Raw genomic sequence first — 71,024 nt, 5'->3', positions numbered from 1 at the left:
CGCTGTGTGCAAAACACAGCCCATTCGCCACTATCCACCAAAATCGGAACCAGAACGAAAAGCAGTCCACCTCCACCAAGAAGTTAGACACTCGACTGCCCGGCCTCTCGCAAGAAGTCCTGGTACTTTCTCTCCTCTTTTTTCCTCTTCCCATTTTCTCTGTCCGCCTTGGTCGTTTTCACTCTCGGGATCACCCTAAGTTCCTCCTTTCACACAGCAGTTCGTTTCCCTTTGTTTCCCCATCGCTCAGGTATGTCCACTCCAAGTGATAGAGCTCTTTCAGACAAGTCCTGTGCATCCCAGGAAGAGGCTTGGTGACTCCCTTTTCTCCGCCGTGTGACAAGACCCAGTGCGTTCACAGAGGAGCACATCAAGGGCTCAGGAGCAAAAGCAGGGGTGCCCGAGTGCTGGGCCTTCCAGGTGAGAATGCGGAGGTGACCCGGGAGCTGACCTTCAAGGCTGGGTGTGCCCCCAAGCAGAGAATAAAGCATTCTTGCCAGAAAAGTGTTTCTCTAGGAGTCTCAGAGCCTGGGTTCTTGTCCCAGCTGAGCCGCCATGTTGCCCTGAAACTCTGGGAAAGCCACTGCCCCTTCCAGAACGTTAATCCAGTGCTTGGACACTTCACTGTGTAAACAAATCGCCTGGGAATCCTCTTCAAATGCGGATCTTGGGGCGCCTGGGTGGCTCCGTTGATCAAGCGTCTGACATCAGCTCAGGTCACGCCCGATCTCACGGTTCGTGGGTTCTGGCCCCGCGTCGGGCTCTGGGCTGACAGCTCAGAGCCTGGAGCCTGCTTCCGATTCCTTGTCTCCCTCTCTCTCTGCCCCTCCCCCACTCACATTCCGTCTCTGTCTCTCTCAAAAATAAATAAACATTAAAAAACGTTTTAAATTGCAGATCGCGCTGTAGCAGGGCCCGAGATTCTGCATGTCTAACCAGCTCCCGGGCCACACCAACGCTGACTGGTCTGCAGATCACGTTTGACAAGGGGTTAGGCTCTTGGCCTGCAAAATGGGCATAAAGCCTCCATGAGGAGGTCGGGACTTCAGACGATACTCCTAGGAAAAAGCTGGGCTCCTTAAAAATGTAACGGATTATAGAAATGGGCTGTTCCAGTGGTAGAGATGGGATGTTCCAAGGTTTGTCCAGTCGAGTGGAGTGGGACCCCTGTATCTCCACTTCTTGACATCTGAAGAGGTGGCCCCACCCAAGCTCAGCCCATCAGAAGTGTCCATGGTAGCAAGAGGTCGCAGCAGCAGCTCAGCAGGGCCGTCTCTAGAGAAGAAAGAGTAGAGAACAAAGCAAGGATGTGTTGCAGCAGCTGACAGATTTGTGAGTGCCCAGTGACTTCCAGAGCTAATAAGGTGGGGGAAGAAATTTCTACAGAAACAGGAAGTCCTGCAAAACAGCAAAGGAAGTACACACACACACACACACACACACACACACTGTCCAAACCCAGAGAGGGGACCTTCTGCTGGTTTCACATTTTCTTGTAAGGCTACAAACCAATGAACTCTTGGAAGCTCCGTAGGGAGCGTTGAACAAAACCCAGTGAAGACTGGGGCAGACGGTGGGGTGGAGCAGGTGAGCTCAGGGCCACTTTGGTGTTGAACTCGGGACAGGGACATAGCCCAGCATCTGAGGGTCTCTGCACCTCCCAGGCCCTGGGGGTGCACTTTCCACCCTGGCATGTTGCTCTCAGATGCTGCTCATGCTTGAGGTGGCCGCCAGATGGAAGGACTTTAAAATGACTTTTGCCCAAGTCCCAGTGGAGTTATTGGCAGAGCTGACCCCCCCCCCCCAGTCTCCTGCTCCGTGTTGCCCATGAGCGACGGGGGCCCCTGGCTGGCTCAGTCAGTAGAGCATGAGACTCTTGATCTCAGGGTTGTGAATTTGAGCCCCACGTTGTGGGTAGAGGTTACTTAAAAAATAGATTCAATGTAATTTAATTTAATTTAAAGAAAAAAAAAAGAAAGAAAGAAATGCACAGGCAGGTAATCCAGGTGACTCTGCTTAGGGAGTGGGCAGGTGTATCAGAAATTGCCAGCACCTTGGCAGCGGGGTGGGGGGACAGGTAGAGTAAAAAGAACTAATATTTGTTCATCACCAACAAGGCATCGGGCTATGTTAACTAACTTATCCTCACAGCTTCATGAGGATGCTATTTTACTTCTCGAATAACGACTCTAAAGGTTCTTAGATGGGGTGTCACACAAAAGAAAGTGTCCAACAGATGTTTGGTTATCTCCCCCATTGGCCCATTTTACAGATCCCGAGAGTAGAAGCAACTTAACCAAAGTCCCGTAGCTAAGTGGAGACTCAACGCCAGGTCCCCCAGGCTCCTCGCTCTGCCTTCTCTCCAGCGCACCGAGCAGCTTAAGACGTCGCTGGAAAGGGAATGGGCTGGGCTCAAGTGTTAGATGGAAAACTCCCATTTATGAGTCATTTTGGAAGGTATTTGAGCAACGAATTTCTAATATACACCTATGATGGCCTTAGGAACCTTTCCATTTGCTGGTAAGAAGAGCGTACTGAGTTCGATCATATCCTCCCCAAATTCACGTTCTTCCTGGAATCTCAGATGTGACCTTATTTAGATATAGGATCCTTGTGGATGTTAGTTAAGACGGGGTAATACTTGAGTAGGGTGGGCCTCTAATCCGATAGGATTGCCACGGCCCTGCCAGCATCTTGGTTTGGGGCTTTGGGCGCCGGAACCACGAGAGGGGTAAATTTCTGTCCTTTTAAGTCACCCAGTTGTTGGTGACTCATTACTGCCGCCCTAGGAAATGGATACAAAAAGCACTTGAGAACTTCACAGAGTGACTGACCTCAAAGCATTGCTGTCATCGCCTTGTATCAAATGAAGAAACTGCTGTCCGGCTGTGAGACTCGGGGAGGAGGGCTTCACCGGGGGCAGGGGCGCGCCAGCCGACGCGGTCGTGCAGAATTCCCGTCACGGCTGTGTAGACGGTTCCCACACACGCTGCCTCCCCTCCTGCACAGGCAGCTCCGAGCAACCACAGTCTACTCGGTGGGGTCGTTGCCAGCCTCTGGTGCAGCGCTGTCTGCCCCCGGATGGTGGTCGGGGTGGAAGGGGGCTTTGGTTAGCAGCCTTCTCAGGCACCAGTGTGAGGTGCCAGCTGAGGGTGGGATGGAACTTTCTGGGCGTTTTCAACTGCATCTGGAGAGAAATAGATCGATTTCGTCCTTGGGCCATGCAGGCATTAACTCTTTTTTTTTTTTTTTTAGTTTATTTATTTATTTACTTTTAAATGTTTTTATTTATTTTTGAGACAGAGAGAGACAGAGCATGAGTAGGGGAGGGGCAGAGAGAGGGGGAGGCACAGAATCTGAAGCGGGCTCCAGGCTCTGAGCCGTCAGCACAGAGCCCGACGTGGGGCTTGATCTCACGAACAGGCATTAACTCTTCAACCATGTTTATCTTTCATAAGTAAAGAACAGCTACGAAATAAACAACCAACAGTTACCACTTACACAGTCAAAATCGGTATTTCTCAATCTTGGCAGTTCATAGAGTTTAAAAACTATCGGTGTCAGGGTCCGCACCAGACTGATGAATCTGAATCTCTGTGTTTTGCAAATCCCCGCATGTGATTCTAATGTGCCACTAAGACCGAGAACCACTGTTCATGGACCACAACCATGCACTGACATCACCTAGGAGCTCGTTAGAAATGCATCATCCTGGGGCGCCTGGGTGGTTCAGTCGGTTAAGCGTCTGATTCAGTTCAGGGCGTGATCTCGCAGTTCGTGAGTTCGAGCCCCGCATCGGGCTCTGGGCTGACAGCTTGGAGCCAGGAGCCAGCTTAGGATTCTGTCTCTGTCGCTCTCTGCCCCTCCCCCGCTTATGCACTGCCCCCCCCCAAATATAAATAAACATTTAAAAAATTAAAAAAAAAAAAAAGAAATGCGTAATCCTGGCCCCACTCTGGACCTGGTGAAGCTAACTAAGCATCTTAACAGCAGCCCAAGTGATCTGTGCGCACGACTTTGCAAACTGTCCCTTCAATAGAATTGCCTCAGGTTCGAAGGCGAATCCCTGTGCCACCCGTCGCTGAGCCACCAATAAGCATGCAGGGTGCAGCTTTTCTCGGAGTAATGTGCAAGCTGTTTAATAACTGTGCCAGCCATAGACCTTGGGATCGCAGTACCACTGTGCCCTGGCCGATTGCCAATTCCGGCCTTACTATAAATATTCTAGTTCTTAGAACTTCCTGTCTCGGATGTGTGATTATATCTCAACCTCTGCGGTCCCCCTGACGGGGAGTGGCTGCAGCAGGCACGTTGGGGGTGACTGCTCAGCCCCCGACCATTCTCTTGGCTTTGGAAATGGTGTGGGGACAGCGCTCACCGGCTCATGGGCATCTTGAGGGTGCCAGGTCCCCCCCCCCCCACCACCCACCTCTCCTCTCTTCCAGGTTCTGAGCAAATTGTAGAATTCGCATACAGAATTTCAAGGAGTGCCATTCTGGCACATTTGGGCAAAGCTAGAAAGGTGCTTTTCTTCTCTCACCACTGCCCCGGCAGACAAGTTGACTCATTCTTCCCCAGGCGTTTGAGTGCTCAGGCAGACCCCTACCTTCCTGACTCATACTTGGCTGTTAAAACTCTGCTTCTATCAGGTATTTAAAAAGCCCGACCCAATCACCCATCACAGTGGTGCTCTCTTGCCCACTTAGCACCTTCCCCTCCTCCAGCCTGGGCCTTGCTTGGGGAGGAAGGAGAGGTTGGCTTCCTCCGGCCTCTCCTCCCTACCCCCTCTGCTGCCTCTCTCTCCTTCGGGGTGCGTTGGGAGAGGGAGGAAGGGAGGGACCAGAGAGGGTCTATCGGAACTGCTCCGGTCACAGCCTGGCACCGATGCCCTGTGACGTGCATGCCGAAGGCCGCCTCTTTCCCGTGGAGCACTGGTGGGGGATTTTCAGGAGCCCCCATCATGGACTGGGTGAGACCTTGTACGTCTGGCTGCCTCCCCACCCGCCCCCCCCCCCCACCCCAGGGCCCAGGCTTCTGACAGCGTATCTCCCAGACCCCCCCGCAATGGTCTTCTTGAGTGGGATGCTTTCCAGGGGAGTGAACTCCAGCTCCCTTTCCTGGGGTTCACCTCTGGCCTGTGAGAAGCTCTTGCCCCCTGCCCCCGCAGACTGCAGTTGCCCGCCTCTCTCAGATAAACCACTTCCCCTGGAGGGTTTCCCAGGCTGAGGTTGGCCACCAGTCCTGGCATCCCCCAGATGCCAGGAGACGTAGTCAGGTACTCTAAGCGCGTCTTCAAAATCTTCCTCCAGGAGGAAAATGCAAAAGCCTTCCCTGAACGCTGCTTTTGAACCAATGCTCTCTTTTTTCTTTTGTCAAATGTTTATTTATTTTTGAGAGAGACAGAGAGAACACATGCATGCAGGAGAGCAGGGGAGGGGCAGAGAGAGGGGGACAGAGGATCTGAAGTGGACAACGTGAGGCTTGAACTCGCGAACCGAGAGAGATCGTGACCTGAGCTAAAGCTGGGCGCTTCACCCACTGAGCCACCCGGGTGCCCCTAAATGCTCCCTTTCTACTGACATCCCAGCCCGCGTGCCCTCGCCTGGGCTCTGAGTTCGCCTCCTCTGTGGCGGGTGCCTCCGGGGAGGCCAGCAGCTTCCTCCCCAACTGTCGGCCTTTTAGCTGAGTGCCAGGATGTAGTGACAGTCAGCGGGGACAGGGCCGGGGACGAGATGCCTCGGCTTCTCGTGGCTCGGTGGGCCGTTGTGAAGTGAGTGCAACTGAGTTTCTCACAGCAGGGTGAGGACGAGGGCAAGGCAAAGGTTCAGGCAGCCCTTACCGTCAGGTGGCACCAGAACCGGCCAGGCCCCTGGGAACAGGTGCCCCCTTGAATGTGGCCGTCCCGAGTGCCTCCCCCAAGCCTTGGCCCTGGCTTAGAGGGTCCCCGGCGGGATTAGGTCCCTGGCGCTCACATCAGAAGCCGCTCAGTCCCGTCCTGGGCTGGCTTCCCTTCCCTTCCCCGTGCCACCTCCTTGCTTCCTCGGTCCCGATGCCTGGGATCGCCTCCCAAATAAACGACCTGCACCCACGGCCCATCTCAGGCTCCGCTCCTCCTCGGAACCCAGACTAAGACCCTTTTCCGTCTCTCCTTATCAGCTGCGGGCCTTATCTCATCTACAGTCACGGTCAGGTGGGCGGGGAGGAAGTTCACAGAACTGGGTGGGTGTTTCACCAAGTCCTGCGTTTAGGGACCATCTCAGACCGGAAACTGGCTTTTCCTTGGTGGCAGCCTGTGGCTGTTGAGGGCCCCCCCCCCCCCACCCCCCAGGCTGTCATTCGGCAGCAGCAGGAGCAAACTGGACAGATGAAGAGCCCTGGGGACACAAGTCCCTTGCTGCCAGGGGCCCCTGGGTTCACCCCTTGCTTCCTCCAGTTCTGTTAAACAGCTTTATTAACATAACAATCCGTGTGTAACTCACCGCTTTAAAGTGTACCATCTAATGGTTTCTCACATCTTTTTTTTTTTTAACATTTATTTATTTTTGAGAGAGACAGAGACAGAGACAGAGCATGAACGGGGAAGGGGCAGAGGGGGAGGCCCAGAATCCGAAGCAGGCTCCAGGCTCCGAGCTGTCAGCACAGAGCCCGACGCGGGGCTCGAACTCACAAAACCGCGAGATGGTGACCTGAGCGGAAGTCGGACGCTCAACCGACTGAGCCGCCCAGGCGCCCCACATCTGCTTTCTTGAGTCACTCCTGGCGCTGTTGCAAGCCAGGTTCCCTGGGAAGCAGACCCTGAGGAAAGATTAGGGTGCAGGGAGTTGATTAAGGGGTCAACATCTGTGGAAGGGAGGGAAGGAGGCGAGAACTGCGGAGGCAGAGAAGGTGAGCTGTGATGTCTTCTCAGTGAAGGCCTCAGCTCACCCCACTTGGAGCTCAGACGCTGGGATGACCCTTCTGAGATGTCTCAATTTGGGTTGAGGAAGCCGGGCCTTTAAAACCTGGCGTTGACCAGCTTGACCTTTGGCTACAGGGCTGTTTTTAGCCAGAGTGATTCCCAGGAAGGCTGACGGTGGGGGCATCTCCCAGAAGCTGGGGAATAAGTCCTTCAGTCTGAATGGAGACCGAGGGGTACGCACCAATGCCCCCCACATCTTTTTCACCTGGGTCAGCCTCTCCCTGCTGGACCCAAGCTCCTTAGGGCGGAAGACAGTGGGAGCCGACCTCCACATCTCACAATGGATCTAACAGATAGGAGGGCCTGACAGCACATTCAGTGACGGACGGACTAGGTGCTGAACAGAACTTTGTCTGACTTCGACGAGGCCGCATTCTAAGAAGATCGGCGCTGGCACTGGCACGTCGGGGGGAGTCTTCGTTAAATAGAGAACATCACCATTACCGTGCCTTTGAAGTCTGGTTCGTTCTTCTGGCCAAGGAGGAGGCAGGAGCCGGGAAGAAGGCTGAGGCCCAAAGCGGTGAACGCGGCGAGCAGGGCAGGGAGACTCTCGAGGCGCGCAGAGAGGAAGGCGCCCGTGAGGACTCAACCAGCCTTGAGAACAGGACCGGGGTCTGGGGCGGCACAAAGGAGACTGTGATTCAAGGCAGCCTCAAATCTCCCGCCGTCTTTTCCGCTCACACTTGCCCAACCAACCCTGACTCCCCTAAACCCACGTCTACCTGCTTCGCATGTGGACCCACTTCCCCTCTTCCCCTCTCTGTTGACCCAACGAGGCACCGTCACCCATTCTCAGGTTCCAGTGCCATCAGCAGTCGGGTTCGGGCACTCATCGATTTCCCTAGTCTCACCTGCGTGTCTTCCTTAAACTCGAGTCACCCATACGGCGACAATTCCATTTGGGACACCACACATCCAAGCCAGTGGCGCATCGGGTTGCTTCTACCTGCAGAGCGCGTCCGAATCCACCGGCCTGTCTCCCTCAAACCGTTGGGATAGCTTCCTCACCCTTCCCAGTCACCCATAGCTTGACGATCGCCAGCGGGTAACACTGTCAACTTTTGGATCTGCCCCGTACAGGCCGTTTCGTGGGGGGGGGGGGGGGGGGGGGGACAGTGGCAGGCGGGGGTCAGGGCGACACACACCTTCAAAAGCCACCTATTGTTGGCCATGTGCCCTGAGCCGATGGGGATTGAGAATGAAAGGGAATCCTTGTCCCTAGGAGCTCGAAAGTGCATGTGAGACACCTACCCAGCACACGACACGTTCTCGTGTCTCACATTGGATACTCATACGTCCCTGGTGACAAGTGGCAGGGGGCAGGGGCACTCGAAGCCACAAGATAAATACAAGACAATATTTCGAATAGGGTTGACAGTGGGGAAAGATGTTTCCGGGAAGAGGGACCATTTGTTTCACGGCCTGTCAAGAAGACTAGCCAGGATTGAATTCGTACTTTCCATGCCGGGCATTCTCCAAGGCACTTCACAAATATCAATGTATTCAATTTCTTTTTTATTTTTTTTTTATTTTTTATTTTAAAAAAAAAAATTTTTTTTTCAACGTTTATTTATTTTTGGGACAGAGAAAGACAGAGCATGAACGGGGGAAGGGCAGAGAGAGAGGGAGACACAGAATCGGAAACAGGCTCCAGGCTCTGAGCCATCAGCCCAGAGCCCGACGCGGGGCTTGAACTCACGGACCGCAAGATCGTGACCTGGCTGAAGTCGGACGCTTAACCGACTGTGCCGCCCAGGCGCCCCTTCAATTTCTTTTTTAAAGGTGTGTCTTATTATTTATTTTGAGAGAGGGAAAGAGGAGAGCGGGGAGGGGCCGAGAGAGATAGGGAGAGAGACGGGGAGTCCCAAGCATTGTCGGGGCAGAGCCCAACGCGGGGCTCGATCTCACGAACTCCGAGATGGTGACCTGAGCTGAAATCAAGAGTCAGACGCCCGACCGACTGAGCCGCCCAGGAGCCCCTTACAACAGCTCTATGAGGCAACTCACTTTCTTCCCATTTTGCAAGTGAGGAGTGTGAGGGAGAGGAGGTTGTGTAACTTGCTTAAGGGCATCTGGCTCGTCACGGTCGGATTTGGAATCGGGCAGTGTGGCTCCAGTGTGCTTTCCTGTCACCCCTGCTTTACGGAGCTTCTCTATGAAATGGCCGCCAGAGGACAGCCCTGAGAGGACACAGCTTTAGCCAGAAATGAGCGGCTGGAAAAGAATGAATGGATAAGAAAATAGACGGCGATTAGAAAATCATGGCTGTGGGGGCATCTGGGTGGCTCAGTCGGTTAAGCGTCCGACTTCGGCTCAGGTCACGATCTCACGGTTCGTGAGTTCGAGCCCCGTGTTGGGTTCTGGGCTGACAGCTCAGGGCCTGGAGCCTGCTTCGGATGCTGTGTCTCCCTCTCTCTCTGCCTCTCTCTCTCTCTCTCTCAGTGATAAGTGAATAAATAAACACTTTTAAAAAAATCATGGTTTTGTGTGCTCTCAACCTGGGCTTGGACCCCAGCTCTGCCACTGACTACCTGTGTGAACTTGAAACCTGCACGTGTGTCGTTCATCTGCAAAAAGAGCTCAACCCTATATCTCAGGCTGTCTGGTACGGAAAGAGGGCTCACTGCTTATTAAACATTCTTCCCTTTCTTTAGAGTCTTCTTCCTGTTATCATCGAGGAGGTAAACAAAGTGACTACTTGAAAACAAATACACCTAAGCTTCTGCCTCGGGGACGATGGTGTAAATGTACTTTTCCTTATTCCTCCCGCTAAACGCAGTGAAAACCCCTGGACATTATATCTGTAACATCGAAAAGGTGGAGTGGAAAAGGTGGACCAGGCAGGCCCTTGGGAGCCAAAGCATAACAGAGCAGTGAGAAGCAGCAGCCAGCCGACTGGAAGCTCCTAAGACAAGCAGATTTTGTCAAAAGCCCCCTAAAACACCCATTCTTTCTAGCCAGAGGACCAGGAAAAAGGCAGCATGCATAGCAAGACCGAAAATGTTTCAATAATAACCTCCCTTTCCTGGCCAATAACTGCAGAAAACACTGTGGCCCCATCTCCACCCATTCCAGCTAAACCTTGAGGGGAGCCCAAACGTCTGCACGTTCAAGGCTGTTATGAGGCACCCCAACCTCCTTCTGACTCACTTTACCCAGGGGGATGTCAGAGAAAGCCTAGTGGAGAGTCAGGACTTTCATTATTGCCTAGCAGTAATGAGGCCAATACCTGGGGTGTCAGTGGAGGCCACATGGGCAGCAGTATCTAGGCATCCTTGACCCTACAAGACAGAGGGGTCTCAGCGGGGAACTCAAGGAAAGCCAGAACTAATGAGGACCCCGTCCCCTTTCAATGTCAAAAGAAGCAAGTAGGAAACCTGGACCCCTACCCTCACTGGGCAATACTAAGGCAGCATTCTCTCTCCCCCTGACGGAACGGTTTGTGAAGAAAACCAGCTGAAACAGAAGGCTTCAATAAGATCCAGACTCTCATAATATAATATCCAAAATGTCCACGTTTCCATGGAAAATCACTCCTCCTGACAAAAACCAGGAAAAATTTCAACTTGAATGAAACAACAACAACAACAACAACAATGAAAAGACACCAACATCAGGATGATGGAGCTATCCGAATTAGCTGACTAAAATTTTAAAGCACCTGTCATAAAGATGCTTAATGAGCAATTACTTGAAACAAATGAAAAAATAGAAGGTCTCATCAAAGAAGTAGAGGATATAAAAAAGAACCAAGTGGAAAATTTAGAATGAAAAACTACAATAACAAAATAAAAAACTCACGGGATGAACTCAACAGGAATATTGAGGAGATTCGGGAAAGCCCCATCTTAAAACAGAGAGAAAATAGAAGCAAAAAAAGAACAGAACTTCAGGCCCTTGTCAGACTATAACAAGATATTGAACATTTGTGACATCAGAGCCTTGAAAAGAGTGGAAAGCTGAGGGAGAGGAGGAAGCTGAAAATGTATTTGAACTAATAACATCTGAGAACTTCCAAAGTTACCAAGAAAAAAAATAAACCCACAGATTCAAGATGCTGAGTAAATCTCAAACAGGATACAATCAAAGAGCCCAAACCAAAATGACACATCATAGTCGTACTTCTAAAAAACGAAATACAAAGAAAAAAAAGTCCTAAATACCATAAGAGAAAAACAGCACCTTATCTACAGTGGAAAAGCAATTCAAATAACAGCGAATTTCTCATCACAAACCATGCAGGCCAGAAAGAATTGGCACAGCATTTTTCAAGTGCTAAAATCAAGACATTTTTGTTTTTCTTTTATTTATTTATTTAGTTTTTGAATCTTTATTATTCAGTCTCTACAGTTTTTTGGGTTTTGTTTTTTGTTGGTTTTTGTTTTTTTGTTGTTTTTGTTTTGTTTTTTGAGAGAGAGAGAGAGAGAGAGAGAGAGAGAGAGAAAGGGAGAGTGAATCTCAAGTAGGCTCCTTGCTCACTGTGGATCCTGACATGGGGCTGGATCCCATGACTCTGGGATCACGACCTGAGCCACAATTAGGAGTGAGACGCTCAACCGACTGAGCCACCCAAGTGCCCCAACACATTTTTAGAAGAAGAAAAACTAAGGAAATTTGTCATCAGCAGAACTACCGTAAAGTCTGTTTTATGGAAGGTCTCTAAAAGGGGAAACCTTGAGACATCCAGAAGGAAGAAACAAAAGAAAGAGAGTAAAAATATGGATAAGTACGTTTTCCTTCTCTTGTTGAGTTTTCTAAGGTGTTTGATGATTGAACCAAAATTATAACACAGTGCAATGTGGTTAGAAATGCATATAAAAGGATTAAGACAATTATATTATAAACAGGGATAGTAAAAAAAAAAAAAGACTCCTACACTTCACTTGAACCAACAAAATGTCAATACCAGTAGCTTGTGATGTTACAGATACATAATGTAATATTAAACAAACACTAAATAAGCAAACACTAAATAAACTATATCAAGAGATACCAAGAGACACACTCAAAAACTCTACAGAGAAATCAAAACAGAATTCTAAAAAATGCTCAATTAGCCCACATGAAGGTAGGAAAAAGAACACAGAAACAAAAAGTAGGAAAACAAACAGAAAACAAAAATCAAGTGTTTAATAAAAAATAAACACTTAACCCTTAAGATAGGAACAATTTCATTAAATGTCAATGGTTTAAAAACACTAATTAAGGGGTACTGGCTGGCTTAGTCAGTAGAACACATGACTCTTGATCTCAGGGTTGTGAGTTCAAGCCCCAGTTTGGGCACAGAGCTTACTTAACAATATATATGTACACCAATTAAAAGACAAACTAGAAAACATGATCCAACTATATGCTGTCTATAAGAACCTTACTTCAAATATAATGATATAAGTAAGTTGCAAATAAAAAGATGGATAAAGAAAATTAATAATAAAGTTGATTACTGCAAACATTAATCAAAAGAAAGCAGAGAGACCATATTAATATCAGATAAAGTAGACTTCTGAGTGAAGAAAATTACTAGAGACCTAGAGGGACTTTATATTAAAAAAGAGTTCATCCTACCAAGAAGACATAGCAGTTGTAAATGTGTATGCACCAGTCAACATAGCTGCGAAATATGTAAAGCAAAACCTCATGGAACTAAAGGAGAAAAAGACACATCACCAGTTATAATTATAATAAACTCTAACATCCCTCCCCAACAACAGCTAAAACAACTAGGCAGAAAATAAAGATATAAAAGAACTCAACACCATCAATTAATAGCATCTAACCGACAATTATAGAATACTCAATGACAGCAGAATGCCCACTCTTTTTAAATATGCAAAGATCAAATACTAATAGAGATCTTATTCTGAGCCATAAAATAAGCCTCAACAAATGTAAAAGAATTTAAATCATACAGAGTATATTCTCTGACCACAATGGAATCTAACTAGAAATCAGTAACAAAAAATGGAAACAGCTCCAAGCACTTGGAAACTAAACAACACATTTCTAAATAACTCGTGGGTCAAAGAAGAAGTCTTAAGGGAAATTTTTTTAAGAACACATTGAATTGAGTGAGAATGAAAGTGCAGTCATCAAAGTTTGTGGGACACACTAAAGCACTGCTGAAAGGAAAATTTAAAGCACTAAATGTTTACATTAGAAAAGAGGAAAAATTTCACATCAATAACCTAAGTTCCCATCTCAAGAACCTAGAGAAAAATAAACTTAAAGCAAAACAGAAGGAAGGAAACAATAAAGATAAGAGCAGATATCAGTGAAATTGAAAAAAAAAAAAAAAACCAGTAGAGAAAATCAAGGGGAAAACATGGTTCTTTGAAAAGGCGGATGAAATTGACAACCCTCTATCCGGGCTAACCAGAGCAAAAAAGGAGAAAACACAAATCGCCAATATCAGGAATGAAACAGGACATCATTACAGATTCTGAAGACATAATAGATTAATGAATCAATATTACAAACAATGCTACACATATACATTTGACAGCTTAGATGAATTTTGAATTTCTCGAAAAGCACAAATGGCAGCTTACCCAATATGAAATAGCCCTAAACCTATTCAGCAAATGGAATTCGTAATTTTAAAATTCTCAAATAAGGAATTGGGACCATGATTACCTTCACTGACTTTCACATCCGACTACGATGGTTTCATGCAGAATTCTCCCAAACGTTTAAAGAAGATTTAACAGCAATTCTAGACAATATCTTCCAGAACACAGGAAGGAATACTTTCCCAATTCATTCAATAAAGCTTGTGCGACTCTGATATTCTAAACTTTATTTTATTTTATTTTTTTATCTTTTTACATTTATTTTTTTCTGAGAAACAGAGAGAGACAGAGCACAAGTAGGGGAGGGGCAGAGAAAGAATGAGACACAGAATCCGAAACAGGCTCCAGGCTCTGAGCTGTCAGCACAGAGCCCGACGCGGGACTCAAGCCCACAAACCGCGAGATCATGACCTGAGTCGAAGTTGGACGCTTAACCGACTGAGCCACCCAGGCGCCTCCGATATTCTAAACTTTATACAGAGAGGCCAAGGAACCAAATAGGTTACCTAATTTGAAAAAGAAGAACAACCTGGGAACCAGAGGAATAAATGGATTCCAGGGCTTCAGAGAGAGCCACAGGAATAAAAACGGCGTGATATTGGTGAAGAAATGGAACAGACCAGAGAACAGAGAAACAGACCCACACAAACGTGCCTCACTGACTGTTGACAAAGGTGCACAAGCAATTCCATGAAGAAAGGATAACCTTTTCAATGAAGGATGCTGCAGCAATCGGGTATTCCTAGGCAAAAACGTGAACCCCAACCTACATCTTACACTTTACGCAAAATTAACTCAAAATGCAGCACACACATTAATATAAAACTCAAAACAATAAAACCTTAAAAAAAAAGAAAAAACCAAGAGAAAAACCTCAGGAGGTAGGCAGGGCTAGGCAAGGAGCTCTTAGACTTGACACCAAAAGCACAATTCCAAACAGAGAAAATGGAAACAAGGCACTTAATCCGATAACAAGCTTTTGGTCTACAAAGGACCAAGAAAGAAGGCGGGAAAAACAAGCCACAGAGGGTGAGAAGATCTTTGCAAACCACACAACCAACAACGGACTAGTATCCGGAAAATATAAATAAAGAACTCTCAAGGCAAACAATCCAATTAGAAGCTGGGCAAGAGACATGATGAGACATTTCACCGAAGAGAGTAAATGGACGGCCACCAAGCACGTGAAAAGATGATCGGCGTCACTAGTCAAGTGGGAGATGCTAATTGAAGCTCCAGTGTGATACCACAACACGCCCAGCAGAATAGCCAAAAGGAAAAAGTGCTGCTAAGGATGTGGATGTTTTATACACCGCCGGTAGGAATGTCAAATGGCACAGCTGTTCGGAAACACGATTTGTAGTTTCTCGTAAAACTTGAGGCATGCACCTACCACACCACCCATCCACTGCTCTCCTTGACATTTATCCCAGAGAAAGAAAAACGTGGGGAGACACAGAATCAGAAGCAGACTCCAGGCTTCAAGCTGTCAGCACAGAGCCTGATGTGGGGCTCCAGCTCACAAACCACGAGATCGTGACCTGAGCCGAAGTCGGACGCTTAACCGACTGAGCCACCCAGGCGCCCCATGTATATAACATTCTTGGCCGTGGCTATAGAAAGACAACATGAGGGATCCTTGGAGTGATAGAACTGTTCTACGTCTTGACTGTATCAGTGTCAATACCCTGGTTGTGATATTGTACTACAGTTTTCCAAGAGATTACTATTGGGGAAAACTACGTAAAGGGTACATGGGATCTCTTTTTACTATTACTCACAACTCCATGTGTATCTATGATTATCTCAAAATAAAAAGGTTAAGAGAAAACTAACACTGATATCGATTTGTTTCCTGTATCCCAGAATCCACAAGTGATATCATTGGTTAATTTTGCATTTACTTGGGGTTATTTTAACATTTATTTCTTTTCGGGGGGGGCGGCAAGTGCGTGCACCAGCGCATGTGCGTGAGTGGGGAAGGGGCAGAGAGAGAGGGAGAGAGAATCCCAAGCAGGCTCCGCACTGTCAGCACAGAAGTCGATGAGGGTTCCATCTCATGTACCGTGAGATCACGACCTGAGCTGAAATCCAAAGTCAGATGCTTAACCAACTGAGCCACCCAGGCGTCCCACATTTTGCATTTATTTGAATGTTGCAGGTTGGGGATCTTTTCATATTGGTATCATTCTGTTCAATTTTTTCTGGTATATCCTTTGCCTGTGTTTCTATTTAGTTGCCTTTTTCTTATCAACATGTAAGAACTCTTTATACGCTATAGGTGTCTATCACATTGTACATATCATGTATATGGCTCTAAGGCGAGAGTTGATTTCTGTTCATCACGTTCCAAAAATGTTAACAAGTCAGTTTGGGCCTGGTCATTCTAGACACAGCTGTGTGAGATCTTCACTGACGTGAGCCCCAGTGGGAGGCACTGAGCGCCTCGATCTTGTTTGATCATTCCACTCCATCTATGTAGAAGGCGAGTAACTGAGCCCGGGTCAGAATTCCAGTCTATCTGATACCAACTCCATGATTTTTTTTTTTTACTATGTTATATTATTCTCAGTGCCACTTATGGCTTACTGCATATACAGGTGATTTGCATAGGTCAACATTGTTGTCAAAAATAATACTGATCACAGCGAATTTATTGACCGTGCCAACGAAGTAAACCGCATACGTTGTCGTGTGTAATCCTCATCAAAACTTTAATTGTTATTAGTCCCATTTTGTTAATTGAGAAATCAGATTCTTCTTTTTAAAAAATTTTAAATGTTATTTTAGGGAGAGAGAGAGCACGAGTTGGGGAGAGGGGCAAAGGGAGAGAGACAGAGAATCTCCAGCAGGCTCCATACCCAGAGCAGAGTCTGATGCAGGGCTCATTCCCATGGCCCTGGGATCATGACCTGAGCCGAAATCAAGAGTCAGACGCTCAACCAACTGAGCCACCCAGGCACCCCGAGGAATCAGAATCTTAAATCAGTTAAGTAACTTGTCCGAGGCCACAGAACTAACAAATGGTGAGCTCAACTCAAACCCAGCTGCCCAGGCACCAAAGCGCTGAGAAAGTGCTGGGTTCCAGGTACCACTAGGAGACCTGCTGCAAATCAGATCCCTCACCCAAGCCGACCCTTGTGCCTCCAAGTCATGTCTCAACACTTGCCAAAACAGAATGCCCACTCTCTGGTGTGGAATGGGCATTCTCTCCAGCCCCTGATAACTGTCAGGAGACGGGAAATTCAAAGAAGGAAGAGAAAAATCACAAATTCCTTCACGTGAGCAAGAGAGAGCTAGAAATCTCTGAGGTCATATATGCAAATACCTCTCCAGGTATGAGTCAGAGGGTTCATTGAGAACATCAGAATAGATTTATTTCTAGATAAACACCAGAGCAGAAGAAAATATAGTTATCTGACCTATGAAACACATAAAAGCGAGTTCATATACTTTTTCTGTGTGTGTGTGTGGAAAGTATGCAGGAAGGCTTTTTAAAATTGTGATTAATTTGGGGGTGCCTGGGTGGCCCAGCTGGTTTAGCATCCGACTCTTTTTTTTTTTAATGTTTATTTCTTTATTTTCACACAGAGAGAAAGAGAGAGCAAGTAGGGGAGGGGCAGAGAGAGAGGGAGAGAGAGAATTCCGAGCGGGCTCCACACTGTCAGTGGGGCCCAAACTCACGAACCGGGATCATGACGCCAGCTGAAATCAAAAGTCAGATGCTTAACCGACTGAAGCACACAGGCATCTGACTCTTGAGTCCTATGTCGGGCTCTGCGTTGAGCATGAGCCTGCTTGAGATTCTCTCTCTCTCTCTCTCCCTCTGCCCCTCTCCCTGGTTCATACTCTCTCACTCTCTCAAACAAAATGTGTAATGAATTTTTTTAACCTCAGTAATACAAATAAAAATTTAGAACAGTGCTAAAAGCTTATAACAAAATATAGCTGTTTCTTATCCCCAACCCTTATATCAGTCCCACATTCCAGAAGAGATCACCGGAAATACTTTTAGTTGCTTTTCCCCTCTGGCATTTATCATCCAAAATTCTATAAATTTTTTTTTCAACGTTTATTTATTTTTGGGACAGAGAGAGACAGAGCATGAACGGGGGAGGGGCAGAGAGAGAGGGAGACACAGAATCGGAAACAGGCTCCAGGCTCTGAGCCATCAGCCCAGAGCCTGACGCGGGGCTCGAACTCCCGGACCGCGAGATCGTGACCTGGCTGAAGTCAGACGCTTAACCGACTGCGCCACCCAGGCGCCCTTATCATCCAAAATTCTAAATAGTATGCTTATTCTGCTATTTATCAACTCGCGAATTTTTTTTGTGATTGACTTCCTGTTGAGATGGTTGGGGATTTAGTTCTTTTATCCCTCCCCCATTCCTCTCAAAACAATTGTAACATAAGAAGTGTTGTATGTTTCTTTCCTTGAACTATCTTTTCTCTTTCTTGGGTGTTTTCCTTTATATGCTGAACTTGCTTACTCTTCAATGTGCCTATAGTTGCATTTTTCCAAATGTCCCTATGGATCTTCTCAGGGACTTTCCCGAATCCCCACTGTGCCATTGGTTTCTTCTCCCATTTTATCTTACCCCAGACCTTGATCCCAAGGTTGTGAGACTGAGTCCCAGCCTTACCCCAGCCCTGCTGCACCCTCATTCTTCCTGCCCCAATCTGCTCTTTAGGCAAAAGTTATTATCCTTGGAGTTCCCTTTTCTACCCTCCTGAAAGGAACTCTTATTTCTTGGACCCCACGTCATAGTTTCTTAGTTTCTTCTGTTTTGCTAAAGCATACCCTGCAGTAACTTTCTACGAAAGGATGCTTGGGAGGGGAGGTCTTTTAGTTCTTGCGTGTCGGAAAAGTCTTCACTCTACTCCTACACTTGCTTGATCATTTGCTGGGTAAAGAAGTCTGAGCTGAACCTCATTTTCTTTTAGAATTTAAAGACATGGCTCCAGTGTCTTCAAGCATTTACTTCTGCTGTTGAGAAGTCTGAAGGCATTAGGATCCTTCGTCCTTTTTGAAATGACCTCTCCTTCCCTTGCGGCCTTTCTTCCTCTCTCTCTCTCTCTCCACCTCTCTGTCCCCCTTCTCCGGGATTTTTCCTTTATCTTTAAAGGTTTGAAATTTCGTGATGTGTGATTCTTTTTTTTTTTTTTTTATATTCATACTCTTTTTTAAGTCTATTTATTTATTTACTTTGAGAGAGAGGGAGAAAGGCAGGAAGGGCAGAGGGAGGGGGAGAGGGAATGTCAATCAGGCTTCACACCCAGCTTGGAGCCCAACTTGGGACTCAGTCTCACAACCTTGGGATCATGACCTAAGCTGAAACCAAGAGTCGGTCGCCCAACCAACTGAGTCACCCAGATGCCCCTTTACTCTTGTATTCATTTGGCATTTTCAGTCTTGAGAGTCAAGGCTTTCGGTTCTGAGAAACCTTTTCTGTAATGTAGTAGGTTGAATCATATGAAATTGCTTATGTCTAACCTTTGTTGAGCCTATAAAAATGGCAATTTCATATTTTTCAAGCCAATATCTTTGATGATTTTCTTCCCTCTGTTTTCCCTTTTCCTTTCTGGAACCCCTTATTAATCAGAAGTTGAATCTCCCCCGTTGAAGGTCCCCTGTCGATGTCCTAGATCTTCCAGTGGGAACAAATCTGTTGCGACCTTTCTGAAAACAGATTGTCTGGTGGTGTCAAAGATTTTGGAAACACATATGTACTTTGATTTATTAATTCCATGTCTAATCTCCAGGAGATGTCGGAACATGTTGTAAAAAATGTATGTTCAAGACTATTTTTGCAATACAATTTACAATGGAAAAACATTGAAGTAACCCAAATTCCAAATTAAGGAAGCAGTTAAATACAGTTAGAGGCTCTGTATGATGAACTGTTATGCGCTGAAATGGCATTTATTGAGGAAATTCTCAATTGCAAATAAGGGAAGAGACTCCTCTCTGCCTTTTGTTTCAGAATTTGTCTTTTTCAAATATATGTAAATCTTCGTAATGACCGGTCTCACAACTGAGGACCCATTTCCTCCAGGACCTGAGAGCCATCTTTCGGAAATGCTCACGTCATCAAGGGAGATAGCTCCTAACTTTGGGAGGCTGAGAACCTATCGCTGTTGGGCCCCTTGTTCCAATTTAAAATGAGCAGTTCGGGGGCGCCTGGGTAGCTCAGTCGGTTGAGTGTCCGACTCTTGTTTTCTGCTCAGGTCGCGATCTCGAGGTTCATGAGATCGAGCCCCGCAACGGGCTCTGCGCTGATAACGCAGAGCCTGCTTCAGATCCTCCTCCCCCCTCTCTCTGCCCCTCCCCATCTCGTGCTCTCTCTCTCTCTCCTCTCTCTCTCTCTCAAAATAAATAAACTTAAAAAAATTGTTTTTAAATAAATAAAATAAAATGAGTTTTCCTCTGGATAAAGCCAACACAAGGGGTGTCCCCAGTTAGTTTGATGAAGTTAGAATGAACTACGTGTGACAAAAGGTACCTCTTACTGGAGGACTCGTTACTGTTTACCTCGAGAACATCTGTGTAATGGGTTGTATCTGCCGGGCTGTGTAAAGGGGGCGAGATCACTGCCTTTGCGATCTCTTGAATGCACTGAGGCACAACACATCCTGGTGTCGTGCTTATTCAATAATGAAACTGCTTCCATTCTTTCCATTCTTCCCTACCTTTGCAGAGAGATTCTTGGGGTCAGGAGAAGATTTTGCTTTTTTAAACTACCCTTCCCCAACAGGGGCTCTCTGCCAAAATGGCGTCAGGGGTTGCCTCTGGGTGGAAGCGGGATCCCATCTGTTGAGACGCCAGCTCCGCGATGAGTTTTTCATACCAGGGAGCAAAAGTTCGCGTGCGCGCCCGACCTCGGAAATCTCATGGCTCTCTTCAGACCCTCTTTGAGATCCTTTTCAGCCTGGCCTGTGTTTCGTGGCCCCAAACATTAGAGATGCCACCGGACACCTGGCCCGTTTCTTGCCTCGTCTTCCCACGGGCAACAGCAGCTTCTCACTACTTGAAACAGAGGCAGTTGTCACCTCCTCCTGTCTGAGGACGCCTCGCAAGCACAGGATATGATGAGTTTCCAAGATGCCCCAGCTGCCATCCCTGATCAGACCCTGTGGGGAACCTACCCAGAGTCGGCTGGCAGATGTGACAATCTAAAGTGGCATAATTCACGGAGACGACATTCCATCACCTTTGCCACATCCACTTACCGCCGGTGAGAAGCATCTCCCAGGCTCTGCTCACACTCGAGGGCAGGGGATCACAGCGAGGGGCTCACGGGGACCGTCTTCAACTCTGTCAGCCAGACTGTCACCTCTGAGACCCTCATTACACACAGGCACCCATTGCTTCCCTCCTTCCCAGCCAGAGTGCCCGGTGCCGGTTCATGCACTCACCACCACTGCGACCCGCAGGCCTCCAGCCCAACCTCTGCCCCTAATACTGCCCGCGTCGGCCTCCCCAGGGACGACAGGAAGGCTTCAGGGCATCAGGCCCACAGCACCAGGAGACACAGCAGCTCTGGGTCTAAGTGTGACCTGCTTGCACCCGTGGAGACTCGGGCTTTCCCAGCAGCTCCCCAGAGAGCCCAGGTGACACAAGCTGGGAGTGCAAGGAAGTGAATGCCCCACGGAGGACGCGTTGACCCAAGAGGAGACAAAGAGCTGAGATGGAATTGCTTGCTCTTCGTCCCTGCTGCCGACAGTTCGAAAGCCGCGTGGGCTCCAGCTTCCCTCACCTCTCCAGATTTGCCTTCTGAGCTCAGAGGATTTCTCTTGCCTTTCTGCCAAAGCCACCTATTTCAAAAGATGCTTTCAAATAATTATCCAGCGTCTTAGGTGTTCTGTACCAAGAGCTCGCCTCTAGCCATTCTTGCTGCCTATCATGCCTAGAAATTGCTTCTTTTCTCCTTCAATTTTTCTCTCTCCCTCTTTGTTTTTCCCTCACGTCCCTCCCAGAATATGACGTAGGTGCGTCTCTGGGAAGTTTCCAGCCTAAACCTCTGGGATTCAAATCTCTGCCACCCCCACCCCAGTCCCAGCTCAGGGTTCCGGGTAGTGTGTCTCCAAGAGAATTTAATCGCTCTGTTAGAACTGGCAAAGGATGGCAAGGACACTAGTACAGAGCTGGGAAGGTCTTAGGGGAGGACACGGTCGCTCCTCCTCATCGTGCAGCGTCGGAAACTGAGGCAGAGCGTGTGGGCTCAGCATCCAGACAGCCAGCACCTTCTTCTCACACACAACTGTAGCGAGGGTGGAAAGAATGACTGAAACACATGTTTTAAGTAGCTGTCAGCAACCACTACCAGTCAATCTAGGTATGGCTTATTCACGGCGGAGAGAAGGCATACTGAGTCGTTTGCTCATCGTGAAACTCCACATGAGGTCACCCAACGAGACCCAGCGTCAGCCTGTGTGCCCTCCAATACCTATACTTCAGAATCAGTTATCCTCAACAAATGGAGGGTCAGGAAAAGAGCAGGTACTACTGGGGTTTGGGGGGTGGGGGAGGATTCCTGAAGATCTTCCTGACTGTTCCTCCAGCTCAAGATGTCACCAGCTCAAGATGACCTCCAGATGTCACCAGTGGGCATTTCTCTGTGGCCTGGCCACCCATAGTGCAGCCCAAGCCTTTGGAGGCAAAGCCTGCCTTTGGAATGGGGACCTTCCATGCAGAGCCCAATTAAAGGAAGTCTCAAGATGGTTCAAGAAGTTTTTCCGCCCGGACCTCCAGTGAAAGCTCCACACGGGACGGGCTCAACCCTTGGCCCCCTTGTCTGGCTGCCTTGCCGCACTACCCCCCTCAGAGCGCAGCCTCAGCCCTCTCTCACAGCAGTCCTTCTGACTAGGCTACTCCCTCCTGAGTCTGGGAGCTCAGCTCTGTCTGTCTATGTACCTGAGAACTCTCTTGCCGGTTCAATCCGCCTGGGAGAGGGAAAGGGGATAATGGGCACCTCAGAATGCTATGTGGGGCCCCCCACAGTGTCTTCAGCCTGGACGGAAGGGACGACACCTGCCTTATGGAGTCTGCCTGGCCTTGCCCAGCTTGCTGGCTCTTCTGAGCACAACTGCTTGAGGTTCCGTGCCCCCTTGCCCCTGTTCTCTGTCGGGGAGAACATTTCCCCCTACTCCCCTTGGTTCTTCGGCCGGCCTAATAATTAAATTGACGTAGGACAGATTGATAGGAGCCAAAACATGTCATTAAGAATATAGGGGGGCCCCTCAGAATATGAGACTCAAAGGAGACACCAAAGCAGGCATACCCTTTAGACGAAGAAACAATACATTTATGAAGAACTGACAAGGCAAAGAAACAGTTTTGGGTGCTAATCAGTGAAGAAACTAAGCAAGGTGTTTACATAGCCTTCTTGGCCCTGAATTCCCGGACTCTGGTCATAAGAATGTCTTTCTACCTCTTGGTGCCTTTCATATGGGAAATGCACTTCCCGCTTTCATATGGGAAATGCACTTCCCGCTTTGGGGGGGGGGGGGGGGGGGGGGACAAAGAGTGTCCTTCTTGCATCAGCTATTTCTCAAGGAACTTTGATTCAAAAGAATCAATACACCAAAGTGCCATTCTCTGGCGGCCGGCCCTGAACCCCACTGATGAGAACAAAGGCAAGAGCACTGCAGCTTCCATTAAATCTCCTAACAACCTGCAGCCCACTGATAAATACTTGAGACACGCAGAGCTGATGCCTTTCAAGAAACTCATGGCTGCCTTAATGTCGATGTTTTACTAGAGACTAAAAACAACCTTATCTGGACAACAGCCAGACCTCCAAGGTTCTGTAGACCCCGCTGTCTGCATACAGAAATTCCTTAGAAACTGACATTGTCTGTACCTCCCCGCCCTCCACAAACTTAAACGTATACAATCAGTCACTCCTCATAATGTCCGTGTGGCTCTTTCTGCCCCCGGGGCTGTACTAAAAACACCCTTCTGTACCAAAAACATCTCAAGAATTCTTTCTCGACCATTCATTCTGGGACCGAAACTTCAAATCACATCACCGTCAAATCATTGCCTCTGTAGAGGAAGAAAATTTGTCGCCTCTTCGCTTCTATGCTCTTTGGCTGGTCTAATGACTACATTGATAGGACACAGATTAACAGGAGAGAAACAAACAAAAGTTTAGTAACATGTATACCTCCTGTGCGCAGAAAAAACTAGTAACTCCCCAGAATGGTAGAAACCATCACCTTAAACGCCATTCTTAGCTAAGGACAAAGGAAGATGTTGGGGGCCGGGGAGGCCAGTCTTGGGAAGTTACTGGGAAAAGCACAGTGAACATGGGTAAGGTTGTTATGTAGATTTCAGTCCTTGCTTCTCCATTGACAAGAGTTCCAGAGATTTAAAGTCACCCTCCTCTTCATGGTACAGTGAGGGAGATGCCCTTTCTTTTGTTTCTTTCTTTTTTATTAATGTGTATTTACTTATTTTGAGACAGAGAGAGACAGAGAGAGAGAGAGATTGAACAGGAGAGGGGCAGAGAGAGTGAGGGAGAGAATCCCCAGCGGGCTCGCACTGACAGTGGCTTGAATCAAGACCTGAGCTGTAATCAACTGAGCCACCCAGGCGCCCCAGGGAGATGCGCTTTCAAATTGAGATTTCCCGTATAAAGGTCAATGTCTCACAAAAGGGTAACTTCTATGTCAATGTCTCTCACAAAAGGGAAACTTCTATCTGGTTTTAGAGCTTCTCCAGTGTTTGCACGTTCTTAAAAATAATCAGCCTAACATAATCCATATTTGGGGTTGGCAAATTCTGCTCCCTTTTGTGGGCACCCACGGGCCATCTGGACCTTGTAGTCTCCTCCCCTTGGCTCTGTGTGGGTCACCAAGACAAGCACGAGCCCTCTGAGATTTCAGGGCTTGGACACTGCCCACCTTGGGAAGCACAGGATCTCCCACAGAACAGAGTAGGGCCGAGCTTGCCCGGATGACCGCAGTCCCTCCTAGATGGAAACTGAAAGCAGGGACCCCCCCCCCCCCTCGGTGGGGTGGAAGGCACCCGTGTGGGAACTGACCAGACCTGGCTTCTAGTCCTGCTCACGCACTCACACCACGGGTGACCTTGGGCAGGCAGGCGGCTTCCCCTCCCCAGCTTAAGTGTGACCGTAGCTCCTTCTGGGGGTTGCCATGGAAAGTGACGACAAGGTGACCCAGTGCCTAGCACAGAGTGGGTGCCAGCCAAAGAACCACTTGCCCCCTAATTGCGCCTGGAGCCAAGGACAAATCCTTGCCCGGAGTTGACCGTGCTGGTACCAGCCTACGGCGGTGGACAGACACAGTCCCCACCCGCATGACGCTCCCGTTTAGTGGGCAGACGTTAGGCACACCCCAGACACAAGAGGGGAGTGATGCAGTGTCACTCTGTCGAGGGGAAATGATGGACTGAGAGAATCGACGGGGTGGGAGACCTAATACAGCTTAGAGGGACCCAGGGTTCTCTGTCCGGAACCAACTTGCCATCTGGAGAGAGAGAGAGGTGGGGAAGGAGGGCGAGGGGAGGGGAGGGAGGGGAGGGAAAATACTCCAGAGGGAAGGGGCCTAGGCTGGGGAAAGCTTAGAGTCTGAAATGAGTTCTAGGGGCTGGAGTATAGGGTAAGTGGAGTTGAAGCCCAGGGGTAGTGCCAAAGCAAGAAGTGATTTGCATACTGTTCCCTGCTCCAGGAACTTTTCAGTTTGCCCATCTGCCAGAGACCAGGTCGCCACTCTTCTGCCTCCACTCCCACTGGTCACCCCCAAATACTTCAGCAGAGAGTGAAGCAAGCAAGCCTGTGTTGGGGGACAGTTCCGGGGCTTCCGACGTGTCTTAAGTGCGTTAAAAAGAAAAGCGCAGGCCCCAAGATGGAGTTACGGGGGCTAGGCAAGTTACCGGACTGGGTCTTAGTACCTAACCGGACTGGGTCTTAGTACCTAACCGAATTACAGTTTCAACCTCCCTGAGAAATGCAGGCTGAACCGGTCAGTCAGGAATTTTCTGGTCAGCACCAGTGAGGTCATCGGTCACATGGACTCTCCATCCCTTAAAGGAAGAGAACATAATCTGCATGGTAAGACCCTCTGCCCTTCTCCCTAAGTGAAGGTGGCCTTGCCTGGGACAGTCCCTTCTTTCCTTTTCCTAATAACACCTTGCCCCACCCTCCTTCCTAGAAAAACCTTCCACTTTGTACAACTCCTCAGAGCATCTCTCTATTTCCCAGACAGGCCCCATTCACGAATCACTTAATAAAGCCAATTGGAGCTTCGGATTTACTTGGTTGAATTTCGCTTTTAATAAGGATCAGCCTACATTTGTCAGGAGGCAATAATTAAGCAAAAGCATTGATCTGGGATCAAAGAATCGCAATTCCGGGTGCAGAGGTTTAGGCAGCAACCAAATTGTGTCCCCCTTGGGGAGCAAATATCCCGGGTTTGGGGAGCAAAAGGGAATTGCTTGTATATGTTTGTTTACAAAGAATTGTGATTGGGGCTGGTGGCCGGGTCAGCACTCAGCAAGCAAAAGCCCACATTGTAACAAGCTGCAGGGGCTCAGAGAGTATTTGTGGTATTTGTGGTTTCGAGCAGTTCAAAAGTTCACGCTTCCACCTGATCAGGATGCGCACTTGGCCCATCTCCTTGATGGCCTCCTGGCCATCTATTGTATTTATTTATGTTTTCAAATTTTATTTAGATCCAAGTTCGTTAACATATAGTGTACTAATGATTTCAGGAGTAGAATTTAGTGACTCATCACTTACATAGAAAGCTCAGTGCTCAACCCAACAAGTGCCCTCCTTAAGGCCCCTGGCCCATTTAGCCCATCCCCCCCCCCACCCAACACCCCACCAGCATCCCTCAGTTTGTTCTCTGCATTTAAGTCTCTCTTATGGTTTGCTTCCCTCTCTGCTTTTATCTTATTTTTCCTTCCCTTCCCCTACGTTCATCTGTGTTGTTTTCCTAAATTCCACAGAGGAGTGAAATCATACGATTTTATCTTTCCCTCACTGACTTGCCTCGCTTAGCATAATACATTCTAATTATTATGCTAAGTATTATTATAATACATCCACGTTGTTGTAGATGGCAAGATTTCATCCTTATTGATCGCAGAGTAATTTTCCATTATATCTATATCTACATCACATCTTCTGTATCCATTCATCAGTCGATGGACATTTGGGCTCTTTCCATACTTTGGCCATTGTCGATAGTGCTGCTATCAACATGGGGGTGCACGTGTCCCTTATAATCAGCATTTTTGTATCCTTTGGGTAAACACCTATAGGGCAATTGCTGGGTTGTAGGGTAGTTCTAATTTTAATCTTTTTTTTTTTTTTTTCCGAGGAACCTCCACACTGCTTTCCAGAGCGGCTGCACCAGTTTGCATTCCCACCAGCAGTGCAAGAGGGTTCCCGTTTCTCCACAGCCCCTCCAGCATCTATAGTCTCCTGATTTGTTCCTTTTAGCCACTCTGACCGGCGTGAGGTGGTATCTGAGTGTGGTTTTGATTTGTATTTCCCTGATGAGGAGCGACGTTGAGCATCTTTTCATGTGTCTGTTGGCCATCTGGATGTCTTCTTTGAAAAAGTGTTTATGTCTTTTGCCCATTTCTTCACTGAGTTATTTTTGGGGGCGTGTTGAGTTGCGTTTGATAAAGTTCTTCACAGATTTTGGATCCTGGGGTGCCTGGGTGGCTTGGTCGGTTAAGCGTCCGACTTTGGCTCAGGTCATGATCTCACGGTTCGTGGGTTCGAGCCCCGCGTCGGGCTCTGTGTTGACAGCTCAGAACCTGGAGCCTGCTTCAGATTCTGTGTGTGTGTGTCTCTCTCTCTGCCTCTCCCCTACTCATTCTCTATTTCTGTCTCTCTCTCAAAAATAAATAAACATTCCAAAAATTATGTTTAAAAAAGATTTTGGATACTAATTCCTTCATCTTATATATCATTTGCAAATATCTCCTCCCGTTCTGTTGTTTGCCTTTTAGTTTTATTAATTGTTTCCTTTGCTGTATGGATCCCTTGCCTCCTGAGACGTGTCGAGTAAGAAGTTGCTGCTGCTGAGGTTTTCTTCTCTAGGATTTTGATGGTTTCCTGTCTTACGTTTAGGTCTTTCATCCATTTTGAGTTTATTTTTGTGTATGGTGTAAGAAAGGGGTCCAGAGTCATTCTTCGGCACGTTGCTGTCCAGTTTTCCCAGCACCATTTGGTAAAGAGACGGTCTTTATTCCATTGGATACTCTTTCCTGTTTTGTTGAAGAGTAGTTGGCCGTATAGATGTGGGTCCATTTCCGGGCTCTCTATTCTGTTCCATTAATCTGAATGTCTGTTTTTGTGCCAGTACCATACTGTCTTGATGATTACAGCTTTGTAATACAGCTTGAAGTCTGGGATTGTGATGCCTCCAGCTTTGGTTTCCTTTTTCAACGTTACTCTGGCTATTCGGGGTCTTTTGTGGTTCCATACACATTTTAGGAGTATTTGTTCTAGCTCTGTGAAGAATGCTGGTGTTGTTTTGATAGGGATTGCCTTGAATGTGTACATTGCTTTCACCAGGACCAAAAGCTCTAGGTCAGTGATATCCGATAGTAATGTAATGCAAGTCATGTGCAGAATTTAAATTTTGTGGGTAATAACTTTAGAAGTAAAGAGTAATATTGACATTTTAACAATATTTATTCTTCCAGTCCATGAGCATGGAATGTTTTTCCATTTCTTTATATCTTCTTCAATTTCCTTCATAAGCTTTCTATAGTTTTCAGCATACAGATCTTTTACCTCTTTGGTTAGGTTTATTCGTAGGTATTTTGTGGTTTTTGGGTGCAATGGTCAATGGGATCGATTCCCTGATTTCTCTTTCTGCTGCTTCATTATTGGTGTATACATATGCAACTGATTTCTGTACATTGATTTTATATCCTGCAACTTTGCAGAATTCATGTATCAGTTCTAGCGATTTTTTTAAAATGTTTATTTATTTTTGAGAGAGAAAAAGAGCACAAATAAGGGACAGAGGATCTGAAGCAGGCTCTGCACTGACAACAGAGAGCCTGATGGGGGGGGGGGGGGCGATGGGGTGGGGAGGGGGAGGCTCAAACTTGTGAACTGCAAGATCATGACCTGAGCTGAAGTGGGACACTTAACCAACTAAGCCACCCAGGCGCCCCAATTCTAGAGGCTTTTTGGTGGAGTCTTTCGGGTTTTACACATAGAGCATCATGTCATTTGTGAAGAGTGAAAATTTGACTTCTTCCTTGCTTCTGGTTCCATTTTAAAACCCTTGGACACAGGGGCGCCTGGATGGCTCAGTCGGTTGAGTGTCGGACTTAGGCCCAGGTCATGTTCTTGTGCTTCGTGGCTTCAAGCCCTGTGTCAGGCTCTGTGCTGACAGCTCAGGGCCTGGAACCTGCTTCAGATTCTGTGTCTCCCTCTCGCTCTCTGCCCCTCCCCCACTCTGTCTCTCTGTCTCCCCAAAATAAATAAGCATTAAAAAAAAAAACTCTTCAAAACCCTTGGACACAAATGACTTCATTCTACCTCACCCTTTCACATATAAGCAAATTCACCAGGACCAAAAGCTCTAGGTCAGTGTTATCCAACAGTAGTGTAAGGCAAGCGATGTAGAGAATTTAAAATTTTCTGGGTAGCAAGTTTAAAAGCAAAGAGAAACAGCTAAAATTAATTTTTATAAATATTTTTTAAGCCAAATGCCTCCAAAATAGTATCATTTTAGCATGTAGCTAACATAAAATGATTACCTACGTATTAAATGTAATACATTCTACATATTGTGTTACATTGTATTATACAAAATATAACATGTTCTATTATACATTATACATACATTATATTATACATTGTATTATACTGTATATATTGCGTATTACCTATCATTACGTTCTTCTTCATATTTAGTCTTCAAAAAAATCTGGTAAATATTTTACATTGATTTCACACTGAGACTAGCCAAATTTCAAGTACTTGGTGGCTCTCACGTGGCCAGTGACCAGTATATTGGACAGTGCTGCTCTGACGTGGTAAGACTAAAACCATGACTTCCGGGAGACCCTGGTCCGTCAGCACCGGCCTTGGTCCCCTGCTGGAGGTGCTCCCGAACCAGACTCGGGGAGGCAGCCAGCACGTATAGCAACTGGTGTGGAATTACAGGGAATTTCCTCCCCTCGGGACCCACAGCCAGGCCCGGAGAGCTGCCCGGAACTCAGCCCCCTCTGGCAGGCACCCCTCCCCAGGGGCCCCGAGTCTGCCTTCATTAATCTTTCCAACTTGTTTTTCCTCCCCCAAGAACTGGCTATCACTGTTTTGGTTTTTGTTGGTTTTCTCTCTGAGCTTTCACGTGCATTGTTCCCTACAGCCATTAGGACGGGACAGCAGAGGCAGCGAGCGTGAGGGGGTAGAAAGAACAGTATCCAGGGTGTCAGAGAAGATAGGTCCCAGGCCCTGCCCATCTTTTACCAGACGTTGGTAAATAGTGATTATTATTACGCTTTACCTGTTATTATCTGTGAGGCCTACAAGAAATGACAAATGTGAAAACACATTGTAAACCTGGGACGCCCTTTCGAAAGCCTGGAAACAGCTCCTCGGTTCCACTGCCTCGTCCAGGGTCTGACTCTAAAAAGCCATTAAAGTTCACAGTTGGGGCGGGGAGTCTGTGCGATCCCGGTAGCTCTGGCCCCTGGACGAGGCCGGAAGCCCGAGCTTCAGCACCCGTTTCCTAAGCAAACTCTGACTTCAGTTCTGTTTTCTCATTTCTGTGATGGGCTAAGAACACCCAGCTCGCAGGTCCACAGGCTGAGGCTCCAATGAGCCCCTGACTGTGGCGTGCCTGGCAGAGGGCCTGACTGAGGCCGGGAGCCCCTGTGGCCGTGGTGGGGGGGACCTTGCCGCCCTCAGTGGTCTCAGCCCAGGCCTTGGCCGGCGGTTCAGGTGACAGCCACTAGGGGGAGCCCCGAGCCTTCCGTTCAGAAAACGCTTCCACCTGCCATTCCCCGTGGTGCCAGGCCTGGCTGCTCTCCCAGGACCTGGAGGAAGGAGCCGTGGTTGCCCCCCCTGAGCGTGCCTGGAAGGCATCTGCTCTGAGTTCCGTAACCCGAAGAGAAACAGCCGGACACTGCTTGCAGGTAAATTTCTGACCGGGGTGGACTCCCTGCCCACCCACCGACCTACCAGCCAAGCGGCCCCGAGTTACTCTCCTCGCCTGAAAGGGGGCCGGTGCCTGTGGGCCTGCTTTGCGAACCGTGGTCTTAGCGAACGTGCGCGTCTTGGGGGGGCCTGTTCACTGTTCCCATCCGTGGGCTGTATGTGCTGTGTGGGATTCCCTCGTAGAAGGAAAGAGAGCGAAAACTCTGCTGTCAGCAGCCGCACCATGAAGTCCCCGCCTGAAGGTCACAGATGCTCGGACAAGTTCACGCCGTAACCGCAAAATTACTAAAACCCCCTCGTCCCTGACCAATGTCAGTAATTGCTACCTCTTTACCAGTGGAGACTCTACCCAACTCCAATCCACTCCCCCCGCCCCTTGCCCCCGGCCATCTCCCAGGTACAATTTACTGAGATACCCAGCTACTGAATGATTCTGCTTCCTCAGGGCATCTGTCCAGAACTGACGTGTCCCCCGTACCCCTCCTGACACTCCTCCACACGAGCCTGGATCCTGTATGTCCTTCCCAGTCCCCCGCACAGAGGTGCTGCCCGGTTCCTCTGGCCTGTGCCCTCCCTTGCCATGGCGAGCCACACGAACCTAGTTTTGACCACGGCTGTTTCTAATGATCTTCAGTCTGTAAACTTGGAGAAAGAATCCCCTTCTGATTCATTGACACCAACCCTGAGGTATTTGTTTGCTAGTGCTGCCATAACAAAATACCATAGACCAAGTGGCTTGAACAACAGCATTTATTTCTTGCGGTTCTGCAGGCCAGAAGCCCAAGATCAAGGTGTCGGCGCGGCTGGTTTCTCCTGAGGCCTCTGTCTTCAGGTTGTAGACGGCCGCCATCTTGCTGTGTCCTTGTGTGGCCTTTCCTCTGTGCGTGTGCATGTCTCGGGTATCTCTTCCTCTTCTTGTATGGATGCCAGTCCTATTGGATCTGGGCCCCACTCCTGTGACTTAATTTAACCTCAATTACCTCCTTAAAGATTATATCTCCAAACACACTCACTTTACAAGTTGGGGCTTTTTCATGGATTGGAGGGGGCGGGGCACACAAGCACTCAGTCCATGACACTTGGATTGTAATTTTTCTCTAAGCACAGTACAAAGGTCATTTGGGGGAGGACCAGGAGAAGACTGCCTGAGAGTCTGAAGCAGAGACGTCACTGTCCCTCAGAAATCCTTGCCAAAGGAACAGCATGGGATTGACAGGACTTCTAAGGGGACAGACAGCTGCACACCGACAAAGTCCCGGAGACTCCGGGAGAAGGGGGCCACGTTGAAACGACTCCCCACGCGTGAGGCCTTTAACCCTCTTGACCGTCTATACGGCTTGGTCCTTCTCCCGGCATGTCCTCCCCGGGTGAACGCATCCACCCAGACCCCTTAGGAAGAGAGGGCTCCTTCCTCCATTGGCCCCAGCGTGGGGATTCATATTCCTCATGACCTTGTTTGGGGCCCTCTTGCTTTGAATAGTCACTCATCATTTCCAGGCCCCACGCAAGGTACTTGACGTGCTCTGTTGCTAATTCTCCTACCACCCTGCCACGCGGGGTTTATTATCTTGATTTTCAGAGTCGGGCAAGCCCGGCTCGGAGAAGTAACTTGACCGAGGCCGCACGGCTTGAGAGCGGCGGGCTCGCGATTGGAACCGGCACAACGTGACTCCCAATAACGGCAGGTCTGCAGGTTGCTCACAAAACTGTACTCCAAAGGCTTGCCAACGTCCCCGGCACCTACCACTCACTCCTTGCTTCCTGGGAGACGAGGCCGCCACAGGCGTTCTGTGCAGCAAAGCCATGAGCTCTGGAAGAGTCCCGCAGACAAAAGTCGTCTGAGCGGCCGGGCCACGTCCACTGACGGCCTGATGCTCCTGACCCTGGGGAGTGCTGCAGGGAGGCGGAGACACCGGGGTGGGGGGGGGGGGGAAAGACAGGGCTGGGTGGACAGAGGCAAGGCAGATCGCTCCCGTCTCCTTCTGATACCTGCCTGTTACCTCACGCTCCCCGAGCTGTCTCTTTTTGCAACCACAAGGAGTGCGAGCCCGAGACCGTGGAGGGGCTCCGGCAGAAAACCTGCCCTGTTCCTCTTTGTGTCGCAAGCAAGCAGCCCCGAGCACAGGGCAGGGCATCGATAAACACCTGATGAGCGGACGCGTGACCAGAATCGGAGATGTTGCCCGGCCTAACGGCCTAACGGACAAAAGCGTATAACACAGAAGAGCCCCGGTTACCAGCAACTGCTTAATAGTGAACGTGCAAATGATTACTTTGGTTCGGAATAAAGGGGCGCTTTGGCTTTAGTTTGCAATGAGCCTTTAGGACCTCTGCCTCCATCTACTGGGATTTAGAAAAAATTTCAATCCCCGGGGTGCCTGGGTGGCTCAGCCGGTTAAGCATCCGACTGCAGCTCGGGTCACGATCGCACAGCTCGTGAGTTCGAGTCCCGCGTCAGGCTCTGTGCTGACGGTTTGGAGCTCAGAGCCCGGAGTCTGTGTCTCCCTCGCTCTCTGCCCCTCCCGCACTCGCGCTCTGTCTCTTCCCCTCTCTCTCAAAAATAAGTATTTTTAAAAATTAAAAAAAAAAACACTTTAAAAAAAGAAGAACTTTCAATCCAAATGAGACTCCTGGAGAACGACAGACGCGTTTTCTTTTTAAAGACATTTCAGTGTGTTTTCCAGCTTTATTGAGATATAATTGACGTGCAAGACGATATTAATCTCCAGTGTATGATGTGATGATTGGATACACATGTCTCACATAATTACCATTTTGTTGTTGTGATGATGAAACATTAGCGACTTTCAAGTACAGGATACAGTATTGTTAACTGCTGTCATTATGCTGTGGATGAATTCATCTTTTTTTTTTTTTAATGTTTGTTTATTTTTGAGAGAGAGAGAGAGAGAGAAGGAGTGCCAGCAAGGGAGGGACAGAGCGAGAGGGAGACACAGAATCCCAAGCAGGCTCCAGGCTCTGAGCTGCCAGCACGGAGCCCGACACGCGGCTCGAACTCACAGACCGTGAGATCATGACCGGATCAAGGGCCGGGTGCTTCACGGACTGAGCCACCCAGGCGCCCCGCAGAAGAAATGTTAAGTCAATTTTCCATTTAAGCCATTCAAGATGTTCGAAAGGGATGCCTCCTTGTGCCCAATTCAGATTTGAGGATACTCCAAATTTGTCGGAGGTGCACGTGCTCATGGTACTGAAGCAGCCTGTGGTCTATTCGCTAAGCAGAATGCTGGAGCCTCTGGAGGAAGCCTGGCGTCAGCGCATGGCTCTTTTTAAACCGAGGTGTTCCTGCAGGTTCCATCTCCAAGAAGCGTACCAACTCCGTAAAATGACTCAGCACTACTCCCTGGACACCAAGCATGCCCTTCTTGCCAACTGTCGCTTGAGGGCCTATCAACACGTCTACAGGATAGTAAACAGTCAGACAAATGTCCTCTACCCAAACCTTCGTTACCTGCAAGCGTGGCTAGAAATGTAACTGGAATTTGCTCAGAATTGATTGTTGGGGTGGCTGGCCCAAGCAGAAATAAATATTGATATTCTGGTTTAGAACTGAGATTAGAAGCTGGCTCTGAATAAAATACAGATCGATCTATTATAAAAAGGTTTTGTGTTCTGTTTCGTTTTTGGGGTTTTCTTGCCATAAGAGGGGCAAAGTCTGTAAAATTACCTACGAAGAAAACTTCTCACTGTAATAAGAGGTTCGTCGTGCAGAAACTCTCCAGTCTGCTTTGCCCGTGTTCACCTGCAGCCACAGCTACAAGTTCACACGGTCCAAGTTTGCAGTGAAGGGTAGGCCAACAGCCGCTCATCTCAGATACTCTGCGTGCTAAGAAAGTAGACGGTCAAATGTTTCTTTCCCAGCCTTTGCTAACTTTGTACCTTATGGTGTACTTTTGAGACAAGCGTCAGTCACTTCAGATGACATTCTTGGTCCTGAAGGATTCAAAAGTGTACCCGAGGGGCCCCAATTCTTGGTTCAGGTGCATCCAATGGAGGACGTTCATCAGGAGGTAACCTGGTCCAATCGTATATGAAAGAGGGACCTGCTACAGCCCTCAAAGCACAATATGACCCTGTCAGACCCTGGCGTGAGCTTCTTAGGGTCAAGGGGACCTGATGCAGGTGCACAAGCTAGGACCAGGCACCGCTGGGTTTGCTTCTCCACATTTGTACTTCACTATGAAGCTTTGTCTATGTTTCCAACGATAGAGTTCAAATTAAAGAAGATTTCCTTGGAAATATGAGCCTGTCCGCCACTAGTCTAGTCACTGAGGCCACACGCGAGGTTACCTTGCAGGTGAGCATATACAGGGCAACTGGCTGGCCTGACAGCTTCTTTTCTTTGTTTTTTTTTTTTTTTTTTAATATTTATGTATTTATTTTTGAGAGAGAGAGAGAGCAAGCAAGCAAGGGGCAGGGAGAGAGAATCCCCAGCAGAGAGAGAATCCGCACTGTCAGTGCACAGCTGGCCACGGAGCTCGAACTCACAAACCGGGAGATCATGACCAGATCCAGAGTCGGGTGCTTAACCGACTGAACCACCCAGGCGCCCCGCCGACAGCTTGTTTTCAACAGCTGATCAACGAGAGGGACCCAAGAGCTCTATTTTATGGCTCCTGGGTACTGAGCACTACATCCTCTCTACAGCAGCAATAGAAGAACTCCTTTAAGGATGTTGCTCGTAAAAGACAACTATTATTTTATTTTGTCCTAACACAGACCCTGCAGAGCCTCAGAGAGCAATAGAAAGACATTCTAAGAAGTCATCTGAATTACTTATGCAGTTCAAAGGGCTAAGATGGAAATATTTCTGTAACTCAAGGTTGCAGCTAATTTGTTCATTTGCCACTGAGTTGTACGTGATTGGGAACACACGCCGAGTTTGGGGGGAGGAGAGTGGAATGTTTCGTTATTTCAAAGAAAATAGTTTAATGGTGCCTAAAAATATTGTGTCCAAAACTACTCCTGGAGATCTTTGCCGGGTCCTGTTACTTTCGTACCAAAGAGGAATGCTTTTTATCCCCGTTGAGCAGAAATTATGAAATAAGCTAGGAAATTGCAACCGGTGGTGTTAAAATGTAAACATTAGGGCAGAGGGGAGAAGTAAGAACAAGTAAATAGCATTTGTGTTGTCTAGGTTGACTCCTTTCCAACTTCCCAATTTTCTGTGTCTGATCTTCTCTTCAGAGAAGACGAACGAGTGAGGGACTTCTGCCTCTGGGTCTTCGGCGTGTTGGGGTTGAGTTGTTGGTGGCGAGGCTCCTGGCTCGTTCCGAAACAGGCCCAGTCTTTCACCAGTTCTGTGCCGTCTCCATTAGCCAAATCACCCTCTCTCTTCTGCTGTCCACTCCCTCTGTGACCTTCTCCCTGCCTGCATTCAGAATCAGGAAGTTCAAGTCCTGCCCCGGCCCTTTTCCAGCTGCTGGCTGTGGCCCCCTTGCTCCTCTCTCTTCATTTCGTCATCTGAAAATGGAAATAACAGTACCTAACGCGAAGGGGAAGATCAAAAGGAGACCTTACAGGCCACGTACCTGGCACGGAGAAGCACGTGGCCCACGTCTGTTCCTTCCCTCCTACTCTGGCAGCTCCCCCTCCCCTCCACTCCACCGCTGCTTTATTTTTCTGAAGATGTCATTTTCATCCTGTTGCCTAACCCGGGCTTTAAGCATGAGACTCAGCTCCGTGGTCTGATTAAGAGCAGAGACAATGGTTTCTCAACCTTGATCATTCCCCACGTGGGTCTTCTTAAACATCTTATTCTCTTTTAAAAAAAAAAAAAAAAAATTTTTTTTTTTTTTTTTTAATTTGAGAGAAAGAGAAAGAGACAGAGCAAATGGGGGAGAGGGGCAGAGGGAGAAAGAGAGAATCGCCATCAGGCTCCCCACACAGTGCAGAGCCTGATGCAGGGCTGGATCCCACGATCCTGGGGTCATGATCTGAGCTGAAATCAAGAGTCAGATGCTCAACCGACTAAGCCCCCTGGGGACCCCGACATTGTATTCTTAATCTCCTTTCATGAAATTTTTTCAACATAGATATGCTATCAGTTTATGTACTGTGTGTGTGTCCACACCGTAGAATCGTCACCCCCCTGGAGACATCGTCACCCGCACTGAGAATGCGTGGCATAGACCAGGAAATCTAAATGCTAAATTCAAATCCTGGCTTTGCCACATACCAGCTGGATGGCCTTGAGCAAGTTACATAACCTCTCCTCCCCTCAGTGTCCTCACCTGTTAGCGTTACAGCTGATTCTGGGGTCACTGGGTTACATGAGTTCACATCTGCTGTGCTGCATAAAGGTTTGCTGTGGTTATGCCCAAGCCCCTCCTCCTCCAACCCCCCCCCCCCCACCGCCACCAGCCCGTAGCAGAAAGTGGGAATATCCTAGACTAGCATTCAAGGCATAAGCATACCCTTACCTCCTTTTGCTGGGTCTCCCCCACAAAGCTTTACTCAGACCAAGTCACCTGTCTTGTGTGTCTGTGCCTATCACTGCCACGCTGTTCCCGCCAGCGTCACGGCGTCTCCACTATGGCTCTTGCCTGGAAGCCCGCCCAGCACCCTTATCCCTCTACCCAACAGAAACCAGGCTACTGTTGTCAGTTACCGTCTCCACTGGAAGAGAAACTGAGGGTGATAAGGACTTGCAAGCGAGTGGAGGGAAGACAAATCTCTTTTTTTTCCCCTTAGTTTATTTATTTATTTTGAGGAGGGGGAGGGGCAGAGAGAATTTCCCAGGCAGGCTCCATACTGTCAGTACAGAGCCCGACGCGGGGCTCGATTTCAAGAACCAAATTGTGAGATCACGACCTGAGCCAAAATCAAGAGTCGGACGCTCAACTGACTGAGCCACCCAGGTGCCCCAAAAGGACAAATAATTCTTTTTTTTTTTTTTAATTTTTTTTTCAACGCTTTTTTTTAATTTATTTTTGGGACAGAGAGAGACAGAGCATGAACGGGGGAGGGGCAGAGAGAGAGGGAGACACAGAATCGGAAACAGGCTCCAGGCTCCGAGCCATCAGCCCAGAGCCCGACGCGGGGCTCGAACCCACGGACCGCGAGATCGTGACCTGAGCTGAAGTCGGACGCTTAACCGACCGAGCCACCCAGGCGCCCCAGGACAACTAATTCTTATCCTTCACTGGATTCTGCCAGTCTTCCCAGGGTCCCATCTGTAAGGTGTCTCAGAGGTCCCGTCCGAGTCACCGAAACTGTTGGGGAGGAGGAAAAATAATTTCCCCTGTACCCTTCTGAGTTCTTGGCTGAGGCCTCTGTAACAAACGACTACCAAAAGAAACGCAAATAGGTTATTAACATGTACGCATCGTATATACCTGGGGGGTAGGCAGGAAAAATGAGTGTCTCCTCACGTTGGCTTAGAATTCAGGCTTAAACACCCGCCTAATAAGGAGAAGGCAGGGGTATGCGTTCTTCTCGGGAGAGAGTCAGTGATTTGGAGGAAAGACGGAAGGGTCTTTGGAAGAAGAGATGGGAGGGGTGACAGTGTGTGACCCAGTGTGTCCGGATGTGGTGGGGACTTCTAGTCTCCTCTCCTGTGACAAGTGTCAGTGCTCCCCGGTGGGTGGTAGAAACTCCAGGGGAGAGGATCTATGGCACCCGAGCTCCTTTTGGGGACTCTGAGTTCAGGCAGATCGGGAGGGTCAGAGACAGCCTCCGCCGTATCTGCTCTTTCTCGAGCCCAAAATGATCAACACATCAAAGTGGCACATTTGGTGACGTCGCATTCTGCTGCTCTTCACAAGGAACAGCTCAGGCGAGGGGGAGAAGCCAAAGGGTCTGTGAGAGGGAGGGGTGAAGACCGGCCCAAGGAATGGGGCAGCACAGTGGGGGAGCCCTGGGGAGGGGTGAGCAGGGGCCCAGGGAGAACCTGTCCAGCCTTTGCCGAGGTCTGTGGAGGCGTGGCCCGTGCGGGAAGGCGGCTGGGGCTCTCCCGTGGCTCGGAGTGGACAGAGAAGGCAAAGCCCCAGCTGCACTTTCCTTGGCCCATTTCTCAGGGTGGTGCTTGCGGCCTCAGGGATGAGGTCACGTCTCCCTCAGGGCCGCCGGGCAGGCTCGCTCGCCACTGGCCATAAAACGGCACGTTCCTCAAGCCCAGGGTTCCTCTCCCCTGGTGCAACCTCCTTCGTGTGCAAGCTGTGCATGCGGGCCTACCACGTGCGTCACCCTGTAGGATTGGGGAGGCGAGGGAACCGGCACAAAAAAGCATCCCACTTGCTGGGCCGTGACTCACGGTCCGGTCTGCTGCCAGCTCCTGCGGGACAGCGAAAGCCGCTGTGTTAGCATGTAGGAGGTGGGCTGGCAGCCGGGCCCGCCAGCCGGGTGAGGGGCGAAGGGGAGCGCAGCCCCCACAGGCACTGGTGGGGAGGTGGTTAGAGCAGGGTGGGACCTCCGGAGGGGAAGGGGAAGGGGCAGGATCTTGCCCGGGCCGTGCTTACTGGCCTGGGGCTGAGACTCCCAGTGAGCAGAACCCACAGAGGGGTCAGGCGCGCAGTTTGCATTTTGGAGGAGAATGGTCAACGGGGGCAAATGGCAAGAGGTGTGAGGGCCACGGATGGGCAGGGGAGGCGATGCAGACCCTGGCTGGGGACAAAGACGCAGAGCATCGGATCGCAGAGGTGGTCGCTGACGGGCGGTGGGAGAGGCTGTCCAGGAAGACGGGACAGCTGATGAGGATAACGGTGCAGTGGGTGAGGTTGTCCGGGAAGACTGTGTGACTGCAAGAGAGAGAGAGAGAGAGAGAGAGAGAGAGAGAGTCTTGGCAGGATCCCAGATAGGCGCTCTCAGAGAAGCAAGAAGGGAGTCACAGGCAGGCGAAGGGAGGCCGAAGCAGCTGGCCCCGCCGGGTCGCCCCTGAGACAGGTGGCTCTGGGGTGGGGATGAGGAAGGGCAGGCGTGGGGGTGGGGTGCCACAGCATCCTGGCCAGAGGGAAAGGAGGAAGGGAAACCGAGGCCGCAGACTTCCTCAAATGCCAGCAGGTCGGTCGCCCAGCTGGCAGCACCACCGGCCCACCCATAGCTCGGTCCTGGGGTCCTGGCGGCCAGGACTGAGGAGGCCGGGTGGGGAGCGCACAGCACAGCCCTGCCCGCAGAAAGACACAGTTCCGACGGCCACAGCAGTGCAGGGGCACAGGCTGCAGGATGGGCCGTGAGGAGCCAGGCAGGCCTCGGAGGAGTCCCCTGATCCTTTAATAAACGTGGCCCACAGGTGCCAGACCCCAGCCAGGCCCCAGGAGAGGGAGGGATCGGCAGTAGAATTTGCCTGGTAGGTGAGCCAGGCAGGTGGGTCCCGGCAGGCACCGGCTTCGAGCCAGGGCAGGCAGCGGGAGAGTAGCCCGGAGAGTCAGGCCCAGCTGTTCCCCGTCTGGCGGACCGGGGCAGGCTGTGGGAGACGGTGGGGACAGAGCCTGCCCCGGTTTGTGGGTGAAGCTTGTGCCCGGCACACATGTGCCTCCGGCTTGACCGGAGGACCTAGGGAGGCCCTGAGTGCCTTGATGGAGGGAGGCGAGGGGAAAATAAATCAGAAGCCCCTACCAGGTGCCAGGCACTCACTAAGTGCCTTTTGTGCCAATGCGTCTCAGAAGCCACGCACTTGCCAATCTCCTAAGAATTTCATCAAAATGCAGCCTGATTCAGTGGCGGGGCCCGAGGTGCCACATGTCTGTAAGCTCCCGGTGCCTGGGGCCTCGCTTTGGAGAGAGAAGCTCTACTTCGTTTCATCCACACCCCAGGGCAGCCGGGTGAGTACTGTGGGCTCTCTTTTCACACGCAAGGAAACTGAGGTACAGTGGCTTTTGGTGGCTCACGAGACCTACACTGCTTCCTATCCTGCCCGCCACAATGGGGGCAAATAACACAGCCCCCACACCGTCACGTCCTCCAGTCCCCTGCTTTGTGTGTCCCCCCAGACTCAGTCCCCCAGGTTTGTGAATTCAGACCCTCCTGCCATCAGCTGGCCTCCAGCCTGGAGCTTCTGAGCTCGCCTGCGGCGGTATCTAAAGAAACCAAGCAGGCCTTGGAGTGAACCTCACAGGAAACCAGAGACTATTGGCTAACTTTGCAAATAAAGATGCCCTCGGGGGGGGTGGGGGGGGGGGGGTGGGAAGGGAAATACTCCGTGACAGACAGACAGAGGGACGGGGTGGCTGATTGTCACAATTGTCAAGTCCAGAAGTTCCCTTCCCAGGCCCAGCCCAGGTAAGAAACAGAGAACTGGCCAGCACCTGTGGGCTCGCGGGGTGGGGCACGGTGGTCAGAGGTCACCGTGGGTTACAGATGCTGGTTTTCGCTTTACGTGCTAAGAGGGACCACTTTCCGGAAGATGTTGCTGCCGAAGGGCCAAGGGGCTTGAGGGGTGGCGGGCAGCGTGTGATCAGACCATTTGGGACGCGCTCAACGCGGGGTGTGATTAGAAGCATCAGCACTTACGTGCCAGGGGACGAGTAGACATTCCCTGAAAACAAATGGCATCTGGATGAGAGTGAGGAAGTGTTAGGCGCTTTTTAAGGTAAATAGTAAGGAAGTTGTTATTTTGTATAAAAAGAGTTCTTATTCTTTTAGAGACTCATACTTACCTGTTTATGGGTGAAACGCTATGATGCCTGGATCTGTTTTTAATTAATGGAGTAGGGTATGAAGTAGAATTGCATGGGACAGTGACCATGAGTTGCCAATTGAAGCTACGTGATGAGCCTGGGGGCTCTCTCTGCCTTTATGTAGGCTAGAAAAGTTTGTAATAAAAAATGTTTAATGTAGAATCTGCATTTTAGTTTTTATTTATTTTTTTAAATTTTTTTCAATGTTTATTTATTTTTAGAGAGAGACAGAGCGCCAGCGGGGGGATGGGGGGCAGAGAGAGAGGGAGACACAGAATCCGAAGCGGGCTCCGGGCCCTGAGCTGTCAGCACAGAACCCGATGCGGGGCTCGAACTCATGAGCCACGAGCTCATGACCTGAGCCCGAGTCAGATGCTTAACCGACTGAGCCACCTTGCAGTTTAAATGTAAATATAACTATGCTTAATACGGATATAAGAATATGCATGGACATTGGATGGGAAAGGGCAAAAAGCTAGCTGTGGTTGATTCCGGGAAGTTGGATGGTGGAAAGTTTGGTTCTGTCTTGTTTTTCCTTTTCTTCCCGTGCTTTTGCGGTGCCTCCTACGTTTTTTTATAAAGCTCACCACTGCATTTCCAGCGACAACCATTTTAATGAATAAATCACTGACACAAATTCGATGTCCAATGCTGTTGTAATCACTCTGAGGACACGGCCTCAGAAGGTGCGTGTCGTGGGAAAACCGTCTCAGAAATTATGAGCGGACACACACATGGGTGCAAGAGAGGAGGAAACACGTTGAGGTCCGGTTGACGACTGGCCGGACCCGTCACTTCTCATTACTTGACCTTTATCTCACAGGTTCTGTAGTCTGCGCTCTGTAGGTTGACAGCCGAGCTCAGAGAAAGGCCAGGGAGCTTTAGGATTTCCCCTCCTCCAGAAAAGTTCATTTTCTTTTTCAAATGCGTTAAAGTTTATTTGTGTGTTTAGAGAGACAGAGTGCGCGAATGAGCAGGGGAGGGGCAGAAAGCGAGGGACAGAGACCAAACTCCAAGCAGGCTCTGCACTGCCAGCACGGGAGCCCCACCAAGGCCTCGAACCCACAAACTCGGAGATCATGACCTGAACCGAAGTCAAGAGTCTGACGCTTAATGGACTCAGCTGCGCAGGCGCCCCCTTTTTCCAAGTACTTTCTTCTCGTTTTAAAATTTTATTTATTTTTGAGAGAGAGAGAGGGCACGTGCGCAAGCAGGGGAGGGGCAGAGAGAGAGGACAGACAGAGGATCCCAAGCGGGCTCTGCGCTGCTGACAGCAGACAGCGGGGGTTCAAACTCACGAACCGCGAGGTCATGACCTGAGCCGAAGTCAGACGCTCGAGCGGCTGAGCCACCCAGGCGCCCCCTGAAATGCTTTACACAGAAAACTCAAGGTAGAAAACAACTTGACCCCAAAAGAAAAAGAAGGTTGGATTGTGTGAGAAGCAGACGAGAAAGTTCCCTGGGGAAGCTTCTGCGGGGCAGGTCAGCCCATGCCCGGGGTTGCCTGGGAGGGGACTGGGCCCTGTAAGAGGACGCAGGCTGCTGAGCCTTGGGCACCACTCTTTGTCTGCCTGTCTGTCTGCATGTCCGTCTGTGTGGATGCACGCCAGTACGGTTCCGCGTCTTTTGCCTGCCTCTTTGCTTGGCTTCATTTTCACGCAGGGAATCCGGGCAGGACGTGGCTCTTGCCCGCCCCCCAGGGAAGGGGGCACCGACTGTGTGTCAGCCACACGCCCAGCCATACCCTAGCCGGGCTCCACGGCCGTCACTCTCTGCGTCACAGTGGATAGGAGAGGCAGTTGGGCTTTGGAAGCCCTGACTCTGCACCTGACCTTGCTAAGCCTCGAGTCCTGCTTTAAAATGAATGCCAGCCGTGAGCTGAGAATCGCTGAAGGCCGGTGACGGGTGGAGGTCGAATATCTGTATCAAGGGCAAGGTATATCCAGTTCTGACCACACCGTCTGGCCCGTATTTGGCACTCAAGAAACAATATGGGTTGTCATTGTGGGAAGCCGTGGATCGGAAAGTTTGTGCGCCTTAAGACCACTAACCACGTTCAAATGCGGTTACGAGGGGCCGGGAGGAGGACGTATGCCAGAGCCCATCAGGTCAGAACGAGCATCCACTCCCCAGCCCATCCTCCCCCAGGAGACACCTCATCGTGTAGCAGCAGTATTGGGGAGGGCCCCACACCGGAGACCCTGGCCTCAGAGACCGTCCATCTCAGGGTCTGGGCCATTCAGCTACCCCCTCCCCAGCTCAACCTCTGACCTGGAACAGAGGCCTCGGCTACCCGTTTTGTTCAGGCTCAGATATTTCCCGCTGAAGGTGTTCAGAGCCAGCGCCCTCCGTGCACGAGCCAGACAGGGAGGCGGACTCCTGCTGTCCAACAACGGGTCACAGTTACGGAGAGGCACAGCCACGGTGGCACAGGCCAGGTCTCCGCTGCCTTTTCCGGGAACTTGCTCTCGTTCCCAGCAGCACAGTCCAGGGATTCCAAGGGCTTGCAACACTGGCTCTGCCCAGGAGGGCCAATGCTGGCGCTTCCGGCCGAGTCGTGATCTCGCCCGCCCTCCCTAGAGGCTCAGAAACCCGCTGGCTGCCGAGGGCTGGAATTCTCTCGGCCCTGCAGCCACACCTCCTCCTCAGGTCTGGCCAAAGAGCAGCTATTTCGGATTATGAACCTTTGTAGGGAAGGAAACCTAGCTCGCGTCTCTTTAAATGTTTTTCTAAAGTATTTTTGCAGGCCCTCTTTGTCCTTTTCCTTAAACCTAAGTTCCACGTCAAATACAGCACGCTCAAAGAACAGTGTGCAGGCTCACGACTTACAGATCGATCTCGCACCCAACCAGCAGCCAGGCAGCAGGAGAGACCCAGGCCGGCCCCCACCCAGCGGCCCCCCTCACTTCCCTTCCTGACTGCCACCCTGCCCTCCCCGAAATCCCCACGACCCTGATCGTGATGGCCATTGCTCCCTCACTCGTCCTTAGGGCTTTACCCACCTAGATATGCATCCCTGCACAATATGCATTGCCGTTGCCCGCTCCTGACCTTTATATGCACGGATTCACACAGTCGGTCTGCTCTGGAGTCTGCATTTTTAAAATGCATCCGTGCCGTGGGAGATGTGGATGAACGCGCGCAAATGTTCGCGGTGGCGTCGTCCACAGAAACCTCGCCCTGCAAGCCAGCCAGGAGTACGACGGTGAGGTAGATAATCGTGGACCGCTCGCACCCTGCCTGCCTATACAGCAATGGCAATGAGCGGGCTTGACCCTAGGGAACATGCCTATGCTCAGTGCCTTCGGCTTCAGCGCCCCCCCCCCCACACCCGCCCCTGCTCCCCACCTCCACCTTCGTTTACCTGGAAGATTGCCCCGGCTTCAAGACTCAGCTGAAATGATCCAGTCCCTGGGTCTCCCCCTAGCTTTTCTTCTGATAGTCTGCTACTGAACAGTAACCACAATTCCCAGAGACTGTATCTTAGCCACGTTTACCTCCATAGAATTCAGCACAGCACCTACTGTTGGGGAAGTCAAAGAAAAACTAAGATCTCCAACCCAGAAAAAAAACCTCTCACAGAGATAACAGAGAAAACACCGGTACTGTTAAACAGACAGGCCACCAGAATGTGATGGGCATCGCGGGCGATCCGCTGAGAGACGGCAGAGATGGGGGGAGACGGAATCTCACCCTTTCATAGGGCCCAGCGGTTAGGATCCCTGCCGTGAGAGAGCACACCTAGTTCTCAGCCACACACTGTCATCCTGACTCTACCGTGATAACTGAAGGGACCGTCTGTGATAGCTGGCCGGCTTCTTCCCGAGAAGAAATAGACTCCTATCTTTAAGACGGGAGGATGTTTGCAATTCGAAGCAGAAGGGCACCCGCCCAAGTCGGGCTCCTACCCTTCCAGAGAAACTGGGAGACACAGGTGCTAATTCTTGATGTTTATATTTCCTTTTTTTTTTTTTTTACGTTTATTTATTTTGAGAGAGACAGAGACGGCGCGAGCGGGGGAGGGGCAGAGCGAGGGAGAGAGAGAGGCCCAAGCAGGCTTCGTGCTGTCAGCGCAGGGCCAGATGCGGGGCTTGAACCCATGGAACCGCGAGATCATGACCTGGGCCGAAACCAGGAGTCAGGGCTCTACAGACTGAGCCACCCAGGTGCCCCTTGATGTTTACATTTCAAAGAAAGGAGCCCCAGGCCCCTGAGAAAGATTCCTGGGACATAAAGCAGACAAAAGACGTGATCACATTCCCAAAAGGACGCATGTCGTCATTTCAAAGAGAGGAGAAAACACTCCAGTGATGAGTTTCCTTTTGTTTTGTTTTTCTTTTTAATTTTTTTTTTTTGTGTGTTTTATTTTATATTTGAGAGAGAGAGCGAGCATGAGCAGGGGAGGGGCAGAGAGACAGAAACGGAATCCGAAGCAGGCCCCAGGCTCTGAGCTGTCAGCACAGAACCCGACTTGGGGCTCAAACTCGAGCTGTCAGCACAGAACCCGACTTGGGGCTCAAACTCGAGCTGTCAGCACAGAACCCGACTTGGGGCTCAAACTCACGATCGGTGAGATCATGACCAGAGCCCAAGGCAGACGTTTAACAGACTGAGCCCCCCAGGCGCCCCCGGCGACGAATTTCCTAAAGCAAATACCCTAGGAATGAGGAGGCAGAGGACAATCTCTTCCCTTATTTTCAGCAGGGAGAATTAAGCCTCTTATTTTGAATTGTTATTTGTCCTTACAAAGATACATAATTAGCTTAGTTAATAATTTATTTAAAATCCATCTCTTCCTCAATTACCAGAAAAAAGCCCTAAAACATTTCCTTTCAGAATTTCACAGTTTGGCAGGGACAGATAAATACCACAACGTGCTCGGAAGATGAAAGGAGAGGGTGGTGTGTCCAACCCAGAGCAAAAGCAGCTTCCGGAAAGGGGTGGCTCACCCAGGAGGCTCTCGCCTCCGGTCTGGCTTCCTCCTGTGGCTGCTTCTGGCTTGGGGTGTTTGGCCCGTGGAAACACTGGAGGGGGGGTGAGGCCCTGTGGTCGCAGGTAGATTGGTTGCCGAGGTGTAGACAGCCGCTCCGTTTACTTGCACGGGGGACGGGCTGCGAGGTGCAGAATGTGCCCTTCTAGCTCCTTGGCGTGCAGTTCAAGGCCCTTCCACCTGCCCCTCTTTTGCCCTCTCATCTTTACCTCTCCCTGCATCCCCCAGGGTGTCTCTTATAAAATCAGCTGTCCTTGTAAGTGGGAAAACCATCAGGACCTGGGAAAACCCTGTGCCCAAGCGGCCAGGGGTGTGGGCTTGGGGGCCACACTGGAAACCTTCCTCTGTAGGCCAGGGTGAAGACTTGTCAGGGCTGAAATCGACTGATGCAGCTCTCTGCCTCCAGATGGAACCTCATCTGAACTCGGGCAGGCTGTGAGCCCGGAAGCGTCATGTTCCCTGGGCAGGCCACTGAAGAGTCACTTCTCGTGACACTCAGCCGTGCTTTTACCGCCCCAGGACGCATGTCGTGCTTAAAGACTATTTCCTTCTGTTTGGTCCTTGTCGAAAAACTAAAACACGCCAGAAGGTCTGGTGTTGCGTTTTGTGAACGACATCGTGTCACCGTGTGTTTGAAGGCAGGAAATGAGCTGAGCCTACAGCCTTCAGCCTCTTCTTCTCCAGAGAAAAGGACTCCAAATTTCCTTGCCACCAGTGATGAGAGCTAGATTCGGGGGTCTGGCCGTGAGGACTCCCTAGTTGTGGCGGGAGAGGAAATGTCCCCGCCTTCTTCATTTCCTGACTGCCTGCCTTTTGCCTGACGGTCAGACTACCGGGTTCTGAGTCCCGAGGGGAGAGACCCAGGGAAAGTGTTCAGGCTCGCATCGTGGACCTTCTTCTTTGGCGGGGGAGGGAGGGGGCTGTGACTACTATTTCTTGTTCCAACTCTAGAGAAGTGGTCCACAATAGCCTGCACACTCCTCCTCCAAGAGGGGAAGCCTGGGGGCGAGGCGGGAGCATGGCTCTGTGGAGAGATAGACCTGGTTCTGCTGTTCCCTGGACAAGCTTCCCCGATCTCCCAGAGCCTCTGCTGGCTCATTTGTACTGGAGGGACAACCATCGCGTGCGGGCCTGTAGACAGAATCGAAGAGGGGCTTGTGTATGGAGTGTGCTAGTCCGTGGGCACCGAAGAAGGGCAGCCTCCTCTCCTTCCACAGCGGGCTCTCCGAGGATAACTTCAGGCTCTGGAACATTCTCAGGCTCAGTGGCACCCCCACAAAGAACGATGGGGTCAGGGCTCTAGCAATCTGTACTTTCCTCTAATTCCCTTTGGTTCAAAAGAACAAAAATGATGGGGCACCTGGGTGGCTCAGTCGGTTAAGTGTCCCGCTTCGACTCGGGTCATGGTCTCACGGTCCGCGGGCTCGAGCCCCGAGTCGGGCTCTGTGCTGACAGCGCAGGGCCTGGAGCCTGCTTCCCATTCTGTGTCTCCCTCTCTGTCTGCCCCTCCCCAGCTCTCACTGTCTCTCTCTCTCTCTCTCAAAAAAGTAAACAAACATTAAAAAAAGAAAATTAAACCACAATTTTATCGGCATTTAGACGGAGCCTCTAACCCGGTCTTCACTCAGGGGCCTAAAAAGCCATCAGCGGAGACCCCGGAGGGAAAACCACCAACTGGCCAAGGAACGTCAAACACGAGAACACGCACAGGATCCAGCAGGCAGTGAGCAGGATGTGAAGGCAAAAGATGGGGGAAGCGGCCCGAAAAGGATGTGGGACTGAAGAGGAAAGTGGACTTGGGCCACTTAAATGAAAGGGGAAGTAGAGAACAGGGAAGCTGATTGGAAACACTGGGTAAATGATGACCCCAAAAAAGTTAAAAAATAAATGAGCAGGCCTGAGAAAAGGAAGTGGGCCAGAGTTGGAGGGGGGGGTGGGGGCGGGCAGCAGGGCAGGATCGGAGAGGGAGTGAGTTTATACTTGGGTGGGAAACGCATGTGCGCTCAAAGCTCTGCTTCTGGGTTCAGCACAGACTCTTGCAGCTGGACGGCACTTAGCAAAACCTTGACTTACGGGAAGAGAGGGCGAGGAGGCCTGAGAACGGCCGGGAGGGGTTGTGTGCTTGCTGGCCACAGCCCTCAGCGGGTGCTTCACCCCAACACCTGTCCTTCCTCTCACACCCCCATCTGTATGACACCCGGCTGATGAGGCCCCGCAGAGAAAGCTTATCTGCTTGGATCCCTCACTCGGTTCCTGGTGGCCTCGGGGGCCTGGAAAGCCCGTGTCCGGCCCATCCGACCCCCGGCTACCCTTCAACCTGCCCCGGAGACCACCCTCGAGGACTGTCCCCAGCTTTAAGCTCATCTCCCAGGCCTGGGACATCTCAGAAGCTCCAGGAATTAGAGGATCCACCTTTCCCAGAAAGTTCCCTCCCTTGATAAGACTACCAAATTCAGAGGAACATTCAACGCACGAGACATCCACTAAGTGCTCAGGGTTCAAGCGAGGGCCGCTGGCCTGGGATCAGGAAAGATACTTGTGTGCCCTGTCGGCACGTCTGGGAACCGGACAATTAAAAGGCCACCGTCATTACCAGTCCCACAGGGCAATTTGGAATGAAGGTCTAGGATACAATACTTGCGTTCCTACAAGTATTCCTGGGGCATTGGCTCTGTGCCAGGCCCCTCCCTCTGTTGAACGCTGGTCCACAGAGCTGAAGGAGACACCGGTCCTCGCTCAGGAACTCCCAGTCTCGGGCAGGACACACAGGCTGGCCGCGTGTGAGCCCCCACTGCAGCCGTGCCACAGGCCAGCTGTGCAGCCTTGAGCAAGTTACTTGCCTTCTCTGAGTACATCTCCTTGTCCATAGAGATCGTTATCCTTTTACGTGTCGGCTCCCGTTTATTGAGCATGAACCACAGGCTTCCATATTAGACTGTCTGCTTACTTATTTCATTTTCCATGTAACTCGTATATTTGTTCATTTTTAAAATGTCACGTGAATTAAATGAAAGTTCCCTCCCCCACACAGGTAATATGTGTTTAGCAATGAGCCTGAGAACTGAGTAAAAATTCAGTAAAGGGTTGTTTACTCTCCCCTTTGCCCTCTCCCCCCAGAAAATCTGAAAAGAAAATACCTGTTATTTCAGGGGAAAAAAAAAATAAAAAGAACTTTACCGATGGGATATCCACAACGCCTAGGGTGGGAGTGAACAGCACAACAGTTCACGGGAGACCCGGATGGTTGCAGAGGTCCAAAGTGCTTCTGTTTCCTCACCAAATGCATTTATTTGAGTGCCTGCTGTATGCAACACACTGTGCCGGGTGCAATCCTCAGAATGGCGCTGTGGGCAGACGTGAGAATGAGTCCCAGTCTTGCAGATGAGGGACAGTCAGACTCGGAGCTTCCAAGTTCACCCGAGGTCACTTGGCCAGAGGGCAGACGTGAGATTCAGCCAAGGGAGAGCCCGAACCTGCCCACCTCCCCGCTATCCCTCCTCAGTGACCCAGGGACTCCCGCTCGATTTAGAGGAGATCCCTGTGGGTAGGGCACAGTGCCAAGGATGGAAATTAAGCCTATTTCATGCAGATTTGGCAAAATCAAGCCAACCCACCAGCACAGTTTCTGGGCTGCAGGCCCCAGCACAGGCACGAAGAGATGCCACACAGTCTCATTGTCCTTGGCCTCCTGTCAAGGCCAGCTTCGCCAGCTCCTTTCCCCGGGGGAGAAGGAGGAAGGGAGAGGGTCGTAGCTCCAGGATCCCTGACTTACGACCACTGAGGGCTTGACTCATTCGCTCCTACACGGCTGCGCGTCTGGAAAGACGTTCAACAAGCCACCTGCACGCAGGTAGGAATCTCCCCGTCTCCCCATATCTCCGCTCGAGCCATTTCAACCGGACATTTGTGTAGCTCACAAAGGGTAGCATCTCAGCCATTTTCTGTGGTTGAACTTAAACATTGTTTTTGTTTAAGTTGATTTATTTTGAGAGAGCGAGAGAGCGCACGCCGGAGGGGCAGAGACAGAGAGAGAGAGACAATCCCCCGTGGACTCTGTGCTGACAGCGTGGGGCTCGATCCCACAAACACATGAGCCCATGACCTGAGTCGAAATCAAGATTCAGATGCTCACGGCGCCTGGGTGGCCCAGTCGGTTGGGAGTCTGACTCTTGGTTCCAGCTCAGGTCATGATCTTGCAGTCCCTGAGTTCGAGCCTCACACCAGGCTCTGCGCTGACAGTACAGAGCCATCTTGGGATTCTCTCTCCCTTTCTCTTTGCCTCTCCCGTGCTCGCTCGCTCACGCTCCCTCTCAAAATAAATGAATAAAAACTTTTAAAAAAGAGAGAGATGCTCGACTGACTGAGCCGCCCAATCACTGCTAAATTTAAACGTTATTGATTAAGGTCACAGCCAGAGATTTGTCTCTGAGAAAAGGGTATTGGCTGCTGAAAGCCAGGAACGCATACACTCTCCCTAGAGATGCTGGGAACGTCAGCCCAGGCTGAGAGGGCCCAGGGCAGAAAGGCTTAACCCCCTTCGTCCCAGAAGAATCTGGATAAGATGCAAAGATGGGCCAGAACACAAAGCGGAGGCTGCGAGGGCGGGCCCTCACTTCGAAAGAGACACAGTCTGGGCAAAACCAGTGTGAAAAGGAGGCAGCAGGGTGTGGACACTCCCTTGGTTAAAAAGTGCGAACTTTGCTTTTGGTTGTGGCGGGGAGGGAGGCAGTGACAACCAGGAGGCGTGCTATGAACACGCTTAGGGTTTCTCAGGGGCCCGTCTGTGGCATCACAAGGAAGAGGAGGAGGCCTCCGAGGGCCAGGGGGAAAGCGGAGCCCTTGCAGCCTCTGGAGTGAAGAACAAGCGAGCCCTGGCTAGGGAGGAGGGGGAGGAATGCGAAGTGTGACTTCCCAACCCGTGCAGAAACGTCTTCCCCTTCAATTTTTGTTCTGAGGGAAGCGGGGATTAAGAATCATGGGGAAGACCAGGCCAAAGTGAGGGCCGCACTGGTAATTATGGGGTGAATTCGCCACCCGGGCCCAGCACAGCAGGCTACTGGGGCACGGGCCCCCAGACGGGCTCCGCACCCCTTTCACGACCCTGTGATGGCAGTGGTGACACCCTCTTCACTTGACCTTGAGGGGTGGCCGTCTGTGGCTGTCTGCTTAGAACTAAGGCATTTCCGACTTTTGGTGCTAACCCCAGAAAAGTCCTGGGCAAACGGAGACGAGGTGGTCACTCGAGAGTGTATGACTCTGTCTTATCCCTTCAGGAAGAGAAGGACCTGTTGGTTCCAAGAGGAAGGGGAAGAGAAAGGGATCTCAAAAACAAAGATGAGGGGCTCCATGTACAGGTCTGCTCGAGGCTCTGGAGAGTATCTGAGACCTCTCTCTTCAGTCTTGGCTTCCTATGGGACAAATTGGGGTCCAGAGGGTGGAGGGGTGGGGATAAGGAAGGAAGAGGAGAACCGCCTGGGGAAGTTTGGACTACAAGTGTGAATTATGGCTGCACCCCCACCATCCTACCCCCTGTTCTCCACACCCATAGTCCTCTCTCCCACTATTGACACCCTGGTCAACCTTTTGGGTAGACGTTTGACGATCCAAGAAGAAAAGATCTGCCTCGAGCTTTAAAAGGTCTAGATTCAAATGTTAGCTGAGCCGTTCACTGCACAGCTCTGAACAAGTCCCTGAACCTCTCAGAGACCTGACTTCCTCTTCCGTCAGGGGAATCCTTTATGGCCTCCGTCAGGAGTCTGTCCGTCTTGGGGATTAAACAAGATGACGTGTGACACTGGGAAGTGTATCAGTTAGGCGCCCGACCGATACTTGTTTCTTTCAGCCTGCCCATGTGTGGGGCCAGCTAGAATCCCAACTGTTTCTCTGAGAACTAATACTGTTATTTGTTTTCCTCTCTGCTCCAGGCCGTCGCCATGCCCACCCACTCCCCCAAATCAACTTTGGAATACTTTGAGTACGATGAGTCGGCCGAAGCCTGTGATATGGGGGACGTTGTGGCCTTCGGGACCGTCTTCCTGTCCATACTTTACTCCCTTGTTTTTGCCTTTGGCCTGGTGGGAAATTTGCTGGTGGTGTTTGCCCTCACCAACAGCCGGAAGCCCAAGAGTATCACCGACATCTACCTCCTGAACCTGGCCTTGTCGGATCTGCTCTTTGTAGCCACGTTGCCTTTCTGGACTCACTACCTGATGAGCGAGCAAGGCCTTCACAACGCCGTGTGCAAACTGTCTACGGCCTTCTTCTTCATCGGCTTTTTTGGAGGCATATTCTTCATCACCATCATCAGCATCGACAGGTACCGGGCCATTGTCCTGGCCGCCAACTCCATGAACACCCGGACCGTGCAGCATGGCGTCACCATCAGCCTGGGCGTCTGGGCGGCAGCCATCTTGGTGGCAGCACCTCAGTTCATGTTCACAAAACAAAAAGAAAACGAGTGCCTTGGTGACTACCCTGAGGTCCTGCAGGACCTCTGGCCCGTCCTCCGCAACGTGGAGGCAAATTTGCTTGGTTTCCTGCTCCCCCTGCTCGTTATGAGCTACTGTTACTTCAGAATCATGCGGACACTGTTTTCCTGCAAGAACCGCAAGAAAGCCAAAGCCATTAAGCTGATCTTCCTGGTGGTCGTCGTGTTTTTTCTCTTCTGGACACCCTACAACATCATGATTTTTTTAGAGACGCTTAATCTCTATGACTTCTTTCCCAATTGTGACATGAAGAAGGATCTGAGGTTGTCCCTCAGCGTGACTGAGACAATTGCATTCACCCACTGTTGCCTCAACCCCTTTGTCTATGCGTTTGCTGGAGAGAAGTTCAGAAGATACCTTTACCACCTGTGTAGGAAATGCCGGGCCGTCCTGTGTGGTCGTCCTGTCCACGTCGGTTTCTCCCCGTCTGAATCACAAACGAGCAAGCGGGAAAGCATTCTGAGCAGTAATTTTACTCACCACACCAGTGATGGAGATGCGTCCATCCTTCTCTGAGGGGATCCCCAAAGCCTTGCCCCTCTAGAGAGCCCGGAGTTCCCAAGCCTGCCACTGAATAACGAAGACAGATTTGTTTGTTTGTTTGTTTCTTACGTGCAAGACGTGACGGACCGAATCCTCCAAAGCAACCCTGAAGCGTTTCTGAGCGTCGTGCCCAAAATTTGAGGGATGAGGGGTAGGCACGTCTCTAACTGCAAAGGTCAGAGCTTTCTGTTCACAAAGGACAAAAATTCAACTCGCTGTAGCTTAGCTAAAGAGGAGGCGGGGCGTATTATTCACATGGTAGCGTGAGCAAGAGAGTGGCTGAGCCCTCAGAGTATGTAGAAACTAGGGCTTGAGTCCAGCTAGAATTTTCCTCTCTAGGGCTCTCAAATCTCTGAGTGGTGACAGAGCTCCCAGACACAGCTTAGCCAACCGAGTGGGACTGAGAACCACTCCTCTCTGCTCCCAAGGTTAAAATTCCCAGGGAAGGGCTCTCATTGGCCGAGTTTGAACCAGATGCCCCTCCCTGGACCAGGTGGTGGTTTTCACGTGGGGGAGAATAGATAAGATGGAGGCGTCCATTCCAATCTCATGGTTAGAGGTGCAGGAAGACATATGTCCAAGCAGCCGGGGGCAGGAGGAGGGGGAGTGGTGCTATTTTGACCCAATAGAACAAGAGCTGCCCACCTACCTTCCCATGTATCTGGCCCAGCCTCCTCACCGATCACACCAGCCAGCACGCACTGCCAGCCTGCTCTTCCTTAAACCCTTCTCTATCATGCCTCCAGACCCGCGAAGGCAGTCCAGTGCCCCCTGCATCCAGTCCGAGACCCTCCATCGTGTGGTCCCACCAACGGGTTCTCCATCTCGTCCCCTTCCCCAAAGAATCCAGCCTCTCGGCCAACCGGATCTCTTCCATCACGCATCATCACCTGCTCCTGGGTGCAGGGAGATGAAGAGAAGGGACCCTGACCCAAACTGACAAGGAATGGTTTCCCGTCCCACCTTCGTCACTCGTCAGCTGGGTAGCTCGGGGCCAGCCCAGCTTCAGCTTCCTTATCTGTAGGATGGAAACCATGGTACTTTTCTCATAGGGAGCCTCCTTTCCGGCATGAGAAACCAGCCACCAGCCCTGGCAGGTGCCACCCCTCTTCTCTGGTTTCCAGACCTCGGCTTTCCCCCCACCTGGTGCAGCGCTTACACGGCAAACCTGCCTTGAGTATCCCTTTCCAGTGGCCTCGCCGCAAACCCCTGCCCATCCGGAGAGAACCCCCATCCTTCATGCCAACTTGGAGAGCCAAGGTCACAGACACTTTCACGTGTTTAGAGTTGAAAGCATCACGTGCAGACCCTTTCGTAATCTATTTGTCTCTTCACATCAGACCCCAAATGGTTCTCGGTTTCTATGTAGTTTTGTCCCGTTTGCTTTAGAAGGCTCTGCCAGGCTGTGCACTGGTCGAAGGCAACTGACTCATCTCTGTATTTCTGACACATCCTTGGGAGTCATCAGGTTGGTTCAGTCGGTGATAGAATGAATCGTGTTGCAGCAAGATCACGTCTCCTGCTTTGCTCACCATTGTCCTGTTGATAAACATTCCGCTTGTCGCCAGTATTTAGCAAATATATATTTCACAGCACTTTGGTCCGCATAATTTCCTTTCTCCTCTTCAGTTATTTCCTTTGGATGGATTCCTCCATCATGGGGATAACTGGGTCGAAGGGCACAGCAAGGTTTTGGTTTTTGGTTTTTTTTTTTAATTTATTTTTTTAAGGTTTTGGCTTTTGACCCATAACACGGGAAATCGGTTTATTACAAAATCTTAATTGAGCATATATGGCACGCAACACGTAAGCTCGGATCCTGAGCGGCCCCAAAGGTAAGTGAGACCAGGCCGCTGCCCTTTGTGATTTAACATTCAAGTGCAGAACAGAGAAGCGAACAAGAAAAGACACTTTGCATGAATTGGTAACACGAGAGCCTTCTGACCTGAGTCTTTAAGGGTGAGGAGCTCTCCAGGCGACAGAGGGGATGGCATTCTAGGCTCAGTGAATGGCATATGGAAAGGAAGTGTGTGAGGGCATGGGGATCTTCACATGAGAAAAGCATGTGAATTTCGAAAGGCATTCGGAGCAGAGTGGGTGGGGAGAGTCTTCTGGAACATTGGCTCAAACAACAAGAGGGCGTATTCTCCCCAGGCTGCCCACAAGTTTTCTCTACTATTACTTGAACCTCCTTGCAACCTTCGGGTCATAAAACTTTCAATGAAACTTTAACTCGTTTCTGGACTCCCACGAAAAGAGGGAAACATTCTTCTGGCTTGAGAAGTAAAAGTGGAGAGACAAACACTTTCATGTCTAAATGAACATTCAATTAGTATCCTAAGAAACGGGCGCTCATCCATTTTGCTGAATAAGACAGAATAGGGAGAAAATAGGGAAGTTCACTGAAAACCCTAAATAGCAGTGATGTTGGTGTCTAAATAAAGGAAAGCACATTTGAAAAAGACAGTTGGCCCTAACAGCACAGCTGCGGCAAACCCACGACTGCTTCTGAGCTCTGGGCTTCCCCAAAGTGGAGGGAAATGGTGGACCCCAAAGGCAGAGAGACATCTGTGACTGAGTCCCAACATATTAACTCTGTCACCTTGGGCAAGTTACTTGACATCTCTGAGGCTCAGCTTCCTCATCTGAAAGAGAAGAATAAAAGTGGGGCTCACCTCCTCAGATTATCATGAGGATTTCGTAGGATTGCCTCCACAACGCACACAGTGCATGCCTAGCAGAGCAAACTCAAAGAAATGGTGGTGACTATTGTTATTTTTTACCTTCTTATTATTAGATTGAACCTTTCCCGGTGAAGAAACTCATGCTATCTTGTCCGTGCCTCCTTGCTCTCATGAGTCCCAGAATCACAGAATTTTAGGTGCAGGTAAGGGGCAGGAGACCCAGAGAGGGCCAGGGGCTGGTCCAAGAGGTAGATCTCTTGAAGCCAAGTCTATGGATTTTTTCCCCATCTCAAGAACAATACGGACCAATCCTATGATAACTGTAGTTAACAATACTGTGTTGCATATTTGAAAGTTGCTACGAGAGATTTAGTTGCTGATAAGATTTTTAAAGTTCTGATCACACGCACAACGTAATAACTGTGTGAGGTGATAAATGTCTTCACTAACTTTATTGTGGTAATCACTCTGGAATATATTCGTGTATAAAATCACTATTTTGCACACCTTAAACTTACAGAATGTCATCTATCAATTACACCTGAATAAAGCTGGAAAAAGATACAGACCAACCCTGCCTCCAAGAGCAGAGAACACAGGTGGGCACGCAAAAGAAAAAAAAAAGAAAAATCCAGAAGGAAGGTCTACAGGTGGATGACTGAGGCAGGGAGGGGAGATCTGCCCTCCAGGATGCCGAGTTTAACAGAATCAACCCACTCACGATGACCGGTGCAGCCTGGGTGGGGCAGCTTTTGGTGACAGCTGTTCTGTGACATCAGTATCTCTAATGACGATGGTCACCAGACGGAGGCTTATCAGCCAGGATCCCCAGGGGTGAATCTAACAGCAGAATCTGGGTGGTAGACAGAGCCTCCACTGAGAAGGGCCACTGTCCAGGGATGGCAATCCACTGTGTCTGCAGTATATACAGGTCAGGTGAGCTTCCCATCGTCTCTCTCTGAGAGTCTACCCCTGAGCACCCAGGGAGAGAATTCACCTCTGGCCCCGCGAGGCCAACAACTGCACACGGGGACATGGCAACTTGACTGAGAGGTCCACCTTGGGAACCACCTGATCCCTCGATGATGTCTCATTAATGCCCTCCAAGTTAGGGTAGTCTGTCCCAACTGAGAAGTTAACTCTCTTCTCCACCCACACCCCACTCCCCTGGCCCACAGGGAGCGCTTTGGTTTCAACATGACTTGTAATGTGGTTTGCTGGACTAGCTAAGTTGGCAACCCTATGGTGGGCCACCCGCAAGTGGTATTTATGGGAGAGGGGGTGACAAAAGTATTTCTTAGCAAATGAGGACATACCCAGTTTCTCTTCAAGACACCCTCCATCCATAGGAGGGCCAAGTCGTTTTCTCAAGGATACGGGTGCCACGTTTCCATTTCTGTTGAATAAGACAGCTGTTAGGCAACAGCCACAGTTGTTCCTCCACAGACACACCCAGACGCTCGAGAAACCACAAAACATGCTCAGCAGGAAAATTACTCTTTGACTCCGTATTTCCTCCTTTATTTAGGTAGGAACAAAAATACATTTTAACTTGCATTTGAGTACTCGGTTTTAAGAGTGTTCCATTTTCAATGTGTTTGTTTTATATTCTTTATGACTTTTCTCTGGACGTAAAAGAAATGCCTGGTCACAGAAAATACAAAACAATAAATGAATAAAAAGTTAGAATTGCACAATATTTGCGGGGCGCCTGGGTGGCTCAGTCGGTTAAACGTCCGACCTCGGCTCAGGTCAAGATCTCACGGTTCGTGAGTTCAAGCCCCAAGTCGATCTCTGTGCTGACAGCTCAGAGCCGGGAGCCTGCTTCCGATTCTGTGTGTCCCTCTCTCTCTGTTCCTCCCCCACTTGCACTCTGTCTCTCTCTCTCTCTCCCTCTCTCTCTCTCTCAAAAATAAATAAAGATTAAAATAAATTTTTTTAAGAATTACACAATATTTCATCTCTCTAAGAATTGTTTAACACAGACATGGTTTTCTGCCATGTTATTCTCTGCAGATATACATTTAAGAAAAGATTTGAGATCATAACATACATAGAGTTGATCTTACATTTTTCATTTAACATTATAGCATAAACATTTTCCCATGTATTAACCTCAAACATGGTTTTCAGTGATTACACATGAGTCCATTCAGACTTTAGCCAAACCCCTACCGATGGACACAGAGGCAACATCCAGTTTTCATTATTATGTACAACACTGTGTTAGACATAAATCTTTGTGCGTATCTTTGATTGTATAAGACGAATTATTGGATCAACGGATTAAAGAGTCTGTGGGTCTTTTGCTAGCTACTGCAACACTGCTTCTCAGAATGATGACACCATGTAGCTAATGCTCCAAGAACCCCGCTCCCTGACTTTTTAATGTTTATTATTGAAAGACAGAGAGAGACAGAGCGTGAGCAGGGGAGGGGCAGAGAGAGAGGGAGACACGGGATCCGAAGCAGGCTCCGGGCTCTGAGCTGTCAGCACAGAGCCCGACGGGGGGTCGAACTCACGGACCGCAAGATCGTGACCTGAGCCAAAGTCACCGACTGAGCCACCAGGCGCCCCTCCCTGACTTCTTAGTGCACCCCCCACCTTCCCAAGCTTTGGGGTCAGGACATTACAGGCTTTTGTTATTTTAGAAAATAGTAGCTACTGACTTCAAAAATCAGAGAGAGAGAGAGAAAAAAAAAGACCTCCATTTCTGGGGTGCCTGGGTGGCTCAGTTGGTTAAGTGGCCAACTTCAGCTCAGGTCATGATCTCACTGTTCATGGGTTCGAGCCCTGCATCGGGCTCTGTGCTGTCAGCTCAGAGCCTGGAGCCTGCTTCGGATTCTGTGTCTCCCTCTCTCTGCCCCTCCCCTGCTCATTCTCTCTCTCTCTCTCTCAAAAATAAATCAAAAATAATTTTTTAAATTAAAAAAAAGACTCTGGGGCACCTGGGTGGCTCAGTTAAGTGTTCAACTTTAGCTCAGGTCGTGATCTCACGGTTTGTGGGTTTGAGCCCCACATGGGGCTCTGTGCTGTTGACCGCTCAGAGCCTGGAGCCTGCTTCCGAAACTGGGTCTCCTCTCCCTCTCTCTGTCCCTCCCCTACTTGCATTCTGTTTTGCTCTCTCTCAAAAATAATAAAAATAAACATTAAAAAAATACTGCCATTCCTGAGAGAAGGTAGTAAGACTGTTATTTAGGAAAGAGAAAAGGAAAAAGAGACCAGGGGGTTTTATTTTTATTTGTTACTTTTTAAGTTTATTTATTTTGAGGGAGAGAAAAAGCATGCACATGAGCAGGGAAAGGGGCAGAGAGAGAGAGGGGTGGGGGGAGAGAACCCCAAGCAGGCTCCGGGCTGTCAGCACAGAGCCCAAGGTGGAGCTCGATCTCGCAACCTGGGAGATCATGACCTGAGCCTAGATCAAGAGTCAGATGCTCCACTGACTGAGCCACCCAGGCGCCCCAAGACAGGGGATTTTTACAAGTGAATGGCAACATCACAAAATCCGTTGTTTCATAATCAAGGGCTAGAGTTTCGGTTTTACAGAATGAAAGAGCTGTAGAGACAGAGGGTGGTGATGGTCGCATATCATGAGGGAGCGCACTCAATACCACCGATCTGCACACTTGGAAATGGCTGAGACGGTACATTTTATGTGTACTTTAGCACAAGAAAATGTGGGAGAGAAAAACTCCAGCAGAATCGAGGAGGAAGGAGGTGGTGACACTGCTTCTGGGGGTGAGGGCGGGGAGGGTCTTAGGGGGAGAAGTAGGTCTGAAGAGGGCACCCAGAGAATCCCGGTGCAACTTGAGGGTTTACAAAATTCACATCTTTTTTCAACGTTTCTTTATTTTGAGACAGAGAGACAGAGCGAGCACGCACATGAGTGTGGGAGGAGCAGAGAGAGAGGGAGAGAGAATCCCAAGCAGGCTCCACACTGTAGGTGCAGAGCCTCACTCAGGGCTCGATCCCACGAACTGTGAGATCGTGGGATGAACCGAAATCAAGAGTAGGACGTTCAACAGACTGAGTCCCCCAGGCGCCCCCGAAAGATTCAGGTCTGTCCAAGATCAACAATCTGCAAAAGGCAACCGAAGGGAGAATTTATTCCAGATTTAGCCTAGTTGGTGGCAGGGAAGTCTATTTTCAACGCATCCCCTGCCATTTTGGATAGACTTCAAAGTAGCTGTCTCAGGGTCAGGGAGAGCTCGTTAACCTGCAAAAGGAGAAAAGGAAAAAACAAAACCAAAACCAAAAAAACAAAGCACCCACGACTTTATTTCCATCTCTAGTAACTTCACTCCAGGATGCATTTCGCAAACTGTGTCTACCTTATCCAGCAGTGAATTTCTTAGGAATCCAAGCCGTAGTGGCTTTCAGATGCCCAAGATCTTGGGCTTCTGCCAGCAGGTGCAATGCTCAAGTCAGCCAGGGAAATCCATCAATGCCAACTCCAAGAACCCTCTGGTGAATCCAGGTAGCCCTCTTTGGGGGCTGGAGGATGCCCAGCTGGGAAGCTGGGAAGCCCGGTACCAAAAAGGCTGATTTACACCTTTATCGGGAAGGGAAAAGTGCCCATTTCAAGGCACCTTATTTCGCTGAGAAGTAGAGGGAAGCGGAAAAGAATTCCCACAGGCTCCCCAAACCGCCCCCCCTCCTGGCTACATGCAGCCGTTTCCCACTTGCGTTTCTTCCTCTCCGGGCTCCGTGGAAGGATTTTCTCTGCGCTGGCCTAAAGCCAAACCCTCCACTTGCGCACGAGATCCGTTCCCCCCTACCTCCTCAAGGGTTGGATTTCTGCTTCCTTCCCTGCCGCGGGATTCCCAGTGAGCAGAGGAGCAGGCCAGAATGCCTCGCATGTTTAGACCCTCCTCTGGACTCCGTTTCCTCCCCGCTTCTGTTCTTGTTCTGATCTCTTCTCCACTTAGAGACACCCAAGGGGGATCTCCAGCCCCTGGGCCCCCAGCCTGCCTTGAGCTTCTTCCCCGTCACTCACCCAGACACTCCTGGCAAAGTCCTGGATGCTGTCCGCGTGGCTAGGTCAGCGGGTCCACGATCTGGCCCAACCCCACTGGCCTATCGGCAGAATTTACAAAGCTCAGCCCTCCCTCCTCCTGGAAGCACCCTTTCCATTTGGTCCTGGAGATGCCACTCTCTCTGCTGCTTATCCCTCACGGGCTGCCCTTCCAGTCTTCTCTGGTTCCTTTCTGCCTCCCTGACCTCCAAGCATCAAGGGCCTTGAGATGACTTCTATCTACGCTCGCTCCCCCGGAGAGCTCAGCCAGCTGCAAAGCTGTAACCACCTCCTCTCTGCCCTGACAACATCCAGATGGTTTTCTCCAGCCCAGACTGCTCTGAAGCCCAGACGTGTATGTTCAGTTCCCTGACCACGTCCCCCCGATAGACAACAAGCGTCTCCTGGCACTCATCACAGAACGCTGCAGTCTTCACTGGCTCTGTAAACGACAAGTCCATTCTTCCGGTTGCTCTGGCCAAAAACCTTGGCGTTCTCCTGGACGCCCCTCTTTCCCTGAGCCTCCATTCCCAACACACCAGAAGATTCCAGCCCGCACTTTTTTTTTTTTTTCAAATCGATTCTGCATCAGATGTTCTGCCACTGCCCCATCATCCCACATGCCACCGTCTCTCCCCTAGACGACTCCACAGGCTCCCCTGTCTCTGCTCCCACTCCACAGTCCATTCTCTGCCCTGGCCCCGGGGGTCATCTTAATGTTTCAGTCGGATCACGTCACTCCCCTACTCGACATCACCCAACGGCTCCTTCCTCCCCTAGGATGAACCCAAACTCTCTTCTGAGATCTAGGAGACCTACAGGACCTAGCCCTAGCCTCCTTTCCAGTCTCGTAGCCCAAGACTTTCCTCCCACACTCTGTTGAGTCACACGGGCCCCCGAGCTCTTCCGGAAACAGGCAGAGCTCTTCCCTACCACAGGCCATTTGCACTTGCCCCTTTCTCTGCCTGGGAGACTCTTCTGGGGGGAGCCAGTGGGTAGCCTCTTTTATCAGATCTGTGCAGGGCTCACTGCCTGGCTTCACTCAGCCTCTGCTTCAGTATCACCTCCACAGAGAGGCCTCCACAAATCTCCCCATTTAAAACAGAGCCGCACATGCATTTTCACACTATCCCTATTCCTGAATTTCTTTGTTTTCTTTCCCTTATCTCTCCCTGACACTATATTAGACATTTGCCTATTTCTTCTTTTTTTTTTTCTTCAAATTTTATTTATTTTTAAGACAGGGAGTGCAGGAACACCTGGGTGGTTCAGTCGGTTAAGCATCCGACTTCAGCTCAGGTCATGATCTCTACAGTTTGTGAGTTCGAGCCCGGCGTCGCGCTCTGTGCTGACAGCTCGGAGCCTGGGCCCTGCTTCTCATTCTGTGTCTCCCTCTCTCTCTGCCCCTCTCCAACTCATGCTCTGTCTCTCTCTCTAAAAAAAAAATAAACATTAAAAAAGAATTGAAGAGCTTGTTATGGAGGAAATAGAATCATCTTTTGTCTGTCATTGATGTCACAAATATTGCTCCCCGATGTCACCTACTATTTTTCTACTTCAAACGTCAAAACTCACGGTGGTTTCTCTTTTCAGGTGACCCTGCCTTGTAGTTGATGGAGATCCCTCCCCCCCATTCTGTCAAGGCTGTGTTGAGTCCTGCTTCGTCTGTGGTGTTATTTGGCATTTTGAACTCTTCCTATGCATTCGGTCGCATTTTAATGGAATATTTCAAGGGGCCGCCCCAGAGGCTGCTAGCCAGACGCCATTGAACCCTAAAATGACTCTCGGCTACAGCATGGTTCTCGTGGTTATTAATGTAAGTTGATCAGAGGCCGCAGAAATGACGCTGCATTAATTCATCGCTACTCAAAGCATGGGCAGATACACGCAGGCTGGGGAATGACGGGCATGGGACGTCGACACCAGTCCTTTGGAGTATTTATCACACTTGGTTTGGTTACTTCCTAAGGGCATCCAGGTTTTTTGTTGTTGTTGTTTTTTGTTTTTTTGTTTTTTATTTTTGGGACAGAGAGAGACAGAGCATGAACGGGGGAGGGGCAGAGAGAGAGGGAGACACAGAATCGGAAACAGGCTCCGGGCTCCGAGCCATCAGCCCAGAGCCCGACGCGGGGCTCGAACTCCCGGACCGCGAGATCGTGACCTGGCTGAAGTCAGACGCTTAACCGACTGCGTCACCCAGGCGCCCCGGGCATCCAGGTATTTGACTTGAAGAGGCACGAACCAGTAAAATGCAGCAGAATCTCACGGGAGGGAGGATTTTTGAAAATGCTCTGTGTAGGGATGCTGCAATTCCAACAGTGAAGACTTGAGACTATGTCTGAAATCTTCTGTACCTTTACTGGCCACAGAGGACAGCGAGAGCGCCTTGTGCAGACCCTAAATGTATTGTCAGAGCAACCCGAGGAGATATAAGGAGCCCAGGTAATCAACCTTAGTCTTCCAGGAAGTTCTAATCCACTCACCCTGATCACTTTTGGCCACTCCCAGGCTAAGGCAATACCCGCCCCACAGACTCTCTCCTCTTTCCACGTGTTCCAGATGTACTGGCCCCAGGACCAGCATCTCTGCTCCACAGAGCCTCCAGCGAGTTCAGACGGACCCCAGGGCCATCTTGCTACTCTCTTGTCCATGAGGATCTACCCTTATCCCTCCCAATGAGCCTGGACTTGGAAGTTAAGCATCACTGCTTGGACAGTGTCGGGCTTTGGAAGTTACTTAACTGCCTTGGGTCTGAGTCTACTCATCAGAACAACGGGATGTTGATGCTATATTTGGAGGAGAAAACGAGAGATCACAGCGCAAGCAGCTTGTGTTAGCCCCTATCCCTTTTCCTCTGTCTGCTGCCCCAGAGGGCACAGTCCGGCCATCTTTACCTCAGGCCCTAATGGTCTTAATTCCAGTGTCTAAGAACTTTCCATGGGCATCTCAGGCCTCTTCCCTCTTCGGGAGCAGAGCGGGGGTGAAGATGTGCAGCTTGGGACCTCATACACACAGGTATCCCAAGTAACCGATGGTGTTATCCCAAAATGCCTGAGCTGCATACGCAGATTTGGACCCACCACGGGTCCCACGCAGGACCCGAAGTTTTGCCTGCATTTTCATGAGCACAATTTTGCTTTCAATTTTGAATATGAAGGGTGGAGATACAAGAGGTGTTACTCTGGTCTGTAGTTAACCCGAGTGGGCCCTTGGAAACATACACCTTCTGTGTTTACTGACATCTGTTGGGTAAAGTCAGCAGCTGCTGTTTAGAATGTGCAAGATACTGATAAAGTAGTAAAGATTCACTGGGGGTAATATTACTGGGGGGGAAATAGTCATTCTCCGATTACAAAATGGACAGAGGACCCGAACAGACATTTTTCCAAAGAAGACCTACGGATGGCCAACACGAAAAGGCGCTCAACGCCACTCGTCATCAAGGAAAATGCGAATCAAACGACTCTGCCGCATCACACCTATTTGAACAGCTAGTCTCAAAAGGTAAGAGGTAAGTGTTAGCAAGGAGGTGGGGAAAAGGAAGCCCTTCTGTGTGCACTGTTGGTGGGAATGCAAATCAGTGCAGTCACTATGGAGGACAGTATGCAAGTTCTACCGAAAAAATTGAGAAGAACTACCATGTTAGATGATAGATAGATAGATGATGGATAGATTCAATGGAATATTATCCAACCATAAAAAAAAGGAAATCCAGACATCTGAGACGCTATGGATAAAACTTGAGGTCATTATGCTAAGTGAAACCAGTCAGACAAAGACCAGTGTTGGGTGATCTCAGTTCTGTATGAAATATAAAACAGCCAGACTCATAGAAACAGAGAATAGAATGATTGCCAGAGGCTGGGGGGTGGAGGGAGTGGAGAGATACTGGTGAAAGAATACAAACTCCCAGTTACAAGACGAAGAAGTTGAGGATCCAATGAGAAGCACAACAACTATAGTTCCCAATACCGTGCTGGACTTTGCCAAGAGAGGCGATCTTAAATGTTCTCACCAAACACAGAGAAAGGTAATTATGTGTGGCGATGGATGTGTTAACTAAAGTTACCGTCATAGTCAACTTGCAACATGTGTGTGGGTCAAATCATCAGGCTGTGCGTCCTAAATGTGTACAGTGTTACGTGTGAATTAGATTTCCAGAGAGCTGGGGGTGGGGGGGGAAGACAAATAGTGACTAAGTTTCCCCTGATAAAATCTTACCATTTGAGCAGGAGGCAACTTGAAGTTACAGGAGTCAGCTATAGTTAGCCCACTGAGATTTGTGAGCAGTATTTAAATATAACTAAAGAAGAAGGCACTTCTATAATTATGATTTCATTTTTAAGGACGGATCATTTGCATGAGCCAAATTTATTTCCCAAATCAAAACCCACAACTTGCCCCTTCTTTTTCCCAGTAACAGGATGATAAAGAAGGAGGGTGTGGGGCACCTGGCTGGCTCAGTCGGCCACGATCTCCCGGTCTGTGAGCTCGAGGCCCGCGTCGGGCTCTGTGCTGACAGCTCGGAGCCTGGAGCCTGCTTCGGATTCTGGGCCTCCCTCTGTCCCTGCCCCTCCCCACTTGCACTCTGTGTCTCTCTTTCAAAAACAAATAAACATTTTTAAAAAAGGAAGGAAGGCATAAGGCGAACACGACCTGGGTGATGTTGTTACAGTGCTGTATCCACTTTGGGCCGCCCGAGTGCGGAAGTCACAGAACCTCCCGCTGTATCCCTGGTTTCTCTGCTGCTTGCAGCTCTGTGCAATCCTACCTAGTAGCTACCCTTCCCTTCATCCCCTCTCTCCATGCACATGCCCACCAGACAGCCTCCTTCCCCTCTCCACGCCGGCCGCCGAGCCATGCAAGAGGACGGTCGCCCCTTCCGGTGGGTCTTAGCCCTCAGGTCAAACTCACATCCTCGCTTCTCTGCGCCACCCCGTGGGCCCAGAGTTCACTCCGCTGCTTCTGTGCCCCAGCCCAGCACGGGGTGTGCAGGTGATGGCCCCGTCTGCCTAGATCTGATCCCTCTCTCGGGGTCTGCTCCTTTCCAAGACCCTGCCCAGGAAGCGGGCCACGGATCCCCTTCGCCCCTGGACCTCACAGGGACCCAAGGCATGGAGGGCATCTCCAGACCTCTGCCGGGAGGCGGGGGCGGGGCCTTGCTCTCCGGGACCAGCCTCTATACATTCCCAGGCCCCTCCTGCCCAAGGAAACTTCTCAGAGCCTAGAAGGAAGGAAAAGAGGAACCTCCCCCCTCTCTACCATTGCCTAAGCAATTTAGACGTTTGAAAAGTAACCAGAAAAATATTAGGTGAAAATCCCCTTGCCTTTTCCTGCCCCATAGGGCCTGGCACCCAACCGAATGGGGCAGATCTGAATGGATCCGGAGAGAAGGAGAGAGAGAAATGAAAGACCGTGTGCCTGGAGGGGGGGGGGGGGGTAGAACCTCAGGGCCATCCAAGGTCGGAGGAGGAAGGCTGTAGGCAGAGGAGTTAGGTAATGTGGGCGCTGTGGTGGCAACCTTAGAAACCAACGAGGTGGGACATTCTTCAGCCTGGCGAGGAAGAGGCTGGCGGGCTAAGTGTGGTCCCCGCGTGGGAGGAGACGCCCGCGGAGATGTGGGACACAGGCGGCTGCAGGGGCCCCTCGGGTCCTGCCCCACCCCCCACAGCCTACCCTCCCAGTGGCGGGCTCCCCGCTGTCCCACACCCCAGGCCCCTCCGCCAAACAGCCCCTCCCTGCTGTCACCCCCATCTGCCGGCCCCTCCAACTGCCTCCCCCTCCCCAGCGCTGCCCTCCGCAAAGCTGAGCTCCTGCTCCAGGCCACTCCTCCCCGGGGCCACTCCAATCTGAGGCTACCGCCTGAGGGAGGACACGGGGCTCACCTTCACAGGGGACCCTTTTCTCTGTGTCATCTCTACAAAAGCCCACCCCCCCCCCCCCCGGCCCTGATTGGTGGTCTTGCCCCACCCCCCCAACCCATCACCACTGCGATACTGTCACTCTTCTGTCCTGGGGCCGTGCAGCCAGGGGTGAGTGGGGCAGAGACAGAGCCCCGGGTTGGGCACACACGTGTGTCTGCTTACACGCGCACGCGCACACACACACACACACACACACACACCCCTTCCAGGGACGGCAAAGGGGGGCAAGTTGGTACAAGGTGGTGCCGGTGGCTTTACAACCTGGAGGTGGGATTTTCTGTGTGCAGAGGAGGAAGAAGGCAGCCCCGTGAGAACCCAGGGGACCACTGAGGAGCTTGCAGCCAGCTGATGGCTTCAAAGAGCAGTGATCCTGGGGGCTCAGGAGGTGCTGTTGACAGACCGTCCAGCCGCCCTCACAGTCCGGACGAGCCAAGCAAGCACGCCCGCCCGAAAGACCTGCTCCCGGTGGGGGCCTGATGTCTCTGGAGACGCGCCCTCCCTCTTCCGTTGCTGCCGCCCTTGTCCACTCATCGCTTCGCATCCCAGCTTCTGTTGCTTCCCTTTCTTCCAGGTCCTTCCAGCACCGACTCCAAGAAGAGCAGGACGTCCCTTCACCAAGGCGGACACAAGTTTGAACCTCAGCTGAGGCGGGACCTGTCGTCCGAGCCCTCCCAGGACCCAGACAGGAGCCGTTCGCCGGCCAGCAGGAAGCTGTCTTTTTGGGGTGACTGGCGTGTAGCTAAGGGAGCTGCTTCTGTGCAGAGGTATTTGCACCCGGCAACACAAAAGGAGGAAAAAAAGCAGGAGGCGTCGGCCCCAGCCCTTCCCGGGAACTTTGCCAGACCCTTTGGGGAGCAAGACCGTCTCCCCGGATCCACGTGGAAGCCAGCAAGCCCGCAGCAGCTTGGGGGCTCCAGGGTGCACCGCACCCAGCTCCCAGGAGACACGGATGCCAGGCAAACGGGGGGTGCCATCAGACACATAGACTTGTCCCTGACAAGTGACCCGTGGGCTGCCCCTGTGACTCCAGAAAGGCACAGGGAGAGGTCATCCCCACCCAGGGGAGCCCCGGGCCCCAGACCACTGAGGGGCAGTGCTCACTGGGCCTCATATGCACCCTGGGGCGTCTGGGCCACAAGAATCACGTGACTCAGACTCAGTGCTCACCCGCGAACTTGTCTCAGACTCAGTTGCCCCAGGTGTGAAAGGGCACCGAGAGCAGATGATGGGCAAGTTCGAGTCTCAGCGTGGCCACGTACTGGCCGCAAAACTCGAAGCGATTCACCGTATCTCTCCGTCCCTGGGTTTTCCAATAGATGTAACATTCGTTCCTAGTTGGGGTTTCTGCCACTTCAGGCCATCAGAGAGGCAGAGCCGGGCGGGGAGGGGCTGAGACGCAGAGAGACACGTGCGGGGAAGGGGGGAGGCATGGGGAGCTGGGGGATTCCTCAGACCACCATGTAGATGTGTCCCCTGCTGGGCAGAGGGAGGACAGCTTGGACAAGGCCGCTGGGGTGTCAGGAGCCCAAGTCGCCACCAGAGGAGTCCCACGGCTCCCCAGGGTGGATCTGCCCCGGTGTTCCTACCACATTCATCCCTGGACAGGGTGCCACTCGGGGCCCGGCGGCCCATTGCACCCCCAACCGTCGGAGGCCTGAGGGGGGTCTGGGTCCCACAGCACCGCCATCATGAGATTGTAAGGATTTGCTTAGTTCTGGCAGGAGGCGCTCAGCGTAGAGTTGGATCAGGCCTCCACAACTGTCCCCAACCTCCAGCCCTCTGGGCCCCCTTTCCTTTTCCTTCTCCCTTTCTCTTTAAAGTCCCTTCCCAGGGACACCTGGGTGGCTCGGTCAGTTAAGCGCCCGACTCTTGGTTTCGGCTCAGGTCATGATCTCCCGGTTTCATGACACTGAGTCCCGCGCCGGGCTCTGTGCTGACCGCATGGAGCCTGCTTGGGGTCCTCTCTCTCTCCCCCTCTCTCTGCCCCTCCTGTGCTCTCTAAATAAATAAATAAATAAATAAAGTCTTTTCCCAGGTCTGCCCTCCAGCCACAATCCCCAGCCAGAAAGGCGGGCCACAGAGGGGCAGCGGGTGAGGAACCGCAGGAAGGGCTTGGGGCGGCCTAGTGAGAGGAGAGGAGGGTAGCACCTGCTGTCCCACATGCCCCCTCCTCCCTATGCACAGTGTGGTCCCAGCCGGAGGCCGCCTCGGGAACTGCGGGCCTGCTTCCTGCTTGCGGGCTGAGCTCCTGGGTCTCTCAGCCGGAGAGGCCCGGCCCTCACAGCTCAGACCCTCCGCTGAAGAGGGAGGGGAGCTGGGAGCCTTCCGTACCCTCGTACTTCTAGAATATTTAACCAGATTAAGGATTAAGATTAAGAAAGGTGGGGTTTTTTTGTTTCCACTTTCCCCAACTTTTTACTTGGAAAAATTTGAAAGCTGAGAAGTCAACGAGTAATTATAACAAACACCACATAACCTTTATCTGGATTCACCAATTTTAATAATCTTCTACATTTGTTTGATCTCTTTTTATGGAGACATGCACACACAGAGAAAAAGAATACATTAGAGACATCTTGATATTGAACTCCTAATTATGTCAGCATATATCTTCGAAGAGGAAGGACTCCTCCCACATAACCACAAAACCATTTTCACACCCAAGAAAAGTAACATAGCTTCAATAATTTAATTTAATATACAATATATAATAATATAGCCCATATTCAAATTTTCTCCAATTTCCCCCAAATTTTCTTTTACAGCTTTTTTAGAAATCCAAAATCCAATCGAGATTCAGCATTATATTTTCTGGTTGATGGTCATGTTTCTAGTCATTGTTAATCTAAGGCAGGAGTTGACAAACTTTCATTCCTGAAATTGGTATGAAAAACATTCATACCAATGTTGAAACAATGGTATCTGTTTCAACCATTCACCTCAGCTCTTTATAGCACAAAAGCAGCCATAGATTGATTATATGTAAACAAATGGGTATGGATGTGTCCCAATAAAACTTTACTTACAAAGATAGGATATGGGCCAGAGTTTGTCAAACCCTCATCTAAGACATTCCTCCCATCTTTTTTGTCAATAAAGACATTGATATTTTTGATGAATCTAAGCCTGTTGTCTTGTAGAATATCCCATGAACTAAGTTTGTCTGATTGTTTCTTCATGATTAGATAAGGTTAGAATGCTGGGCAGAAATCTAAGACAGATAAAACTGTGGACACCACACCAGGAGGCACACGAGGTCAGTTTCTCCCATTATTGGTAAGATTAAGTTTGATCTCTTAGTGAAAGTGGCGTCTGTCCGATCTCTCCATTATAAAGGCACTTTTTCCCTCTTCGTAATTAAAAAGTAATTAAATTGAAGTAATTAAAAAGTGAGGAGAACCTTTAGAACCATGTGAATATTCTGTCTCAAAACTTTTCACCAAATCCTTTTGACATTGATGGTCCAGCCATTGATAATCCTTGCCTGGATCAACGATTCCATTGAAATTTGCAAAATTGTAATTTGCTAGTTCGAACGTTCCTCTACCTTTGCTTTCTGGCCTTGTAGTGGATGCGGTGGTTTGTTTTACTGGTTCCCCCTTCAGGACTGGGTGGCTCAGGGCTCTCTGCTAAGTAAGACCTTCCCCAAGAATCACCCACACTGGAAAGAAACTGCCTTCTCCAAGGTTAGTGCTGCTCCTTGAGGACGATCCTCATCTCTGATAATGTAGTGGGAGGGAATACAAAGGTGCAAGTTGCCCCAACTTAGGACAACTCTGATGAGTCATCCCAACTCCAGAGCTCCCCACTGAAAACAGCTACTGCTCAGCTGTGATGACATCACAGTTTACATCCCCAATCTGTCCAGTCCTGCTTCCCTATCTCCCAGCATGTTGATCCTGGAAGCCTTTCTGCACCCAAGTCTCCGTCCTCCAGTCTGAAAATACAAAATCCACCTTCTTGAAGGCATATACGATCTGAAAAAAGAGGAGTACTCATGCAGGGACTAATTAGAACGCCAATGCCAGCTTTAGTCTTAACAGCATTTATAA

General features: G+C 50.2%; 1 protein-coding gene across 4 annotated transcripts; it reads left to right on the top strand.

The window, feature by feature from the left end:
* Nucleotides 1-39,747: 39,747 nt before the first annotated feature.
* CX3CR1 (C-X3-C motif chemokine receptor 1) lies at nt 39,748-54,957 on the top strand. Of its 4 annotated transcripts, none has more exons than XM_047876531.1 (2): nt 39,748-40,474; nt 52,244-54,957. In XM_047876531.1, exons 1-2 carry the CDS (start codon nt 40,229-40,231, stop codon nt 53,321-53,323), a joined length of 1,326 nt encoding a protein of 441 aa, XP_047732487.1. In that variant the 5' UTR covers nt 39,748-40,228; the 3' UTR covers nt 53,324-54,957. The 4 variants fall into 4 exon arrangements, 3 of the variants coding, with proteins under 3 accessions (XP_047732487.1, XP_047732488.1, XP_047732489.1); XM_047876532.1 differs by lacking the exon at nt 39,748-40,474 and adding an exon at nt 40,852-40,931; XR_007155942.1 differs by lacking the exons at nt 39,748-40,474; nt 52,244-54,957 and adding exons at nt 40,885-40,931; nt 47,948-48,150.
* Nucleotides 54,958-71,024: the final 16,067 nt, after the last annotated feature.

The sequence above is a fragment of the Prionailurus viverrinus genome, chromosome C2 (genome assembly GCF_022837055.1).
Source record: "Prionailurus viverrinus isolate Anna chromosome C2, UM_Priviv_1.0, whole genome shotgun sequence".
NCBI classification, from domain to species: Eukaryota; Metazoa; Chordata; class Mammalia; order Carnivora; family Felidae; genus Prionailurus; species Prionailurus viverrinus.
The sequence above is the reverse complement of the archived record's forward strand: the minus strand, read 5'-3'. Positions and strand labels throughout refer to the sequence as shown.

Coding starts and splice junctions, on each gene's coding strand:
- CX3CR1 (XM_047876531.1), top strand. CDS start 40,229: ATGGAGGGAGGCGAGGGGAAAATAAATCAGAAGCCCCTACCAGGTGCC. Junction 40,475..52,243: donor CCACACCCCAGGGCAGCCGG/GTGAGTACTGTG, acceptor TCTCTGCTCCAG/GCCGTCGCCATGCCCACCCA.